The sequence below is a fragment of the Heteronotia binoei genome, chromosome 1 (genome assembly GCF_032191835.1).
Source record: "Heteronotia binoei isolate CCM8104 ecotype False Entrance Well chromosome 1, APGP_CSIRO_Hbin_v1, whole genome shotgun sequence".
NCBI classification, from domain to species: Eukaryota; Metazoa; Chordata; class Lepidosauria; order Squamata; family Gekkonidae; genus Heteronotia; species Heteronotia binoei.
In genome coordinates, this window is record NC_083223.1 from 55,303,359 (window position 1) to 55,375,447 (window position 72,089).

Here is a 72,089-nt window from a genome sequence, read left to right on the forward strand (position 1 = left end):
CAACAACAAAAAAGTACTCTGTGGCTGAATTTAGACAGCCAATTTGAGCTGACATAGGGATGGCCTCCAGGAGGATTTAAAAAGCAAGGTCAGACAGAACAGTTGTCACCGGTCCCCCTCTTGCACTCTCCCATTGTCTCTGAGACGGATCAAATAGCTACCATTTGGGAAGTGGTAGGAAATTCTTCTGCCGTACTCCATTCATCTTTCCGGGCATCTGACTGCAGAAGCGCACAAGTGTGGCAGAATTCACTCTAGGTGCTCACCGGTGTTCTTTTTATTTAAAAAACTGCCGAGAATGCACATTTGTGTGTGAGCACACTGCTGCTAAAAATGTAAGGGAACAAAGAAACCTAAACTGCGCTAAGGGAGTGGCGAGCAACAGCCATGTGAACATGCCAAAGCGCCCCACCACACGATACATGGGTACATTGTGTAGGAACTTCTGATCAGGATTTGGGTGCTCCAGTTTGGAGCGGCACAGTTTGGGACCCCTCTGGTGTTCCCAAAGCTGCACGTCTGTACCCAGCCTGTGTGTGTGGAATTACTGCCTGTCTGAAATATAATCGCCTCTTAAATATTTGTAGTGTGGCAGGAAAATATTTGTAGTGTGGCATGTACGAGTAAAAGGAAAATTCTTTTACTCATATCTAATTTCCAATATGTGGGGGTTTTGGAGGGGGATGGGGAGCATTCTATCCTATCATCCACAGCTGTAGTCTGAATGGGTACAGACTAGACTTTGGTTTATCAAATTGTCTTCTGACACTGTATGTTATCATTCTATAATGTTTGGCTGCATTGGGTTGTTTGTGTACATTGCCCAGAGCTAGTAGGACTGGATGTATGGAAATAAAATAAACCAATTTAATCACACTCTTGAAAGCACCAAAGATATTTCTTCTGGTGGCAGAATAGGGACAAAGGAATCAAAGACTTATATTCAAAGAAAGCAAGATTCCTTTTGTATAATTTTTGATTCTTTATAGCTATCTGAAAACCTTCTGTCTATTTGCATTTTTGTTCAAAACAGGGGTTGTTTTCCTTTGCAGTTTTTGTTGTCCTTCCTTTCCCTCAAAACATTTTATTCATAGGCTACCTGAGGGGAGGTGATAAAGGTAAATTGAATGCTGCAGAAAGTGTCCAAGTGAAAAGAATTTACTCTTCGACCTCTGACTTCCTACCTGCTGTCATAAATTAATACTTTTAAAAGCTTCCTTTAAGGTCATCATCTCTGAAGAAGCAAGAGACTAAAAAGTACAATACCTATTCATCTCTGTCTGGGAGGTATTCATAGAACAATCCAAAGGAGAGTTACACTTTTCTAAGCCCATTGACTTCAAAGGATTTAGAAGGGTGTAAATCTGCTTTGAATTACATTGTCAGTGGTGCTCTGAGAAATCTAAGTTACTTGATCATTTGTTCATCGGAGAGATGAAAGTTAATATTCTTCCTCTTAGTAAGTCTGCACTGTTCTGCATTGCTAAATATATAAGGTTCATTTCATTATCCCATCAGATTAAGTTAGGGTCCCCAGTGTGGTACCTGTGGGTGGTACCTACAAACGCCTTTCCTGGGGCCTGCTAAGTGTTTTTAGAAAGTGGGTGGGGCCAAGCAGGGCTTTTGTCCAACTGGACTTCTGATTGGTCACTGGACATCTGATTGGCTGTGCAGATTTTTTTTTTTAAAAAAAGAATTGCTTCAGTAGCAGTTGATAGCCCTGAAATGAGGGAGGGGCTCCAAACTGGGGGATCCCCTACCTCCAACTGCGGATCGGCAACCTATGTAAGACGCATTGGACCCCCCCTCTTGGGGAGAAAGTCAGGATATTTATTTGATTTCTATTCACCCTCCCCCACAACCAGGCTCAACAAAAATATAGACAATAAAACCAGATCATAAAACCATAAACTATTGAAACCAATTATTAAGAAACAGATGGCAAGCCAGTAAAAATCCATTGTGCTTGCATTGAAGGGCAGGTGGGCAGAGACATAATCTCCAAAGGAAGTTTAGAATAGTAGTAAGGGGCCAAAAGTTAAAAACACTAATAGCTATAGACTAAAATGCATGCGTTTATTATAAAAACCTTGAAGCCTTGTAGATTTTATGAAGCCTCATAAAATCACCAAAGTGACAAATGCACATGAAAGAACCATATGTGACCTGATGAATTTTGACCTGCAGAGGCCTTCTTCAGAGGTCAGATAGTACAAATTTCAGCATACGTGTATGTTGAAATAAGGATCAGCATAACTTAACTCTGATTTCTGAAGATAGATCCAAGTAGGTAGCCATGTTGGTCTGAAGCAATGCGGGAAAGGCGGACTAAAAATCAAATGAATGAATGTGGCAAAGTTAGAGTTCAATAGCACCTCTAATACCAACAAAGTTTTATTCAGGCTGTGAGCCTTCATGTGCATGCACACTTTGTCAAACAATAGGGACTGAGACTTGCATGTCCATATATATATGGATTATAAAAAGGTAGCAGGGAAAAACTGCTGGAACTGCATCTCAATTTGCCTGTTTTTCCCCCTGAGTTGCTATTCTGGACAAATATACATACTACTGCCAAAATGTTAAGTGCTATTTCTAGATGGACATGTATCATATCTTAATTTGCCTAAGAAAAGGCAATGTTCTGCTGATTCAAACTATTTTCAAAGCACCTGTTTATTTTGGGTGCAAGGAGCATCTTGCTTTTATACCACTCTCTGAGAATTACCTTTGCCTATAATCCCAAGTGTTCATCTCTGGAAATTCAAGTGCATTAAGTGGATTCACATCTGAGTAAATGTGACTATGATTGCATTGTATCCATGGTGACAGACGATGCCCTTTGGTTAGTCCTCTATGTTCTGGTTTCCTTTGGGCCCCATACACATGAACAAATTCTGCCAGTGGAAAAAGGAGAGCACCAGCAGTAGTTTTTTATTCATTGACAGAGTGTAAATTTCCAAAGATGTTAATAATTATACACCTAGCAGACATACAATGATGAGATTGTCCCTAAAGATAGACTGCTGGTGAAAAATAGAGACACTGTGTTCCAGATTACTCTGATCAGAAGTGATACAATAGCCAGTGTGGTGCAGTGCTTAAGATCGTTGTACTGGGATCTGGGAGACCCAGGGTTTGAATCCCCACTCCGCTATGGAAAACTTGCTGAACAATCTTATGCCACTGACATACCATATTTACAGGCTTTCAAAACATCATACAGTTATCTGTATTCACAGATCTTCTAAAAACAAGTAAGTTGTTTTCATACATACTTGGCTACTTTTATTTATAACAAAGAATATGAAGCATAGTAATGGCAAGTTTCTTATACATATCTGCTCATTCCCAACTGAATCCTGCTGCAGAGATCCAGCATTGTAACAATTTCATGCTGACCAGCTATCCTAGGCTGAGAGTATGGACATGCAGGATTTGGGAACTTTTCTTATGGCTCTTATGTGCCCAGCAGTAGTGTGATACAGCCCTAAGCCATTTCATAGACTTTTCTCAACTATGCCCTGCATCCATTGGTCTTAAGAGATCTGTGAAGACTGTCACTGGAGAAACATGCACATAGACTGAGTTCTTTAGTATTTCTAAGCATCTCATTTCTCTTATCTCAAAGTCAGCTAGGTCATTCTGACTAAAAGTGTCCATTTGTTCTTTTTACACTGAATCACACTTGATCATCCTAGAGATAAGAAGCAATAACTAAAAATTCCAAAGATTCACATTTTCCAGACATCACTTCCTGATATCCAGTAAAGAGACTGTCCTCCTTAAATAATTATCTGCTTCATTAATTTTGTTTTGTTCTTCCAATTAAAAAGAATTATGGGCTTTTCTTAACACAATCGCCAGCATTGCTTCTGCTGTCCTCACAAATTCTTAGAGAACTATGAAGAAATATACTGAAATTAGGTTTCTCTCAAAATGCCTTCCACTAATTGCCAGCAGCAGCAGTAAAACATGGAAATTTAATTAAAAAGAACAACCTTGCAATCAGCCATGCGACAGCAAGAGAGAACAAGAGCACAGCTGTGATTGTGCCATGAGTCCAGAAGCTAGTCCTGATATGTTCCCCAAAGAGCTTTATGCTCAGCTGAGCAACATTTACTGGAGATCCCTGTCCTGAGGCATATGCCTAGCTTTGAACAGAGCCAGAATGTTCTCAGCTCTGGCTCCGGCCTAGTTGAGATCAGGGCCCTGCAGGACTTATTACAGTTCTCAGGGCTGTTAAACTGAGTTGTTCCACCAGGCCTTGAGTTGAGGTAGTGGATGCCTCACCATATCTGGCCTACCCTACCCTACCAGCCCCCCTCATCCAGCTATGTGAACTAGTATATCAACCTATATTATTGGATGGGGGCTAGGCCCAATTATTATCTCAGTGGTCCTCCTGCTGCCACACAGTTATATACCGATGGTCTTTGTGTTACCATCTTGCTATCTTGTAGTTTAAATTCGGTTTTAGACTTTGATTTGAATTGCGTTAATTCTTATATGTTTTATTGCTATGTTGTACCCTGCTGTAAGCCCTCTTGCAGGGGAGGGAGGGGGTAAAAATTGCATTAATAAAATAAATATAAAACATATACCAAAAAAGATCAGATGGGATAAGACTTTAGAGATAGAACAACAGTCATTTTACCTAAACTCACATGTGTGTTATGTCTGTGTTCCAGCATGCACTGCATGAATAATTCAGGATAACCCAAATGCAAAATGTGCTCATCTTCTTTATTTCAGTTCCTTTAATTCAATTAAGTAATAGAGTTATCTCACCTGACTGGCATCTTTTAAACTGCAAGCACATCCTTAAACTTGCACCACAAAGTTTTCTTTTTACCCTGATCTCATTCAGACCATATTCCTGGAGGATATACTTGACAGAAACTTGTCACATTACTTCATGACAAGAGGTGTTGATTACAATATTATCTCAGTAAGTTCTTCTACAACATGTTTTGTTTTGCCTTGTCTGGTATATGTCTTGATCAAAGATCCTTTGAATACTGTTGACTGAATAAACTGTGAAGGAAAAGAAAATACGAGGTGATGCACTGTCTTCTTATGTACTAGACTCTCAAATAATGACAACTCTCAGGAAAATTGCAGCTCATCCTTTTTTTAAAAAAACAGAATTTAAAAATAGGGCAATGGATTCTGGGACAAATGCCTCTCACAACTAGGATTTGATCTGTCCTGGCTCTCAATCTGAAGTGCTGGGTTTTTGTGTTGTTGGGTTTTGTTTGTTTTTTTGAGCATGAACATGACACGTAGTCCTTCGAGCGTTTCTAAGAGTTTCTTTTTGTGGTTTTCCCTGTTACCCATATGTGTTTTGCTCAAACCTGCTTTGTTCTAGTCAAAGCAGGTTTCCCCACAGAGTGGATGGGAAGACGCAGATATGAACCTCTGTGCCCACATCTTGTACCTCATGTCTATTATTCCCCCCACCAATCACCAGCAAGTTTCCCCTTGGTTTCTTTTCAGTTTTTTTTTGCAGGTATATTACTGTAATAACATGTCTGCAATCTTGGAGAGAGGGATTTCAGGCACAAGGGGATACCATGAAGAATACCCCTGAATTTGCATCAGCAAAGAGCACATTATGGAATACTCTCCAAGGCGTTTTGGACAACTTTAGATTTCTAGCAGCAGGGATAGGTTTGTAATGTCTCCCTTTGGCTGTGGGTTCCCAGGTTGGAGTACTCACTCAGGCAACCAATTTCAGATCTACACAGAGACAAACTGGCTCAAGATATCAACTGTTTGTTTAACAAGGAGACAACTCCAACAAGCAACAGCTTAAGTCACACAGGTATTAAAGAAGGAGCAGACTGTTCCATTACATATATACAATAAATATACCACAAGGCTGATGTCCTAAACATACTTACTTAGGAGTACTACCAATTAATTTCAGTAAAATTTACTTTAACATTCAGAGAATCAAAGAGCCATGGTTCTCCTGTACTCCTATGGAGACTTTTCTTCTCTCCATGTCCAGTTAACTTTCGACTCACATCCTCTGAATCTGTTCAGCAACTTAAACTTCTGAGATGAACAGAGGATATAGCTAGAAAATGGTGCCAAATGAATAAACTGTATGTAAAAACTGTATGAATAAACTGTACTCTACTATACACTGGAGCCTTATAAAATGCACTTTTCTATCTCTACATGAGAAGCTGTAGATAAAGTGCTTGCAAAGGTCCTAAAAACAATATATTTTGGACATTATGTCCCCTCCCCCCCCCCCCAATATATATATATATATATAATCTAAGCCACACTGGTAGGGATTTTGCTTTGTTCAGGGAAAGAGGAAGCAAGTATGGATGAGACATGATTATATGGGATCATATTCCTTGTAAGACCCAAGACTTGCATGCACAAGCTTTGTTTTGTTAGGACAGGAAAAATGATAAGAAGAATGGAAGCACGGTGAAAAGAAGATCAGGAGTTGCTGGCAGTGGCACTAGAAGACTGGAAGGTGAAGATCCAGCTCAACAGAAACCACTTTCATAAGACCATAATGTTTAGAGGAGTTTGCACACCCTTATTACACTGAGAGCATCTGGAGTTGGTTCTGGAAGCTGGTGTGGGGAAGAAAATCTGTGTGTCAAGCCATTCTAGATGTTCAGGTTGATTAATGGAACATTTCTGATCCAAAGGCTGGTATGCCAAACAGCCTCCTCATAGAGGAAGAAATGTACATTCAGGTCATGAAGCAATGAATTAGTTTTAACCAGTCTTAAGAACTAACTGCATGTTGTGCTTGTAAGATAGCTATGAACATATTTTGTTTTAAAGAGAAGTTCCTTCAGGAGGGGGCAAATGGTGGAGTAGTAGAGAAACAGAAGACACTCCTTTGGTGCTACCTCTGTATTCCAAATGCCTTCTCCTTAGGGCTGTTTTAAAAAGAAAAAAAGTTCCAAACCACTCAAGCTATCTCTTCAATATTTTCTCCATCCTTTCTGCCCATTCAAAAGCTATTTTTTCTTATTATGTCAAAGACAGTTCAATGTCCTTGTGAGGGTCTTCTCTAGACATCATTTTAACCTTCTAGAATTCAAATTGTTCCTCAGCATACACATTTCAAAAAAAGTTGTTTTTAAAAAACAACGAAGTAACATTCTTCTAAGCTTCTTGTATAATTAAAATAAAAACATTCTCATTTTCTGTTGGCTTGCTACTTCCTATTTGAATATCAGCAAACTTTACTTTCTCCCAAAGCCAAACTTCTTCTTAAAAAGTAAATATATCCCTTCTGTGAAGGATGTTCAGATCATTGCCTAAAAAGGTACTTGCTTTCATGGCTGGAGTGCAAGGACTCCCGATAGGAGGTGAATTATTTGGGAAGCTGATTATCAAATGTGGCTGCATTTTGCCGCAGTGACAGCCACCAGCTGTTCTCGGCGGGTGAGCATTAGGGCCATCTGTTCCCCTTCTAAATGTCTGAACTGCACTGAGTGTGCCAGGATCCCATCTGGAAAGCATTAAGCTAATGGGTGTAGGATATAGGGTTTAACCACTCTCATCAGGCCATAGTTACCTAGGGAAAGTGGCAAAAGAACACCTCGTCCATTACAGACCAAGAAGCAGGGGCAGGAGAGGGCAGAGGTACAAGAATGAAGAAGAGCAAAGGAAGAAAAACTGAGAGAAATGTAACATGCCTGAGGTAAAGTTGTGAAGTGCTGATGAATCAGAACAACTGCTTACACTAACATCTCAGCATTGACATTTAAATTAAAGTACTGGTGGGTCAAATATTAACACCTCTGTGTTTATTAAGATGCAAATTTACAGTGCTGTTAATGTGGGTTTGATGTTGACTAAATACAAGCGCTCAAGGCACCCTTAAATTGAAATGGGGAGGCTGGAGGTATAGTTCAACTTGAACTTCTTTGGGTATATCTACACTACAAGATTAAAAAATTAGTGTAAAAGCAAATCCTGTCACAGTCACCAGATAACCCTGGGAATGACAGTGCTTTATGGATAATTTGCAGCTGTTTTCAAAACTGTGATTGCTAGCAAAAGACAAGAAGTGTGGGCAGAACCAATATCTCTTCAGCCTATTTAATTGGATGTGAATATGTATAAACTTTTGAATTCAAATAATATAAACCATAAATCAAAAATTAATTTTCTAAATATTTCTATTTTCTTCTAACCTAAAAAAGTAAATAACGCCAAGGTGATAATAACTTGGTATTCTGTTTCCTTTTAAAATAATTAAGGTAGGTTGATCTGACCTAGGGAATTCAGTTCCTGGTGGCAGCAAAATTTCCCTTCTTACAGTACCCAGTTCAAAACACCAATTTCATTCTGGCAGGTATTTCAGAAAAAAATTCTGGTTGTAGCATTGTAACCGCGGTTTGCCACAGCAAATAATAATAATAATAATGAATTTTTATTTATACCCCGCCCTCCCCGCCGAGGCAGGCTCAGGGCGGCTTACAAGACATGATATAAAATATCATGATATAACAATAAAACAATATACATCAATACAAGTAATATAAATAAATACAATATAAGTTAACATTAAAATAATTAATCTAAAAGCAGTATAGTGGTGCTACCATCTCAATTATACAGAATTGCTTGATGTTAATCACTGGGTTTTGTCTTAAAAGGCCAGTTGGAAGAGGGCGGTTTTGCAAGCCCAACTGCTTTGGCAGTTGTATATATATCAGTGGTTGATATTTGAGAATGCACTTCAGAGAACTACATATTAGTGACAGTAGCCAAATGTAACTAATATCCATCTTCACAAGCATGGGCATTCATTGTGGCAACAATAAAGCAGAACTAATTATGACAAAGACACATGCAAATAAAAAAAAATGGGCAAATATGATTGTACTCTGTAGGCATCACATTCATCTTATCATTCAAGTCAATCCATGTTTCAAAACATCCAAAGGGAAGGATCTATTTATTTCAGTTCCCCTGAAGAAAATAACTGCTTCAGAAGGTAAGTGAAGAAGTGTGCATGCACATGAAAACTTGCTTGCTTGCTTATTTATTTATTGGAAGCGAAGCAAGAAAAGAGTAAACTTGCTAATTCAGCTTGCTAGATCTGCTTTCAAAGACAAAATAAAATATAGAAATCATCTATCTTATGCCATCCATCCTCCTCAACAAAGGAGAAAGTACACTCCAGAAAATGAATAAAATTCATTGTAACATTATTTGTGTTATCATCTAAGTTCTATCACATGTCTATCTATAAGACTGCCAGTTTCCAGGTGGGGCCTGATCATCTCCCAGAAGTACAGCTGCTGTCCATCTGACAGAGATCAGTTCCCCTGAAGAAGATAACTGCTTCAGAAGGTAAGTGAAGAAGTGTGCATGCACATGAAAACTTGCTTGCTTATTTATTTATTGGCTTTATATCCCAGAATAAAACTTTGTTGGCCTTAAATGTGTCACTGGACTCAAACTTTGTTCTGCTGCTTCAGACTTACACAGCTACCCACCTAAAACTGCTTTGGAGGGTGAACTCTATGGCATTATACCCAGTGAGGTCACTCTCCTCCTCAGGCCTTCCTTCTTCAGGCTGCACCTACAAATTTCCTGGAATTTCCAAACCCGGAGGTGGCAACTCTACCTGTCCATGTGTTTATGCAAATAATTTTGACATTTATCTGTTTATAACCTGCCTTTCAGCCTATCTCATCCATTAGCCAGCTTGAGAAATCATCCTATTCTTTTTTGCATGTATGGGCTTTACAGAATTAGGATCCAGAACTCCTACTATAGTCAAATCATTTTACCCAGCATCCTTGTAGATCTAAGCTCCCAAATGCTTGATGAAATTGCTGTGGTAGGCAGATCTACAGCTGCTGCATGGCAGCTGAAGAGTGACAAAGCCTGTGCCCCCACTAAGAAGCAATTACTAAGAAGGAAGATAGAAAGTTGTCTGGAGGAGTTCAGGACCTAATGGCTGCCATTGTGCATACCATTATGTTTCCTGATGCCCACTCATCTCTTCTGCAAGAAAAGAATCAGCCCCAGCTTTCCTCCAACTCACTGGAGCAGGATGTGCTCCAGAAGACCCCAGGAGATATCTGTGTCTGCTGAGAGCACACATTTTGAAACAGCTGCTTCTATGATAGGAGGAGGCCAGCATTTTGTGATGTACTCCTGTCCCCGTGGCAGCCATTCTGCATTGTTACCCACCACAGTCTCTCAAAACTTCAGTAATCCCAGTCCAGTGTTCCCGCTAAACTGTGCACATGAGTAGCTGCTCAGTAACACAGGAAGCCCCACTTGGCATCAATCTGGAGTTGTGCAGGGTCTTGCATTTGCCACTGCCCATTTTAAGATTACAGTAGTGATATTCTGCTCAGGATGTGAACGGCTCTGCTCAGTAGAGGAGGGGGGAATTGAGGGGACATGGGTGCCTGCAGGCTCAGCAAAGCTGGGGAGCACTGCACTTTGCCTGCACAGAGATCAAGGATGGTCTTTATAAAGCTGGCATCACCCCCTGTTGTAGGGTAGCTGTGATTTCCCCTTGTGCTGGAAACTATGTACTTCTGATCATCAGATTCAGTCAGTGCTGTAGCACCTGCATGGCATGAGCCTGCTCTTCTCAGATAGCTATGCAGCCCCTATGGTGGTAGAATACAGGGATTGCAACAATTACATGCATTAGTGATGACTGATTTTATCCCTTAGGTCAGTTTCCCAGCATCCAGTACATTATCAGCTCAGTTATGATTTATGAATATTGATATGTATGTATCCAATAACCTGTGGACTCCGTGCACTTTCCCTTTTCCCTGTCCCGCTGCAATCCACTAAGTCCACTGAAAATTTGTTCCTGGGGGAGAAAGAGGAGGAAGAAAAATGGTGGCTTGCAGCAGGAGAGGGAGTCAGTGGAAATCAATACCTCTCTTCCAAAAAGAAACCCCCTTAGCTGTAACTGTGTGGCTGGATATACGCCTCCATAAAAAACAAACAAACAAAATCACTATTATTTAAATGTCCTAATCACTATGTCTTATTCATTTCATGGATCTCAAAGAAAACCCTTTGTTCACACAAAAGACCTAAAACAAGCAACTGCACCATTGCCCACATGGCCTGAGCCACTAGCTTAGTGCAAGTTTAGAACAGTTTGGTCTTTGAGATGACTTTGCTTTCTTTTGGCAAGTCTGTGCAAGTGTCAGATGAGTCACAGATGGCTTGGCAAATGCCAGCGTAACTGAAATCAGTGGAGAAGAGTTTTAAGTGGCAGCTCTTGAAGAGAAACATGTTTAATGATCTACCTCAAAATCTCAGAACCTTGTAGGAATTTGTATGCAGGGAGCTCGTAGAATTACACAGCTGGTGGGGAACTTCAGTATATTTGGAGAATTCACTGCAAATGGAAGATATGGAGGCTTGCCAAATGTTATAGCTTCCCTGTAGTTTGGTACTGAATGTCTTAGAATAAGATCAGAGCATGGTATAGTGGTTAGAGTGTCAGACTACTATCTTGGAGACCCAGGTTCGAATCCTCAATGTACCATGGAAGCTTGCTGGGTAGCCTTGGACAACTAACACACTCTCCGCCTAACCTACTGGGAGGGTTGGAGTCTTAAATGATGCAGAAACAGAGGAAGCATGATACAAAGCTTGAACAGTTAGGCCTCTGCCCCAACCCTCTACCTGACAGACTTAACTCAAGTGGCTTCTGAATGCAACAAGCTCAGCAGCATCCATGATAGAAACAGAAAAATAACAGAAACTTTCATTTACTCCCAAGGAGAGGGGGGAGGAAGGCAGCCTGGAATAACTTAATTTTAAGATTTCAGAATCTAAGCAGGGTCAGAACTTGGAAAGAAGATCACCTAGGAAGATTCTACAGAGCAGGGGTGGCCAAACTTGCTTAACATAAGAGCCACATGGAATAAATGTCAGATGTTTGAGAGTTACAAGATATGAACATCAGATGTTCAAGAGCCGGAAGGTAGGAGGGAAGGAAATAAATGGGGGAGCGAGGGGGGAAAGAAAGCAACTTTAACTTTAAATGCATTCTCCAAGCTGCCAGCTGGCTTGGAGAAGTGATTTAGAGAAATGCCTGGCCAATGGGGTGGTGAGAGCTTCAAGAGCCACACAATATGTGTGAAAGAGCTACATTTGGCTCCTGAGCCACAGTTAAGCCACCTCTGCTACAAAGGAAGGCAATAGCAAAACCACCTCAGCTTCTCATAGACTTGCCAGCCCCCCAGATCCCAGCAGGGAATCCTCTGGTTTTGCAGGCTCCTGTGTGCCACCAGCCTGCTGGCGATTCGGTTGAAGCCCTGACCCAACAGCCACCATGTGCTTTAAAGAAGCCTGCAAACTGCCTGTATTTTGCGTTTAAATATGAGCAAGAGGAAAGCTGATTGGGCAGGGTGAGTAGGCAGAGCCTTGTGGGTCTTCCCAGTGAGTGTGTGAACCATGTGAGAAAGGAAGCAAAGCAAGCAGAATCCCTCTGATTGTTGGAGGAAAACTCCATCCACTAGGCTGTTCTGCTTTCATTTTCCTGTTAGTTGGTTGGCAGTCCCACTTTTACAACTGATCTCCAGTTGGCAGAGATCAGCTCCCCTGGAGAAAATGGCTATTTTGAAGGGTGGACTCTATGGCATTGTTCATGCTAAGGCTCTTTCCCTCCCCAACCCTGCCCTCTCCTGGATCCACCCTCAAAGTCTCCAGGGATTTTCCAATACAGACCTGGCAACCCTACCTTTGTCCTTCTGTCAAATCTCCCTCTTTTGTTATGAAGACAAAATGGAGAAGAGAAGAATAATGATGTAAACTAATTTGGATCCGCATTGGGGAGAAAAGAAGCATGTAAATATCTAAACAAGTATGGCCAGGGGTGGAATTCTAGCAGGAGCTCCTTTGCATATGAGGCCACACACCCCTGATGTAGCCAATCCTCCAACAGCTTACAGGGGTCTTAGAACGGACCTATTGTAAGCTCCAGGAGGACTGCCTACATTAGAGGTGTGAGGCCTAATATGCAAAGGAGCTCCTGCTAGAATTCCACCCCTGAGTTCAGCAGCCATAAGGTTGTTGCCCAAAACAGCATCCTCATGGTGAGTTCTCCCCAGCATAATATTTAGCTGTGCATCCCAATAATATGGTCCCATGACCTTGTATGTCCTTTCTTATCTCAGGTTTATGTCATTGGCTGGCACAGGCTGCTGCAGGAACTTCATCATGTGATGGATGTAACTGACTAGGAGGGATTTGCCACAGTGATACTGATTTTGGCAAATAGTCATGTTTTCAGGCTTGGTCTACACAAAACAACTGAGATGGTAAAGCAATTCTTGGATTGTACGGCTTCAGTCTGTGGTGTGTGTATGTGTTATATGTTCCAACACCCTCGCGAATAAAATTGCTTCACAATGTTTACAAGAAAACTTCTCCATCACACCACGGTCCGAGACTTGTATCTAAATCAAGTAATTCTTAAACTGGCTTTCAAGCATCAGCTATCATAATAATTGTTATAATTATTACTATTTCAGGGCTTTTTTTCTGGGAAAACATGGTGGAACAGAGTTCTGATACCTCTTTGTGGCAACAAAATTCTCAAAAAATGTTTAAAATGTCACAAAGGGCACCTGTGTGTTTCTCGTTTATTTCCCTCTCGAGAGTTCCAGCACTTCTGTTTTCCAGAAAAAAAGCCATGATTATTATCACTGACATGTATCCTATCACAGAAAGTTTCTAAGGATGTTCTGTTGGAGGAAGAGCCACTTAAGTTAAAGGAAAGCTCCTTAGGGTAGAAGAAGGCTTCAAATATTCAGCAGAGTGGTTGGATACATGCTAATAACCACTCTGCAGTGCTTGGACTTCTGGCCTTTCCTGCACCTACAATCCCTGGGCAATTGCAAGTTAAATACAGAGCTCTTTCTGGTGAAGAAATAGAAATTACATTTTGAGGACAATGAACACACATGGGTGTGTCAGACGTTGGAGCTTCAAAGGAAACGCACCATCATTTGTTGCAAAGAAGTAGCGTTCATTTGATATCTCAAAGTTCTGGACAGGCAGTCATTGGAACTGATAGCAGGTATTGATACATACATGGGTTTTAAGGCCTCACATCAAAGCATTCATAAACAATCCTACATTCTCACACTCTAGTGTCAGAAGTAACACTTCCCCCCCCCCCTTATCGCTTGCGGTTCGCTTTCTCACGGAGGAGCCTTGCTGGCTCTCCTTGAGACTTGCTATCTTCAAAGGCCTATTGCTTTGTTAGTGTTATGCAGAGGAGTTCACAGCCTGAGTTAGTAACATTTCTGAGACCGTTTGAAATGCAAGGTCTTCTGTTTCATAGTTAGTATTAGGAATTCAAAATGGGGTTAGTCATGTCAAGAAACAAGTCACTAAATGCATTCAGTATAAAAGCACATTGATGTTCTCCAATGTCTGACATACTGCCCCCCCCCCCCTAAGCTCTTGCTTGGGGTTTGTCTGGGTGCAGTAGGTAAAATTTCTTCAAGAGAGAGGGAGCCCTCAGATCAGTTGATTTAACCCATTCATCGCAACTGGTGGGGAAGTACTTCCAACGAACCAGATAGTATAACACCCCCCTTTGGATCTTAGAGTCCAGCACCTCCTGCACCTCATGACGACTCTGACCCTTCACTTGAATAGCTAGGGGCTCTGGAGTGCGGGGGTGCCAAGACGTATTCCCAGGATCCTTGCGAAGAAGACTGCAATGAAAAACAGGGTGAATCTTACTAAACCTCTTAGGAAGATCCAGTTCTACCGTCACTCTGTTTATCACTGTTTTGCTTTTGAATGGACCTAGGAATTTGTATGCTAGTTTCTTGCAAGTCTGTGGCAGAGGAAGATTCTTAGTGGACAAAAACACACTCTCCCCTTCTTTGAAGTCCCATTTGGGTAGCGCTTTTTGTCAAAATAGGCTTTATAGTCCCTTTTGGCCATTTCTAAATTTTCCTGGATGATCGCCCAGCCTTTCTGTATTTTTTCCCACCATTGTTGGCAAGTGCTAGGTGGCGCGTTCCCTCGGGACTGGGCAACAGCGGGAACGGCTTTCCTTCGTAGCCGTTTACTATCTGGAATGGCGAGGCTTTAGTTGAACTATGCAGGCTGTTGTTGTAGCCATATTCTGCGAATGGGAGTAGCTCTACCCAGTTGGACTGTTGATAGTTTATATAGCAGCTCAGGTACTGCTCTAAAAGACTGTTTACACGCTCCGTCTGTCTGTCTGTCTGGGGGTGGTAGGCGGAGCTCAGCCCCTGTTATATACCGGCCATTTTGCAAAACTCCCGCCAGAAGTTGGCAACGAACTGCGGCCCGCGGTCGCTAATGACCTTGTCGGGGAATGAGTGGAGCCTAACCACGTGGTTCCAAAATGTCAGACGTTGGAGCTTCAAAGGAAACGCACCATCATTTGTTGCAAAGTAGTAGCGTTTATTTGATATCTCAAAGTTCTGGACAGGCAGTCATTGGAAATGATAGCAGGTATTGATACATACATGGGTTTTAAGGCCTCACATCAAAGCATTCATAAACAATCTTACATTCTCACACTCTAGTGTCAGAAGTAACACTTTCCCCCCCCCTTATCGCTTGCGGTTCGCTTTCTCATGGAGGAGCCCTGCTGGCTGTCCTTGAGACTTGCTATCTTCAAAGGCCTATTGCTTTGTTAGTGTTATGCAGAGGAGTTCACAGCATGAGTTAGTAACATTTCTGAGACCGTTTGAAATGCAAGGTCTTCTGTTTCATAGTTAGTATTAGGAATTCAAAATGGGGTTAGTCATGTCAAGAAACAAGTCACTAAATGCATTCAGTGTAAAAGCACATTGATGTTCTCCAATGTCTGTCAGGGAGTTAGCGGTAATGCAGCAGCAGCCTCCCACTTGATATGCTGCATGGGATACAGGCCCCAAATTGAAAAGTCTATTTTCAGATTGTGTGTATATATTCATGGCTCTGTACCAAGTTCCCCTTGAGGCCAGAGATGGCCCTGACTGACAAAGCAGAAGGAAGCAAGTTTAGAGCTGGAGAAGAAAATGCTGCACAAGACTTAACAGAATGATAGAGATTTTTTTGAACTAGTGTGTTGGACATAAAGGTTCAGCTCTCCATCTGATATACAAGGGAACGAAAGGCCTACAGATCTGCTTGTCAAAGGAAACAATGAATGACAGCTTAGTCATCCCAATGAGCTGAGTTATTTTTGTTAGTCAGTGCCTTTGGGCAATCATTTCCCATCATCAGGCCTCCCTATAGATCATGTTATCTGTGAGTGAAAGAACAGGATTAGTCCTCAGCTGGACATGATATAACAAGCAGTGGTGAATGTCAATGCCTGTAAAAAGGAGCAAAAGAGAGGAACTGGAAAGGTTCAGATGGGAAGATCAAAGCAGAGATACCCCAAGGGAAAATCCCCAGAGATTAATTTCGAGAAAGTGGAGGTGGAGCTCAAATTTTTCAACAACCTCGACTTCCTGTTTTCTAATCCCTGTTATATGGATAGGCAGACTGTGGTGAAGGAAAAGCACTATGTGCATGCTCTGTCAAACTCTTTATTACTGCTTTCAGTCTCCACAAATGAACCCACTTGAGACAGCCCATAATCTGGCCTTGCCTAGGAGTTTTGTAGATTTGAGACTGACAGCCTCATAACACAAGTACCTTTTCCTTCTATCCTTTATTTTTGGGTCTGTCTCACACTCAATTCTGTCTCACACTCAATCCTAATCTCATGCCATCCTTAGGTTTCTCATTATCAAATTCTCAAGCCTAATACCTGAGGCCACTCCTTCATGAACACCTCCAGACCTTTCTCTCATCTCACAAACCATTTCTGCCAGCTCTTCACCTTTCTTTTCTGAAATAAAGTCATCAGTAGCTGGAATCCCAAATTATTTGAAGTCAATGAAAAGGTTTCCCTTTGATCACAGTTGGCTTTAAGAAAGAGCAGAGACTCAGTGGTAGAAAGGTCACTGTCATCTCCGTTGCCTTATCCCATGTTCTATTCTGTTCTAGCTGTCCGCTTGTGTTAGCTCTCCTTCAACATTTCATTCAGTTACCTCAAAACACAAAAGCCAAGTACTACCTTTTATTTTTTTTGTTGCTGTTCAGTCGCACAGTCGAGTCCGACTCTTTGCGACCAAAAATAGCAAGCTTTGAGCTGTCCAGGATGTATCACCAAGTGAATATGAAGAACTTGAAGGCTTACACACTGTTATTTTTGCAGGTAATAAAAATGTATTTATTTACTTATGTACAAAATTTGTGAACTAACTTTCTGTCCTTACAAGGGCCACCAAAGAGGCTAACAGTTTCTAACATACATGATAAAACCACATTTTGAAACCATTAAAATCAACCCCCAACACATCATTAAAAACAGTTAAAATACATACAAAACATAAAAGCAGCAACTAAAATATTGTCTAGGAAGAGAGATCATGGAGGGAATGATAAAATACAAAAGTCTTCACCCATTGGTTGAAAATGGCCACAGAAGGGGACAAACCAAATCTCTCTGGAGAGTGAGTTCTGGAGCTTTGGTGCCATGACCAAGAAGGCTCTGTTCTGGGTGATCACTTGCTTAATTTCAGAAGGTGGGGGCACCTGAAGCAGGACCTCTGATGATATCCATAGTTTTATAAGTGAGTAAGCAGTCTTTCAGGTATGTTGGTCCTAAACCATATAGAGCTTTGGAAGTCAGCACCAGCACTTTAAATTGTGCCTGGAAACAAATGGGGAGCCAGTGTAGACGGGCCAAATCTGTAGTGACAAGGTCCCTATGGCCCAATCCAATCAACATTCTGCACCAGTTGAAGTTCCCGTGACAGCCCCACATATATCACATTAAGGGACGGTTCGCTTGCTAGGCAAATTAGGTGGTTGCCTAGGGTGCTGGCAGGGCAGGGACACCAAATTTGGCCTCCTCCCCTCCCCCCTAGGCAAATGCCTAGTTTCCCCGCTCCCCAGCCTCCTCCTCCCTTCCTTCCCCACCCCATGTCTATTTCAATGCTGGAATGGGACTCTATTGCCACATTCCCAGCTATCTAAAAGTGCACCCCCCACACACCAATCAGCTGATTGGCAGGTAAAACCATGTGGTGTGACCGCACTCATTGTCTGTCAGGATCAGCATCCTGAATGGGTGGTCCCACTGCTGCTGAGTCCTCTCTACTTCCTTCCCATCCAGGAAGTAGAGAGGAGTCAACGGCAGTGGGACCACCCATTCAGGATGCTGGTCCTGACAGACAGTGAGTGTGGCTGCATGGCATGGTTTTACCTGCCAATCAGCTGATCAGCAGGGGGCGTACCTTTAGAAAGCCGGGAATGCAGTGCTAGAGCCCCGTTCTGGCATTGATATAGACATGGGGTGGGGAAGGGAGGGGGGAGGAGGAGACGCAATGGGAGAGGGAAGTCACAGGGGGCACAGAGCTGCAGGGGGGGAGGTGTGGGGGCACCATGGAGGGGGGTGGCAGGCAGCGAGTCTGCCTAGGGAGCCATGTGGGGTCGGGCTGGTACTGATCACATTGCAGTAATCTAACCTAGATGTAACCAGGGCATGCAACACAGTGACCCAGATCTTTTCTGCCCAGGAAATGCTCCAGATGGCTAACCAGTCCAAGCTGCTACCTGCTTATCCAGCAGTTGGCCTGGAGCCAAGAACACCCTTAGGCTATGAACCTGTTCCTTAAAGGGGAATACAACCTCCTTAAATCCTAGGTCATACCTTCCAGTTACCAGTAGGACTTCTATCAGGATTAAGCTTCAGTTTATTAGCCTGTATCACTGCTTCCAGCATTGGTTGGTTTCTGCAGCCTACCTGGGATCAGTTAGTTGGAAGTGTGAAATAGACCTGAGTATCACCTATATACTGGATAGAGATTAGTATCATCTGCCCAACCCAAATCTCTTGCTGACCTCACCCAGTGATTTTATATCGTTTGAAAGCATTGGGGACCAGATGGAACCTTGTAGGACCTTATAAGCCAAATGTCAAGGGGCTAAACAGTCCCTCAGCACAACCTTCTGAAATCACTTGGTTTGGGATTTGCTGTGGATCAAGACAACTACCTGTGACTTCAGATACATCATTTCCCCTACTTGCTCTATGTTCACATTTGTTCTATTATGGTAATGATTGTTTTTTGTTTTAAAAAGAAAAGCCCTTTCTCTTTGTCATATAGCAGACAATTCAGATAACAATTAAGCATGCCCCTAGAGAAGTGGCTAAATGTTTAATGCTCTGTATTTTTATGCTTTTTAAGTTTACAACTTACGCTGTTCAAAGCTTTGAATTTTTATACTTTACATTTTTGGACTGGCTTTTAAAATGATTGTTAATGGTAACGAGTTTATGTGCTTGTGATTTTAGCTTATTTTGTGAGCTGCCTTAAACAAGTTTCTGAAGAGGCAGTATACACATTTTCTAAACACATTTTGTAAATAAAGGTTCTCTAACATAGTGATGACAGAGTGGCTCATTGGGTGATAAATCCTGGATTCAACAGTAATCAAACAAAAGTGGGTCATTAGTATCACTCAGATTTATAACCTTGGTCTATTGGCAGTTCCCTGCTTTGTTTCAATCAAGGAAATGAAATTTGCATGCAAAGCCCTGCAGTTTAATCATTTGACCAAGGATCATGTAGACAGTTCCAAACATGTCTTGAGTTGCACTTTAGGTGAACTTTAATCCATTACTACTGCTTTCTCCTCCCTTTCTCTTCCATTTCACAGCAAATAGAAGCATAACTTCAAGTGGTCTACATAACTGAAGGGGACCAGTTCTTATCAATTCGTCAGGGTTTTTTTTTAATTGCACCACTCTCTGATGACATCACCTTTGACAAAGACAGAAAATCCTGACCAGGTTTGTTTTTTTGTTGTTGTTCATAAAAGACTGCATAACAATTATCTGTTTTTTAAAAAGCAGAAATGCAGGTTATGAGGTCTTTGAAATACTCGCAGCCTGGGAGGAAACAACACTGTGATTCTAGCCAGAACATTCGCTTGGACTTTATGAGATAAGAACTCACTGCACATGGGATAATGGTGAGAGGAGCTCTTGAGCTAACTGATTTATTTCCTATGGCATATGAACTGATATAATTAGAGCTGAGCCATTTTACCCTTGTTTTCCAGAGCGTTACTTAATCTGGAGAGTTAATTTAATTAGTGATGGCTGGTTATCACATGCAAGATATAGTTGCATAGGGCATAAATTACAAGGAAACAGAATTGTTCAAGCAAGCAGAAAGTAAGGCATCAAAGCTCATGTGCATGTGAGTAAGTGAGGCCAACTTTCCAGACAAGCCGCTCAAGTGACTGCTTGGGTCAGCATGTGCAGGAGAACACCGGAGTGCTCCCAGGAATCAGCTTGCTCCCAGACACCAGCAATGACAGGCATCGCCTTTTTGGAGCACCTTGTTTAGGGGGGCAATAATTCTTTGAACCCACTCTGGAAGTGAGGACAAAACCATTCAAGGGCATGTAAAGGCCTCTGGAAAAGGCTGTAGGATTGATGGTCAGTTGCATTTGGAAAGAATGTGCATCTGAACCTCTTTCTAGGAGCACAAGCACAAGAACATTTTGATACAACAGTATTTAGATGGATATTATATTCTACATTCTCGTTTGGCGATGTTGTGGCCAGGCAACAGGCAAGAAGAAGAGTTAGTTTTTCATTCCCACTTTTCTCTACCCAAAGGAGTCTCAAAGCAGCTTGCAATCACATTCTCTTCCACTCCCCACACCTGTGAGATAGGTGGGGCTGAGAGAGTTCTGAGAGAACTGTGACTGGCCCAAGGTCACCCAGCTGGCATCATGTGAAGCAAATGAAACAGAGCCCACTGAGGAGCAAATATGAATTGTATTTATAACAATGATAGTAATATACGGTATATGCAGCACTTCTTGTCAGCCACCAGCGAGCCTGCAGCAGATGTGGACTACTGCACCCTTCTTAAATCTTCGTTCGCGAAGTCAAGCCGAGAGAGAGTGTGACGGGGAGGGGGTTGGTATTGTCAGAGGGCTAGGGAGATCTGAGTTGCTGGTAAATCTGTAGAGATGTAGAACTTCTGAGCTTCTCTAAGCAGTTTGTCTCCCACAAGTCAAAGGGTGCCTCATACCTGCACAGAGTGGGGGTGGAAGGCGCTGAAAGAGTGGCAGGCAAATAGAAAGTGTTTTGCTGTGCTCAAGTCTAGGATCAACCCCTAGCATTTTCAGTGCTTCCCTTATTTTACTGCAGCCTTGGAAGAGAAGACATTTCTCTGTAAAATAGGATCTACCAACAAAGTGGAGATGAGACTATGGGTGGAAGGGGGCCTGAAAGTCATCTGCTGAGTTTGTGCCTGAGAAGAATTTTGAAGCAGCATTGTGTACACACACACACACAGAGTGATTACACACACTGACCACTGTAGTGGATTAGAGGAGTGGATTAGGATCCAGGAGACCCAGTTTCAAATCCCTACTGTCAGGGCTTTTTTTTCTGGAAAAATAAGTGCTGGAACTCTCAAGAGGGAAATGACGGAGAAACACATGGGTGCCCCTCATGAACTTCTTAATGCTTTTTGAGAAATTTGTTTCCACAAAGAAGTTCCAGAACTCTGTTCCACTGGAGAAAAAGCCCTGCCCACTCTGCCATGGAAGCTTGCTGTGTGACCATGGGCTAGTCATACACTGTCAACCTAACAACCTTATGAGGATAAAATGGAGGCGAGGAGAACAAGTTAAGCTGCTTTGGGTCCCTACTGGGGAGTGTGAAGAAATGCATTTTTTCTGGGAGGTTTGAGTGGAGCAAAGCCTCCACTTTGTGTTTTAACAGTTTTTCCCCCACCTGGGCACAGAACAGGTTGGGGAGGAGGAAGCCAGTCAATGGCTTTCCACACTCACCCCAACTACCTAAAGAAATGTTAATAGGTCTAGTTGGAGAAAATAGGTGGGGCACGCTCTCCGCCTTCTCTAAGCAGGCGGCAGAATTTTGGAGGAATAAAATGCTAGCTAGAAAGTCTCCAGGAAATACATTCCTCGAGATATCTGGGAAAAAGCTTCTTTGACCTGGCAGGACTCAGGTAATGGCTGGAGAAACAGATACAATTAAAAAAAACTCATTGCTGAAGGAAGAAACTCTCTTTCATGCTGGATGTGTTAGAGGACGCAGATCTCTGAACTGAGTTTGGTGGGAGGTACCATTTTAACCATGTGCTTGCATAGAGAGCTGAAGCAAGCTTCAAGGTAATGGTAAATCTGTAGAGATATAGAACTTCTGAGCTAATGAGCCTGTCCTGTTTTCTAACATCCGATAGGGCATGTATAGAAAGAGGGATAGCGGATTTGCATTTTTGCCCATTTCTTTGGTAACCCTTGCTCAATCTGGTGCTGTGCTAAAAGTATACTTGTAAACATTTTCTTTTTAATAAATACTTTATAACTTGGGATACTGGTTGGGGTTCTCTGTACCACATAGACTGCCAGCATCTTAAATATGCTATTTTAAAAGGAGTGCCAGGAGAAAAGAAGGCACTTGGAAAGCAGCTATTTTTCCAGGGGTGCACATGGCCATAAACGGTCCCTGTGGTGACCAGGCAATGGGCAGAGGGAGACACAGAGGCAAGGCCTCACAACTGGGAAGGAAAGCTGGGAGTTCTGACTCTACCAGGGAGCAATTCTGTACATAGGTCAGCTGGTGGTGGTGAACTATCCTGAGAGCACAGGGCAGAATAGGACCTGCAGGCTAGAGCAGGCACATTCTGCCACAGGAAGGAAAGTGAAGTATAAAAGAAGCAAATAATAAATAAATAAATATCAGATAGCAATACATGCCAATAGTCTGGGACAGGGAACTCTTTGCCAGCAACAAAATGCCAGACCGCTTAGTCCACCATAGAGCACTGGTTCTTTGGCCAAGCAATTGAAGCGAGCCCCAGAGGTATTGGCAGCAGGGATGAGCACAAACCAAGACATGAAGCAAAAGTCATCACAAATTTTGCCCTGTTCATGGTTGGTGAACAGACATTCATGACGAGCCTACTATCACAAACTTCCACAAACTTTTAAAGCAGTTTGTGGCAGTTTGTGGTGGTTCATGGATGGAACAGAAAGCAGTGGTTTAAAGGGACTCCAAGTCTCTTTGAACCCCTGCTTTCCGTTTCCTACAAAAGTCACAGACACAGATGAGCAGCAGAGAGGTGCTCCCTGCTGGTCAGCTGTTTCAGGCTGGCTTGTGCAGTCCCCTTAAACTTTAAAGGGACCACAGAAGAAGGTACTCCCTGCTATGCAACTGTTTGGGGCTGTATTGTCTATGGTTACTAGTCCTAATGAGTGATACTATGTATAAGGTTTTACTATGTTGCTACCTTGTTTATATCTTCTAATCCTATTTTTATTCTGTATGCACTCTGTACTGTCCTAATCTGTAACCTGCCCGACCCTCTGCTTTATATTTTTATATCTGCCAATAAAGGCTTGTCTTATGTGTGTGTGCTGTATTGTGCAGTCCCTTACAATGGAGTTTGCGGGACCACAAAATGGTTCTGTTCACAAACAAACCTCCTGGTTTGATTTGTGGTTTGGTTCTTAGTTCAGCCATGAACCACAAACCAAAGCATATTTTCCCCCGGTTTGTGCCTATCTACAATTGGCAGTGCAGCTGGGGCTGACAGTGTTGAAAAAGGCTGAGGCATATGTCCATCACCACATCCTGGAGACCCATGCAGCCACTGTGCAGATCCAAGATGAGCACCTGAGGCATCCACAGCACAGTGGGCTCAGCTCGTTCCCACTGTATCCTGACAAAGATAGCCCTTGCCTCTCTTTCCCTCCTTTGGTTTGCCAGAGGACGAACAAAATCACAGGTAGATGTCTCTCTTTTTCTGCCACTGCTTGGTTGTCTAACCCTGAATTAGTCTTACAGAAAGCCAAGACAAACCACCCACATACATTGAAACCAGACCAGCTAGCAATCAGCAGCACAGGGGCCAGCTCAGTTGCTGTTCTGTCATTTGTCGGTGTCTGCATAATGGCACTTCAGCATGTTGGTCACTTGCAAAAGCACTGTGACAGCTGGGGAAAGCCAATGCATGTGGGAGTTCCTTTATTTTGAAGTTACACGAGGAAAATGTGAAAAAAGCTTTAATGGACTCTGTGAAAACACCCTTAATTAGCTTATTCAGCTCTTCAAGCTTCTGCCATTGATTGTCAAATGATAATCACACTTCCTTTTAAAAATACAAGCTACCATGCCAAATCCATAATAATTTGTCCATGTATAAACATAGGGTTGTGTGGGAAGACAGCCGGTGCCTAATAGCAGCATCCTTTAAGAGTGGTGGCCTGGAGCCATGAAAACATGTACACATCATAGTACAAGTTACAGATGGGGCAGTTTTCCAGAGGCGATGATGAATTTCTTCACAATGCTCCTGAGAAGACTGGTAGAATTATGGCATGACATGGCCATGATGGAGGCACATGGCAATGTTCTGATGTGGTTTCTGAGCAGATGATGCGGCTACTATTTGCACTGATCAGTACAGAATGCCCCTGTGACACATCATGTGTGCGGAGAAAAGCCTTTCCCCATTTCCTCCCGGAGGCAATGAAATAGCAGCAGTACAAAATGTAAATAATCCTTGGTGCAGATCCAAAGGACGGTGAGCAGAAGAGAAAGACCCACTTCCAAAGTGCTGCAAACATTTGCTTAAAAGTTTGCGCAGTGTCATTACAACCAGATTCTACAGTCATGCTTAAGCCTCTACTTGTGTGAAAGTTTGTACAATCTCTTGAACAAGTAGGAGGATGCTTTTGGACATTTTTCACTTTTCAAGGGCATCTTTGATCCAATTTCCAAGAATTTGCTTTTGAAAAGCAGTGTGACATAGTGGTAAGACTGACAGGGGAGAACCCGGTTCAGATCTTTGATCAAACCCTGTGGAGGCCCCTAGGCAGTCAAAATCTTGGGGGCCCCCTCGCAAATTATCTCAGAGTGCCTGCCCCACCACCTATGGTTCCCACTGCAGCCTGCAGGCACCTTCTCAAAAGCCCCTTTGACAAATCTGGGGGGGAGAGGCAGAGAGAGGCAAACTTGGCGATGACACCACCAGCAGCTGCACCAGGCAACTCGGGCAAAGAGTGGCTCAGTTGCTGGCTGCACATGCAGGCTGGGAGGGCTGCAAGCAGGGGGAAAGCCGGGGGAGGGGGAGCCTACTTGACCTAATTGTTAATACGGCCCACCAAGACCACTAGATCCTTTTCGCACATACTATTGCTGAGACAAGTTTTCCCCATCCTATAATTATGCATTTGATTTTTCCTACTTAAATACATTTATCCCTGTTGAAATTCATTTATTTGTTTTAGCCCAGTTTTCCAGTCTATCAAGATCATCCTGTATCTTGCCTCTGTCTTCTACTATATTTACAACCCTTCCCAATTTAGTATTATCTGTAAATTTAATAAGCATTCCCTCTATTCCTTCATCCAAATCATTTATAAAGATGTTGAACAAAACAGGTTCTGGGACAGATCCTTGAGGCACTCCACTTGTCACTCCTCTCCAAGAGGATGAGGAACCATTCACAAGCACTCTTTGGGTGAGATCTGTCAACCAGTTACAGCTCCACCTAACACTAACAGGATCCAAACCACATTTTACCAATTTGTCAATAATAGTATGTGAAACCTTATCAAAAGCCTTACTGAAATCAAGATAAACTATGTCAATAGCATTCCCCTGATCCAGCTAGGCCAGGAGTGTCGAACTCATTGGTCGTTTTCGCACTCACCTCCAGCTGGCGCGACCCCTTCTTCACCGCGCAGGATCTGCGCAGATTTCGCACTAAATGCCGCGGAGCAGCCTTTTGCGCCGGAAACTCCCATCGCAAAAGCCTTTTGCGCCGGAAACTGCTTTTTGGAGGTTTATGTTTGAGCGGCTTTTGCGCCGGGAGTTTCCGGCGCAAAAGGCTGCTCCGCGGCATTTAGTGGGAAATCCGCGCAGATCCTGCGCGGTGAAGAGGGGGGTTGCGCCGGCTGGAGGTGAGTGCGAAAACGACCATTTATTATGAGGGCAAGATCTGACATAAATGTGACCTTGTTGAGCTGGGCTGGGCTGTGTCGGGCCAGGCCATGTGTGTACCTATTTAAGATTAGGTAGCAGAGATATAAACCTTTTAAAGGACAAACACAACTAAAGAGTATATATATATATATATATATATATATATATATATTAAAAACCCTTAAAATAAAACATGCATAAAACATTAGCACTTGTTGGTATTTCTGCCATGGGATCCAGGGGGAACTGGGCAAAGGAAGCTCTGGCTCTTTCCTTCCTTCCCGAGGGTATCAGGAGGGGGAGGAGCCTCAACCAATGGAGAAAATTGAGGTTTTGCTACGTAGCTCCTGTGCAACTGAGCAAGCATGCAAGGCAAGTTGACATGCAGAAGGAAGCAAGAGAGAGGTGGGAGGAAGCAGACAAGAGCCAGTTGTTTTTTTTGGGGGGGGGCTGATAGGAGCCCTATGGGGGCCTGATTCAGCCCCTGGGCCACATTTTTGACACCCTTGGGCTAGGTAGTAACTTTCTCAAAAAAGGAGATCAGGTTAGTCTGACATGACTTATTCTTGAGAAGCCCGTACTGGCTCCTAGTAATCACAGCCATCTTTTCTAAATGTTCAAGGACTGATTGTTTGATTATTTGTTCTAAAACTTTCCAGGTATAGACAGCAAGCTGATGCAGCAGTAGATACCTAGATCGTCCTTTCCCCCCTTGAAGATGGGGACAACATTTGCCCACCTCCAGTCTTCCAGCACCTCACCTGTTCTCCAAGAACTCTCAAAAGTAATGGCCAGAGGTTCAGAAATTACATCCATGAGGTCTTTTAGCACCCTTGGATGCTGTTCATCTGGCCCCGAGGACTTAGTTTCATTTTTTAAAAGTAGGTGTTTATGTACTACCCCTATGCAGATCTAGGGTGATCAGTAGGGCTTTAGATCATGTGTGGCAAGGGAAGTAGCTGCTCCTCGGCACTCCCCTTCCCTACTTGCTCCCAACCACCACTGTCGTCGCCGCTGCCCAGGAGGGGGCACCTCACCCTCTCAGTTTTCACCCTGGCCCCTCAGAAAGTGGCAGAGGCTGTTGCCGTGGCAGCAGAGGGAAGAAGTGACTCTGAGTGAGCAAGTGAGGAAGGGGGAGCACCCAGGAGCAGCCTCTGCCCTTCCAACATGAAGTATAAAGGTCCTGCCAATCACCTGATCAGTGGGTCCTTTCACTGGCATGAGAAGGGCAGCAGCTTCTCCTGGGCACCCTCCTGCATGATTTAAATTGCCCAAGAGGGTGGGGCAGCCCCCACCCTCCCAGGTTTTGCCTCAGCATGGTAGCCGCCACCGTGAGTCACGTGGGGGGACCCTATTTGGTGCCCCCAGGGCTGCATCCTAGGCAGCTGCCTAAGGTCGCCTAATGGACATGCCGGCCCTGGCCTCTTCCTCATAGTCCTCTTCCTGTATTAGGACTTCAGGTTCCTCCTGTTTGTTTCCTGCTTGGAATCCATGTTTTATGCACCCTGGGGTTTTTGTTTCCGCACTTACTTGCAAGTTAATGTTACCCAGTATATGTGCCACTCCCCACAAAACTTTAGTGTGTTGTTATCTCCAGTTATTGGCATCATTCAAGGCTATGAATTTTTGTCTCACCCAGACCCTTCCCCCTCCCAGATTTATTTCCTCTTTATCCAGCCATGTCTGTTGATGTTGTAGTACCAAGCATTGGAGTTGTGAATGGGACACATTAAGTGTTTTTGACTGTGTGTGGCATCTTTTTTAGGTAATATCTGACAGGATGGGATAGTAGTGCTTGGAATTAAACTGGACCAAATTCTTGAGTTTATTGGTGTTAGGGGGGAAATTCTCACTACACTACAATGTACAGTTTACAGGCACAGTCCTAGCCCTGCCCACTAATTTCCCCATTCTAGGCCCAGCTCAGAGGCAGGATTAACTGTTAGGCCAGGTATATTATAAAGCAGGATCTCAGCAAAAGTGGCAACTGTGCCACTATCTGCTTAAGTCTCTGCAGGGGGGATATAATTCCCACCACTCTCCTCCTTTAAGGCTCTGTCCAAACCATAGAGAGCCACTGAGCAGATGGTGGGAGGAGCACTCAAAGTACAAAATGTACTTTTACAATCAAATATGGTAAGATAGCCAGGACTGTAAGATCACATCATTACCTGGAGAACCATGCTGCCTTTTGACAGCCTCGGGAAGTAAAGAGAGGATGCATCCCCGCCTTCTACCATTCTGCTCTTCCTCTTGGGTTCTGTGATCCACCTTGCTGCCCCAGTAGTTGTGGGGAAACATGAGAAATCTGGCTAGGAACATGGGCAACAGTACAGGGAGAAATGGGGTGGGGAAAATGACAACCTACAAGCTGTTTGAAACAAGCTAGTTCTGCAGATTGCAATCTGGGAATCTTCCACAATGGCATAATAAGAAAACGGCTCTCGAAACCAAACAGATGCTGGAAGAAAGATCCTATCAGCAGTCCTGCTAGTTCCGTATTTTGAAGGAGTGTTAATTTTTTACTAACCCATGGATCTGCAGCTGTTCAGACCCAGCTCGCCAACGTTCACAACATGTTGGCACTTTGCTCACGACAGGACTGTGCAAAAGGGACATTTACAATATGTCTCTTTCCAATATGGTTCTCCAGGTTTTTTGTCAAACAGAAGCCCAAGTACATTCTGCAACAGTGAGGGATAACTGAAAGGGGGAGAGGTTTCCTGCCTGTGTCTTTGCAGCCTCTTTGTACAGAATGCAGCATAAAAGTCAAAGGTCTGGAGGGTCACCAAACATGTGGAACAGAGCTCCTGTGCCCTTGCACCTAGCAGAGTCTTTCTGAAGTTTCTCTCCCCTTAGCATCTTGCCTGAGCAGCCTTTGCAGCAAGACTCCTCTGGTATTTTCATCCACTCCCAGGCTGCTGCGGTAGGAGGAGACAGCAGAAAGCAGATGCTAAACAAACACTCTCATTAGGGCTCGTCCTTGCTAGCGGCAATGGAGTGTTGATGGTCTGAGCCACTCCTCTCACGTCAATGAGCCCTTCTCCCTCCCCGGTGATGTCACAGAGGCCTTCGGTGCTCAGACAGGATTGGCTGGGTCTGGCTTGCAGGGCTGGCTCAGCCGAAAGGTGAATGTGCAAGGAAGCAGCTGTGTGGAGGTATGAGCAGTCAGAGTGTCTGCAGCAGGCACAGGCAGCAGGGCTTTGCTGAAGCACAGGAGTTGCTCCTGCCTTGAGAAATAAATTTTAAAAAGCTGCAGCAGGGGGTTGGCACTTTGGCAACAATCCCTGGATGTCTTATACCTGAAGAGTAAGGTCAGAGGAGGAGGAGGGGATGGATGTTTCGCAACCCGGTTTTCTTTTTCCTGAACTGTGAGTGAGCTTGGAACACCTGAACCTGATATGCCAACTGAAATCTCCCGTGCGGTGAGAATGCATGCCATCTCCGGCTTCCATTCCTCGCTGACAGTGCGGCTTCTCAACAAAGGTCCTGAGTACCTTCGCAAGCAGATGGAGGCAGGCCCCCCTGGCAGGAAGAGTGCTGTGGAAAGACTGGCAGCTGATAAGGCCAAGTATGTAAAAAGTCAGCAGGTGATCAGTGCTAAGCAGGGGCCGATCTCTGCCCTCAGCTCTGCTTCAGAGAGCAGCTGTGAGAGCAGTTCTGTGGAAAGTAAAAAAGTCAACAACAACTTAGCTGAGGGGAAAAGCATCAAAATTGTGGAACAGGTTAACACAGTGGTGGACTCTGGCCCAGCTCCCCTTGAACACGGCCCTCCCATAGCAAGGCGCAGCAGTTCCAAGAGGCAAATCAGACCAGACTCTTTAGTGATCTATCGCCAGAAATGTGAATTTGTGAGAGGCCAAAGCCATGATAACAGTCGTGGGAGTTTAGTCAGAAGGCTGTTCCAGGGATCTTTCAAAGAAAAGCAGCTGGTTACTGAGGCATCCAAGGTCATCTTCAAGGAAGACATTGCACGGACGACAGAAGGACCTCTACTGATTGAAGATGTGGGCAATAAACTTGGTGCAGCAGGGCAGAACACAACCCTGAGCACAGGTACAGCAACTGTTCTTGCCAGCAGATGTGAGAATACTCCAAATCAGACTGTGGTGCCTCCTGATGTGAAGAGGAGAGGTCTGCACCGGTCTCAATCGGACATTACTTCCCGATACTCAAAATCTTTCTCTGAGTTTGACACTTTCTTTAAGTACTGTGGCCTTGAGCCTGAAGTAATAGAGGATCTTGGGCAAGAGAACTTTTCTGTGGCTTCTGATAACGTCTGTTTCCGGATCCGCAGCATCAGCGTGGCAACATCAGAAAGCGACTTCACCAGGAACAGTGGCGACGATGGGTTGCTGGAAGAAGAACTCACAGAACAGGTTCCCACAGGCCTGTCAGTGATTGAACGCAATGCTCGGATAATCAAATGGCTCTACACATGTAAGAAAGCCAAGGAGAACAAAAATGCTCTGCAAGAATTTGCGTGACGTATTCCCTTCCCAAAATGTGTTGCAGCAAGGTAAGTATCTGGTGGGTGCAAAGCCAAATGTCAGGTTTATATTTTACTTTATGTTGCTTTGAATATTATATTTTACTTTATGTTGCTGTAGTAAGATCTCTCCCTACCCCATCCAGGAGGGCAAAGGAAGACCTTATAACACGTGGGCACTACTAATGTACACAAATGAATGCAATAGAAACTAAACGCCTACAAATCTTAAAGATATAGAATAGATGACGATGACCTTGATAAGAGCAGCTTGACTTCAAAAGTTGTATTGTGGGTTTCAAATTCTATGATGAAGAACATCACCTGTAAGTTGTTATTACCTCATCAGCAATACACAAACGATTACTTCCCGTAAGGCAGAATCCTAAAACTCGAAGGTGATTTTTAAGAAATGGTGCGCTTGCTACAATGAGATCAAAGCCTCAGGAGAAAGTTAGAGTCAATGTTTGTAGTCGTGTCTGCTGTGTAAGTGTCTGACTGACACCAGTTCTGTGAACAGGAAACCTAGAAATTTGCTCAAGCTTCAATTATACCTCCTTAAGATAAAGTGAAGCCCTTGCTGTTTGAGAGCTGTCTGTTCTGCAGTGTAACCCTTCCCCTTTCCTTATCTCTCTTCCCTTGCCCTCACCTAGGCACATGCCACAAAGAAGCGGTATAAATTAAATGATTGCCAGTCCCTCTACCACACCTCATTTTATTTGAAACCGCTCCTCCCATGTTACCTCACTAGTTTGTACTCACTAATCCTTAGCCATTCACAATCTCTGGTCTGCTAGGAAGGGGGGGATTTTCCATTCTGCTCTGCTCTGTATAAATTATTTTGCTCCTTAGTGGCACGAGGTGGATAGAGTAGATGCACCTGTGCAGAAAGCAAAGTTTGAACGTGAGGACATTTTACCCATTGCAGTGATTTCAATGCGTGTGCCACAGAAGTCAGGGTGGGGGGAGGTACCTCTGAAACAGTTCCTGAATAAAGTAGGGTAACTTTTGGATGATCCAAAAGTACACTTCCGTGCAACAAGCTGACACTGCAATTAAGGTGCTTGCTTGCTTCCAGGTATATTTATTTGAATGGTGGATCAGGAACTGTTTTGTTACTGCACAGTAAGCCTGCAGTGAGCTTTAAAGTGTGAAAGGGTTGCATTCCATTATTTCAGTGTTTAAACCCTGCTTTCCTCTGCAATAAGGATCCAAAGAGGTTTACATGTCATTCTCCTCTCCTCCATTTTATCATTGCAACAACAACCCTGCAAGGTGGGTCAGGCTGACAAAGTGACCGGTCCAAGGCCACCCAGCCAATTTTCATAGCAGAGGGGGGGGGATTTGAACCTGGATCTCCCAGGATCCTAGACCAGCACACCACACAATCTTTGTCTTTGTTCATAATGATACCACTTTACTGTGGGCCAAATTGGTCCCTTTGCCTGCGAGCAGCTATGGTTCATCCTTAGGTGTGTAGGTGCCTTTAATCATGTGGAAGGATATGAGTCTGAACCAGGAAACATGATATAGTGATAATCACAGAGGCTGGAAAAAGATTGCTCAAGTCTCATGAATTGTTGCCTTCTATAATCATGAGCAGCCCATTCCACACTGTTATTTCACATGACTATGGGCCTCAGTTTTTCATTTGCTAGAGGAACTGCCAGTAGGAATGGCCCTTGCATTTCTTCACTGCCTGTTACGTCAAGGAAAGGGGGCAGGTTAATTTCCTCAGGCTGCTACATTCCCCCGTTTAAAGTTGTCCACTTGGCATCTACTAAAGCTGGATCCTTTTCAACAGTGGCCCCCCACCTTTTGGAAATAGCTTCTTGAAGAAGTGAGGAGGACATCCTTGGGAGATTTTAGGATGCTCTGTAAGTAGGGCTGCCAACAGCCCTGGAGAAAAATAGCCCCTCTGTTTAATAGAGGCTTAATGTAGAAAAAGGGGCATGGAAAGAAATATCACCACCTGGTAAATAACATCCCCTTGAGCCTCTGTGAAAGATGCAGGGCATTGCTTCTCCAGGCAGTTGACAACCCAAGGGCTATAGGCTGGTTATTTGTTAGGTCTTCTAATGGCTTTGAACTGCAGGTGCTTTCTTCTGATGTGTCACTGAGGCTTTATTGTATGATTTATGGTTTAACCTTTTGAATACTAAACTGTCTTGAGCTAAAAGGGGAAAGTGGTGTATAAAAATACTATTAATAAATAAACAGTTTCCCAGATACATGCCTGTTGACAACATGCAACATGTCAGGAATGCTTCCATAAGCACTGGACAAAAGCTAAGCTTGTTGCAATAAATGAACCTTAAGCTTTCAGACTGGGCATTAGAATGCATCCAGTTGTTCTCAGTCAGTAATAGCAGTACACTAGGGCATCCATGTCCATCAGAAGCTCTGCATAAGCAGTGATAGCTTCATGCTCTTCAGCAACAGACACTCACTAAGAGCATCAGTGGATTATGCACAATCAGCAAACAGAACAGCAGTTTAGTGAATTCACGGAAGAGGCAAGTCCAACTGCTGGCTTCTAAATGCTGTTTTCTTGGGTACACCCAGGGCTTTTCTTGAGCAGGAACGCACAGGAACACAGTTCTGGCTGGCTTGGTGCCAGGGGGTGTGGCCTAATATGCAAATGCATTCCTGCTGAGCTTTTTCTACAAAGAAAGCACTGGGTACACCCCTGGCTCAGACCAGACCACAGCTGTGCTCTTGGAGCTCCCCCCTTCCCTGGCATGCAGAGGCCCAATCTGGATCAAGACCGAGTTGCCTGGGGAGAAAGGGCTTCAACCCCTCCCTGGAACTAACCCAATGGGAAATGGTCTTGATGAGCCGTTACTTGCTCTATTGGCAAAACTGATGCATAGCTTTATCAGTATGTGTACAGTCCCAGCAGGGCAAACAGACCCTCGTGGGCCATTTCATGTTGGGGAAATGGCATCAGGAGAATGTCTCAGCCCCTTTTCCCTACAGGCTACAGTCCTGATCTAAATCAAGCCCCGAAGCACTCTGTCTCCCTCGGCGCTGCATTCTCAGTGTAAGAATATTGATTTGCCTTATGGGCTGTGACAACAGTTAGAACAACAATATATAGACAAAATACATAGGTAAAATGCTTGGGATATTTGAAAGCACAGCATAAAGGCTACGTATTCTTCTTAAAGGCAAAATAAAAGAGCAGTTCAGTGGCACTACAAACAACATTTATTCTGGTTTAAATCTTCACAAGTGAGAGCTCTCTTTATCAGATGCCTAGGAGTACAGATCCATCAGGCCTGATTTTTGTACAAAACAAAGCAGAAATGCTGAGGGGGGGTGGGGTGGGGAGGCTGATTTAAAACAAGACCCAATCAACAATCCACTCTCAATGGGTGTGAGACACTTCCTGCTGTTGTTAGTCGCTCTCACTGAGCAAATTTTTAAGGTGCTGCACTCCTGACTTATTTTGCTGCCGCAGACTAGCACAGCAGCCCATCCGGAATGTCAATGAGAGCTAGGGCAGAGTGTCAGATTAGAATCTGGGAGATCCATGTTTGAATCCCCACTCTGCCATGGCAGCTTGCTGGGTGACCTTGGGCCAGTCACACAGTTTTAGCCTAACCTACCTCACAGGATTGTTGTGAAGACAAAATGGAGGAGAGGATAAGGATGTAAGCCTCTGTGAGTCCCCGTTGGGAAGAAAGGTGGGATATAAATAAAATGAAGTAAACAAATAAATGCACTAGCTGATCTTTGACAGCAAAGTCTCCTTTCCCCTTCTGTACACTAATAGTGATTTTGTTGACTGATCACGTAGAAGGCTGAGGAAATCATGGGCTTGGTCAGACTGGCCTCTCTCCTAGGAACCTTCTATTTAGAAGACCAACTTACTTGATCCAAAGAAAACCAAAGTGCCCTAGTTTATAATAGGCTTCCCAACCCTCCCGCCCTGGCGGGGGACCCCAGGATTTCCACCCTCTTCCCCCGCTCCCCAAAAAAATGGAAGCCGGGGGAGAGGAGGGAAACGGCGCCGGGGAGCATGGCGAGTTGCCTGGAGGCCGCCGCGCCGCTGCCCATCCCCTCCTTGCCCACCGCAGTTGCTCCTCCGAGATGGGCCCAGGCTGAGCCCATCTCGGAGGAGCAGCCAAGAGACAGCAGCAGCGCAGGGGAGGGCGAGGCAGGCCAGGAGCATGGCGAGCCGCGAATCCGGGCCCTTCTAGGACCCGGACTTGCGGCTCGCCATGCCCCCGGCCCGCCTCCACCCCCCCTCCGCTTCCACCCCAGAGGCAGGGCAGGCGAGGCCGCCGCGCCGCTGCCGCCGCTTCTCTGCTCGCCGTGGTTGCTCCTCCGAGATGGGCTCAGGCTGAGCCCATCTCGGAGGAGCAGCCACGGCAAGCGGAGAAGAGGCGGCAGCTGCGGGGCGGCTCGCCACGCTCCCCGGCGCTGTTGCCCCCTCCCCCTTGCTCCACCCCAGTGTCTCCTGGCTCCACCCCCAAAGTCCCCAGATATTTATGGGGTTCGACTTGGCAACCCTAGTTTATAAATAGCAGACTTTTTTTTTAAAAAAAAAAGCAAAACTTTTTTATTTATAGTTTTTTGAATACCATGCATAATGTAAGAGTTTGGAACTATATACAATACATTAGTCTGTATAAACACAGCTGTAATACAGAAGATGGTAGCAATGTATATAAACATACTAATGGGTAAATTTAATAAATTAGGTAGAGAGAAAAATTCTATTCCTATAACTAGAGCTATAACATTTACATGTAGGAGAATGAATGGAAAATAATACAAGATATACATTTTTAAAATTGCTTTAAAAGCTGTAATTTGTTGGAATAATCATAGATTGTTGATCTCTGTGGAGAGGAAGAAACCAGCATCTTACCAAAAGGCAAGTTGATTGTGATTTTAAAGTCATGGATTCTCAGTGGAAAAATAGACTTGACCATTGCAACCCTTCTTGGAGCCCAGGCAATTGTCTTACTCTGGGTTGTGTTGGATTGTTGTAAATTATCTTGAGCCCATTTTGGAAAAGCAGCTAAGAAGTTAATAAGTAACACAACCTGGTAAGGAGCTGATCTTGACACCCCCCCCCCCATCACCATAGGATCCTGGTGCTATGCAGAACTCATGTGTATTTCAACTGATAGGGGATAGATGACCTGCCTTCTCAGGCTTTTGCATGGAGGAAGAAGAGGCAGGGACATGCAGTTGTAAAGGGTGAAAACTTTGCAAGAGATAATAGAAGGCGGGGAAGGGAAATAATGGAAAGTCTCTTCCTCTTTCTCCTCTACCACCCACCTTGAATGAGGATGGTCCTCTGCTTGTAACATGTGCATGAAAGATGCATTTAAAAGGATCACAACTGAACTGGGCATAATCTGTAACTTGATTTGCATAGAACAGAGTGGTGAGAGGCTCAGTTTGCAAAAGTGCTAATCAGAGATCCAGCAACTCCCTTTCACATTAAAAGAACTCCTAAGTGCTCCATTGTTATCTGCTGCCTTGCATTAGTTCCTTTCCACCAGCCTTCTGTTATCTCACAGTTTTTACAACAATCAGTGTTTACCAGCCTCAAGCGCAAGCTGCAAAGCAAGAGTTGGATTGAGATTCTTGGATATTTTTAAGGTACTGAAGTAATGTTAGGTCAGGGGTGGCCAAACTTACTTAACGTAAGAGCCACATAGAATAAATGTCAGATGTTTGAGAGCCACAAGACAAGGAAGAAAGGAAAACAACTTTAAATTCATTCTCCAAGCTGCCAGTGGCTTGGCTTGGAGAGACGTGATTTAAAGAGAGAAATGCCTTCTCCAAGCTGGTAGACAGGGTGGAGAGCCACACAATATGTGTGAAAGAGCCACATATGGCTCCCAAGCCATAGTTTGGCCACCCCTGTGTTAGATGAAATCAGTTACATAAATGGTGGAGCAGGTAAAATAGGCCTATATTGGATACTACAGAAACCAAGGTTTTCTGTTTCTTTTATCACACCTGGCTGGGGCAGTTACATCATACAGTGGAAAGCAGATAGACAGCCTAAAATGGAGGATTCCTGGTGGGGGCGGGGATCTATTAAAAAGTATCAATGTTTAATAGCTTCTGAACAGGAGGATGTAGTTCAGCACTCCCAAGCACTGTGGCCTCAGTTTAACAGACTGTAAATGCCTCAGGCTGGACTACCATGAAAGGTGGTTTTTTTTAAGCATAGCCAAATAAGCAAATCTTATTTCTGTCCTTGAGAAAACCTAATTTTCTAGAACCATCCAGGAAGGCGCCTCCCACCTCTCATAAGGAAGACAAATCACCACCACATGTTAAATGTATGTGCAATTAAAAATTGCTCCTTGACTGAGTGTTAATGCCAGGGTTGTCAACTCCCTGGGGGAAAAATGTGCCCTGTCCCTGTTAATAGAACCTTAATGGGATGTTATTTACCAGGTGATATATTTATCACCATACTGTGAAAGGTCCATTTGCACACATTATGAGTTCAAATATTATTTTTCCATATTGACACACACTGATCAGGTAAGTGTTACATTAGTCCCTTTGCTCAGTCAGAAGAACACCTCATGAATTCCTTGTTTTTAAGTAAGAGCACCTGGATAGAACTGTAGTCTGTTCTAAATTAAAACTGGAGTCTCAGTCCCCACACAGCTGCTGTTGTTTCAGTGAAACTTTAATGTGCTTGTTTTCTCTCTAGTTTTTATTCTGCCCTTTCTACAAGGAGCTCAGGCAGCAGCACACAAACACTGTGTTTCTCTCCTCTACTGCATCCTCTCAACAACCCTGTGTTAGGCTGAATGAGAGAGAGGCAGGCCCAACATGAGCATACAGAGTGAAGTTTTATTTAAACTGCTTCCCCTCATGTTCTTAAGTTCTAAACCACTACACTTCACTGGGTTGGATCCAGCAAGCTGTTTATGCAAGGATTACAGATCTTTCCTGCCCCCCCCCCCAAAAAAACCCCCAGACATTTCCAGACTTGGGAAAGTTTATTCCTGGGGTCATGGGACCAATAGTCCCTCTAAGCTGTGGAGTCTTGTGAGCAAAAATTCTACTTTGTGAGCTACTGGCATTAAAGTTGTGAGCTAATGCATAAATTACTTTGCTCTGGGGACATTTTTCCTGCGCTAAGACAAAAATGTGTGAGCCAGAGGCTAAAAACTTGTGAGCTAATTCACTCTAACTCACCTTAGAGGGAACACTGCATGGAACCTCTGTGGACTTATAGCCCTGAGGCTTGGTGGGTAATAGTGAGGAAAAAGAAGGGGGTTATGTCACTCTTTTCTTTGGTCAGTGAGCCTTTGGAAGAGACGGAAGAGACAGAGGGCTCATCATCCCCTTCTCACTGCAGCCCAGCAACCTGCTTGGTCCCACAGCCCTGGGGATAACCTTTCCTAGAGCTGGGAATGGCTACTGGAAGAAGGAAAACCAGGAAAGATCCATGACCATCAGTGCCTTCCACTGATGAATCACTTAATCCAACCTACTGGCCTATATGGTTGTTTGCATTACGCTAAAGTTAGAAAGGACAGTTTATATTGTCAATGTTACCAAGAATGGTCCAATAATATTATCTGGGGCTCTGGGGGGCTGTTTTTTGAGGTAGAGGTACCAAATTTGCAGCATAGTATCCTATGCCTCTCCCAAAAAGACCCTCCAAGTTTCAAAAAGATTAGACCAGGGGGTCCAATTCTATGAGCTCCCAAAGAAGGTACTCCTATCCTTCATTATTTCCAATGGGGGGGAGGTGTGGAGAAAAGGTGTCAGGTCCCTTTAAATGTGTTGGCCAGAACTCTGTTTGGAATTCAGTTATGCTTGTCACATTGCAGGAAAATATATTGAAATTAGGAAAAAACACAAAAGCAAATGGGACGTAAAAAAAGTTTATAAAATTTATTGGCTGAAAGGAGAATACTGGAGGCCCTTGATACATCAAAAATATATAAAGATCGTCTCTATACTAAGCAAGCCTATTGGCTAAAGTCCCCTAAAACGATTAAAACAAATGCATGGAAAGTAAAAACAAGAAAGACAGCCAATATGATACATTCTTTGAAAAACAAAGATGGGAAAATTATTACTGAAAATAACTTGATTAAACAGGAAATTAAATTTTTTTACAAATCCCTTTACGCTGTGCAAAATATCTCTGAGGAAGAAATCGAAAAATATTTGTCTCACCACAAAAACATTCCTAAATTGTCACAACAACACAAAGAACAAATAAAAAGCCCAATAACTCAACAGGACATAAGAGAAGCAATTACACAACTTAAAAACAATACTTCTCCTGGTCCGGATGGTTACCCATCTGAATTTTTCAAAGCCTTTAAAGACAAATTAGTAATATCTTATGAATCAGTGCACAAGGAAATCTTCCAGTTAGGAAAGATGCCCAACACATGGTCCAGTTCAGAAATTGTGCTTCTTCCAAAGCCTAGAAAGGACCCACAGCAAGCGGCCTCTTATAGGCCAATAGCGTTGCTAAATACAGATGAAAAAAACTTCACATATAGACTAAAAGTTATTTTACTATATTATATTCAGGTTTCTGCCTAATCGAAATATAGCAGACAATATTAGGAAAACTCTTAGCCTCATTAATCATTGTGAACAAACAAGAAGGAAGTTTTAGTAATGGTATTGGATGTTAACAAAGCATTCGATAGTGTGAATATTATCTATTTGAAATCACTTATTCAAACTATGGGGTTTGGAAACAACTTCAAGAACTCTATTAAAGCCTTATATGCATATTCCGTATGCAAAATTTAGGATTAATAATTCTTTAAAAGACTCTTTTCATTTACAAAGGGGCACTCGACAGGGATGCCCTCTGTCTCCCTTACTTTTTATTTTAGCCTTAGAACCACTGGCAATTGCAATTAGACAGAATGAAGGTATTCAAGGTATTAAGATAGGGGATAAAACATAAAAATGGCACTATATGCTGATGATGTTGTCCTCTATATAAAAAACCCTTCAGAGTCTTTGCTAATTCTGGAAAAGGTGGCACAAGACTTTAGTGCCATCTCTTTCAATAATCAAAAGACTATTATCCACCCAATCAATATTTCACAGGAAGAGCTGACCTTTTTATCATAAAAATATAAGTACAATGTGCCTACGAAACCTGGGAGATACTTGGGGATCTATATCCCAAAGAATCTTTCAGATCTATTTAAGGCAAATTTCGAGAAACTGTACAAAGAAATAAAAAATACTCTTGACAAATACAATTCTAAGATTCTCAACTGGGCAGAAAGAATTAACATCCTAAGGTCCTTTATACTACCAAAATTCATTTTTTTATTTCGAACATTGCCTATAAAAATTTCTGCAAAAATGTTCAAAGTCTGGCAAAGCACTTTTAGCAAATTCTTTTGGGCTCATAAAAAATCTAGGATTAATATCAAAACACTTATGAGATCCTCAATTAGGGGTGGAATTAACATTCCAAATTTGAAGCTGGACTATGGGGCAATTAACATAGGCATACTAATCAAAGCAGCCACGACAAAACATCAGCCTGAATGGGTTGCGATAGAATATCATGCTTAATAAGCAATGCCACATTATATGACATGCTGTGTGGAACCCTAAAATAATACAGACAAAAGAGAAGGAACACTCCAGTTTTTTAGACTTTTCTCTTAGTTTATGGCATGCAAAACAAAAAATTCTGGCCCCAGCGATTTCTTCACTATCTTCCCTTACAAACCAGCAATGGTTCCCTCCGGGGTTTAATCCGACAGTTTTTAGCAGATGGAAAGATGCTGGCTTTACTTGCATAAAACACTTTTGAGACAAAGGCAGGTTGATAGAAAAATCAACTCTGGAGCAGAAATTAAAGCAAAAAAATTCAGTGGTTTCATTATTTACAACTATGCCATTGCTTAGAAAGTAGGCTCTTGAATCAGGCACTCTCTAGAGAAATGACTCCCTTAGAAAAACTGTTATACGCTGGTAATGAGAGTCAAATAGGACTGACTAAATTTTTATATACATTGTTAAACAAAGCCGAAGAGGAAGACTACACACTATACCAATGGCAGTGGGCTATGGATCTAAACAGAGAGATTCCTAAAGACGAATGGGAGGGCATTTGGGCATCACCGGGCAACATGTCAAAAATCTTTTCTGTAAGACTCCAAACGTATAAAATTATAGGACAATGGTACCTACCTCCCGCTGTGACATATAGATTGAAGGGTGGAAATAACCCAGGTTGCCCTAAACCAGGGCTTTTTAAAAAAGCAGGAACGCGCAGGAACGCAGTTCTGGCTGGCTTGGTATCAGTTCCGGCTGGCTTGGTGCCAGGGGATGTGGCCTAATATGCAAATGAGTTCCTGTTGTGCTTTTTCTACCAAAAAAGCCTGTGTGAAACCATGGTGATGTCAGGGAGTATGGCCTAATATGCAAATGAGTTCCTGCTGGGCTTTTTCTACAAAAAAAGCCCTGCCCTAGACAATGTGGATATTTAACTAACTACTTTCATCTATGGTGGACTTGTCCAAAAATACAGAAATATCGGAAAATGTTAGTAACAGAAATCAATAATATTTTAAAAGTTCACTTACCTTATAATCCTGAGGTGCTTCTCCTGGAGAATTGGTCTCATTCGATGGTCCCTAAAAAAAATTGGGAAATTACTTCAATTTTATTATCAATAGCAAAAACAATTTTGGCATTTAATTGGAAATCTAAGAGTATCCCGACTTTATCTTTGTGGAAAAATAAGATTTGGGATTATTTTATCCTTACTAATTGGCCTATGCAAATAAAGACATGCCCCCAAACGTGTATGAAAAGAAGGTGGTAGACATATGGTTCCCATTGGTCACTTATTTGAGTGAGCAAAATGTATTACCTAAAAATGTAACGTATCAAAATTTCATTTTTTCTGATCGTTTGGTTATGTATGAGTTAAGCTTTTTGAGTTTTTTTTTTTAAAAGACAGGGATGTATACTTGAAAAAGAAACGTATATGACAATTTAATAAAGTCAATTAAAAAAAATTATGCTTGTCACAACCTTGCTCCTGGCTCCATCCGCGAAGTCTCCAGATATTTCTTGAATTGGACCTGGCAACTCTACTCTAAAACATATTCCCCTGTATTTCATGGGACCACAAAGGCATGTGCAATAGTGAAACACCTACTCAAAACATACCAAGCTATTAACTATAAGAAAAGCATTGCATTCAAGGGTAAGGATATCTGACTTGTAGTCAAGGCTATTTTTTCCTGTAGAAAAAGCCCAGCAGGGATTCATTTGCATATTAGGCCACACCCCGATGTCATCATTGTTTCATGCAGGGCTTTTAAAAGAAAAGGCACAGCAGGAGCTCATTTGCATATTAGGCCACACCCCCTGATGCCAAGCCAGCCAGAACTGCGTTCCTGCTCAACAAAGCCCTGCCTGTAGCAAAAAAGATGTCATATGCAAATATTGTATCGTGACTCCATTATCCGTCAACTTCCTCAGCATCTTTGTTTATAAAGAAATCTTGATCTCACAGATTTATCAAAAAGTATCTCTACAGAAAGTAAGGCTATCCCTGCTTCTGTCCTGGGCCCTTTTAGAATTCCAGACTCCTTGGCACATGGTAGCAGCTTTTTAATCATGTAAAGAAGCCATGTTCCCATCTTTAGAAAAGTGTAAAAAGCTGGAAGCTTGCCCAGCCTGAGTAGTGACATTAGATCGCATTTGATATGGTGCGCTGGGGAAAAGGTGGCTTTCGCTAGGCAAGTACATACAAACCAAAAGGAAGTGCCAACAAGGTCAGAGAAGCATGCTGACCCAAGTGTGGAATAAAGCCTCCTTGATTCCAAAGATCAGAAAGAAATAATAATAGTTTTTGAAAGAATTGAATCTGCTGGGCCAAGGTATTAGGACTTTGAAGTAGAGCTTCCTCACACCTGACCTTAAAATCTTGCTAAATCCTTTGGTAGGAGCCAAATTATCTGTTCCTTAGGGGCACCTATTGCTTAAGGAGTATCAACAATAAAGGAGCTGTCTAGGCGAAACTTCATTCACATCAGCTTTTGACTCCCAAACCAGCCATACAGCTTCCTGCTGCAAAGCCAACTTTCATTTGTTTTTGTTTTCTTCCTTTCTGCCCTTTGAACAGCCTATAACAGAGTCATAAATCTTCAAGGGTTTAGCAGCAGAAAATGGTGAGTTCTCCATCTCTCCCTCTTCTCGGGTTGTTGACTGCCTGGAGTAATAATGTCCTGTCCAGTTAGCAGAGGCAAGATGGGATGCTATTTACCAGGTGTTATATTTACCTCCATGCTATGAAAAGCTTCTGCTGCCCTTATAACCTAATGCATATATTTCTCTATATAAAGCCTGTATTAAAGGGGCAGAACATTTTTCTCCAGGACTGTGCGCAACCTTACCACCACCACTTCTAAAACAAATAACTGGAACATCACTCAGTGTGCTAAGTTTATTTTCTTCGTTATTACACCTAAACATATGAAGCTGCCTTGTTGTACTGAATCAGATCATTGGTCCACCAAGATCTATATTGTCTGTACAGACTGCAGTTCTCCAAGGTTTCAAGCAAGTCTTTCCTATCACCTGATACTTTTAACTGGAGATGCCAGGGATTGAACTTGGGACTTTCTGCATGCCAAACAGATGCTCTACCACTGACCTCTCCCAAGGGACAAAAGTTTCCAGTTTGGATAACTGTAGCAAAGGAAAAAAGTTGTACTCTCTGAAATATTCCCCAGCGAATAAAAGAGACAGGAGTCCTATCCTGTGTTGCATCTGGGAATCTTTTCAGGATGGAACTACACATTCAGTGGCAAGTGGAGGACGCCATATTTCATGTTTGCTGCTGACATGCAAAGAAGGGTGGCAGAAGGAGGAAAGCAGGAAAGAAAGCTTATTTCTTCCTTCACTTGCTGCTTCTCTCTTGCAACTCCACTTGCTTTCCTCCACTGAATTGGATAACATGCAGGGCTTTTTTTGAGCAGGAACACACAGGAACGCAGTTCCGGCTGGCTTGGCATCAGGGGGTGTGGCCTGATATGCAAATGAACTCCTGCTGGGCTTTTTTCAAGCCCACCAGTAACTGGAGCACAGGTAGAAAAAGAAGGGCACTGAGGAGGGTAGGGTTAAATACTTCTTCCTCCCACTTGCTGCTTATCTGTGAAACCCTTTTTCATATACATACCAATGTGTTCAGTGGCATCAAACATAGGACTGCCAGTAACTAGAGTTGCCAACTCAGCTTGGGAGGTTCTTGGAGATTTGTGGGTAGTACCTATGGAGAGAGTTCAGGAGGCATGTGATGTCATTCTAGGATGTCTATGTCTCCTAGGTTCTATGGTACATGATACATTCTACCCCCCCACCCCCAAAGCTACCATTTTCTCCAGGAGAACTGATCTCTGTAGTCTAGGGTTACCAGATATTCTCTTTTTAGAGGACATGTCCTCTTTTTTGTGTGTGTGTCCATCCTCTTTTAGGCACTTTTTAAAAAAACTGATGAAAATGTCCTCTTTTGGGGTAGGGAAGCTGAGCCTGTTTTGTCCTATAGTTCCCCAGTGGAGAGACAAGCGCCAACTTAAACAGTAGGGGAACGTAAAATGAGATTTGTCATTGTGATCAGTGGTTTGAAGTAGTCAGTCGAGAATTATGTCCTCTTTTTTGCTTTTCAAAATATGGTAACCCTACTATAGTCAAAAGATTAGCTGAAATTCTGGGAGAATTCCAGGACCCACATGGACACTGATAACCAGTGGTGGGATTCAGCAGGTTCGCACCAGTTCTATGGAACCGTTACCTAATGTGCCATCAGTTCTATAGAACCGTTTGTTGGTCGGGCGCCTGCTGTTAACCGCCGCCTCCCCCTTCACCACTGAGCAGCAGGAGGAGGAGGAAGGGGTCGCCTTTGCTTTCTGCGCCCCGATGAAGGTGAGGCTGGAGGAAACGGCGGGCTCCATAGGGCAGCGAGACCAGGCTACTCATTCAGTAGTTCATGGAGAGCAACATCTACGATTGCCATCAACCAAAAGAGCCATATTTATTTCCATCCCTGGCAGGAGGACTGCACTTTAAGGAGGATTGCAGCTTACCTGTTCCACTGGTGGCTATTTCAAAGTGAGAACCAGCTATCAGCCACAAGCCCCATTAGGCAAAGTCTTTGGTCTACTTTCCTGAAACATGGGCCAGGTCCTGCACTGGGGAACAGTACTCAGAAAAGCATGCCAAAGAGCCACATGTGGCTTCCAATCCATTGAGTGAAAAACACTGATCCAACTGTAACGATATACAACTGGAATCTTTGTGGCAGGGTGCAGCTTTTAAAGAGCTCTTCTACACAATCCTTCAGAGTGCTCCCTAACCTGCAGTGCTGGTATAGTTTAGTGGCTCAGCCACAAACCACAAAGCTCCAGGTTCATATCTCACCTATAAATGAATTTAGTGGGTGGTCTTATGCAGTGGTGGGATTCAAATAAATTAACAACAGTTTAGTTGTCTTTACCTCTTTTACTGTTCTTATTGCAGTATTTAATGCGTGAATTATTAAACTACCTTTCAGTATATCTTTTGGTATAGTTAAAATGGTCATTAGGACATAGAACCTGTTGTTAATTTATTTGAATCCCACCACTGCTGATAACCCTGTGTTAGTCTCATTAAGGTATTCCAGTCCCTTGGGATATATGAAGAAATCTGTGCATTTAAAGTTTGTGACTTTTTATAACTGTACTTTGGGATCCAAAACAGACAGTAGAACTACGGGGCGGGGGGGCGGGGGGGCGGGGTATCTACAGCTAATTTCAAATTTTGTTCTATCCTTTGATAAAATATTTTTTTCATGTGCCTGCCAGAGCACACTGAAAAGTGTGCCACAAACAAGCTCTCCTAAAAGTAAAAGCATATAGACTTTGCTATTAAGTTTTTGATACATCGCTTGAAAAACCACAGACACAGCCGCTTAGCCAAATGATCTTTGCTAACCTAACCTACAAACCACTCCAATAAAAATGCATCATCGTGTCTTTACATAATGGATTAGTCAGAGGATGAGCCATTTTGGGAGACAAATGAGCGTGGGACACCTGCAGGCCTGAATGCCTGGCAGAGCCTTGCCATTCAAGGAACTTCCTGCCATGAAGCAACACATCCTGGGCAAATACTGGCTCTTGTCCCAAGAGCAAACAGAGATGCCTGTGCTTGAGAACAGCTTTATCAGGCCCTTCAGTTTTTAAAGCAACAGCAGACAAGATCCTTGTTGAGGCTAGAAGCAAAATGCAGTCACTTTAAGAAAGCAACATCCCCAACAGAAGCAGAGCCAGAGGAGAAAACAGGAACACTCATGTACCAGTAAAAGCCCCTAATTTCAGCACAAGGCTCACAGCTTGAGTTGATTCTCTCTCTTCTTTTCACTCCCTACCCCCAGCAAAGTACATATTGCTCAAGTTTCTTCTCTGCCTGCTGTACAATGTGCTCCTGCCTTGCCCTGCCCTGGCTGCTGTAGACCGTGTTAGCAAACTGGCAGCAACAGTTTTTCTTTTTCTAAAAAATGAAAGAACAAAAAACCCGACTGCAATCACACATACTAAATAATGCACTTTTAAGCCACTTCAGTTTAGTTTCCAACTGAATTTTGCCTGTTTAGACTGTACAATCCAGTTGGAAAGTGCATTGAAAGTGGATTGAAAGTGCATTATTTAGTGTGTGTGATCACAGCCACTATTAATATATCCAAACTGTTGCAGAACAGTTATCATTCAAAGGCATGCAGCAAGACTGATAAAGGATAGGCCACATAGGTGCTGGGGGAATAGAAGGACGTTGACATTTGAGTCTGTGAGCACCCACTGAGGTACCTTGGCGATACAGCCAATGTCCCCCCACCCCATTCAAAACCTGGTAATTCAGAAATAAGTCCTTGTTACAATGACACTTACTCTCCGGTGTTAGAGTGTAGCGTTAACTTTTAGGAATCTAGTAGAGGATCTGACACCTGAAAGACCATAGCATGTGAACAGATGCATGTATACCACAAAGCTGTTAAAAGGAACCTCTGATATATCTCAAAAACAAACTAAGAACTGTCTCTATTAAATAGTTCTAGTGAGGTGTGGTGGTTAAAGTTAGGACCTGGGACACTTTGCTTCAAGTTCCTATTCTGTCATGAAGCTCACTGAGTGACCTTGGGCCAGTCATAGAATCATAGAGTTGGAAGGGACATCCAGGGTCATCTAGTCCAACCCCCTGCACAATGCAGCAAATTCACAAATACCTCCTCCACATACACCCAGGTGATCAGCATTTCTATGGGTGTGTAAGAAAGGGCCACAGGAACTAAGCACTGATTAATCCCTTCCTGCCCTCCTAGAGTTGCCAATCCCCAGGTGGGGGCAGGGGATTCCCTGGTTTGGAGGCCCTCCCTCCGCTTCAGGGTCATCAGAAAGTGGGGGAGGAAAGGGACATGTCTGCTGGGAACTTTATTATTCCCTATGGAGACTTATTCCCATAAAAAATAATGAAGAATTGATCCACAAGTATCTGGGGCTGTAGGGAGACTGTTATTTGAGGTAGAGACACCTAACTTTCAGTATAGCATCCAGTGCCTCTCCCCAAAACACTCTCCAAGTTTCAAAAATATTGGACCAGGGGGTCCAATTCTATGAGCCCCCAAAGAAGGTACCCCATCCTTCATTATTTCCTATGGAAGGAAGGCATTTAAAAGGCGTGCAGTCCCTTCAAATGTGATGGCCATGACTCCCTTCGGAATTCAATTATGCTTGTCACACCCTTGCTCCTGGCTCCACCCCAATGTCTCCTGGCTCCAACCCCAAAGTCCCCAGATATTTCTTGAACTGGACTTGGCAACCCTATACCCTCCCTCTCATGATCTGCCTAAGCTCACAGAATCAGCATTGCTGTCAGATGGCCATCTAGCCTTGGTTTGAAAACTTCCAAAGGAGAGCCTACCACCTCCCATGGAAGCCTGTTTCACTGAGGAACTGCGCTGTCAGGAAGTTCTTCCTAATGTTGCACCAGAAATTCTTTTGATTTAATTTCAACCCATTGGTTCTGGTCCAAACTTCTGGGGAAACAGAAAACAACTCCTCACCATCCTCTTTATGTCAGCCCTTTAAATACTTGAAGATGGTGATCATATCACCTCTCAGTCATCTCTTCTCAAAGGCTAAATATACCAAGGTCCTTCAACCTTTCTTCATAGGACATGGTCTCCAGACCTCTCACCATCTTCGTTGTCCTCCTCTGGACACATTCCAGCTTGTCTATATCCTTCTTAAATTGTGGTGCACAAGACTGAACACACTACCATAGGTGAGGTCAGACTAAAGCAATACCATCACTTTGTTTGATCTGGATGAGGAAAAACTGAACGCAATACTCTAGTTGACATCTAATCAGAGCAGAGTAAAGTGATACCATCACTTCACGTGATCTGGACACTATACTACTGTTGATACAGCCCAAAATCACACTTGCCTTTATAGCTACTGCATCATACTGCTGACTTGTATTCAATGTAGGTCTACTGAGATCCCTAGATCCTTTTTTGCACATACTACTGCTGAGACAAGTCTCCCCATCCTATAATTATGCATTTGATTTTTTGTACCTAAATGCAAAACTTTACATTTATTCCCAATGAAATTAATTTTCTGTACTTTAGCCCAGTTTTCCAGCCTGTCAAGATTATCCTGTATCCTGACTCTGTCTTCTGCTATATTTGCTACACCTCCCAATTTAGTATTATCTGCAAATTTAATAAGCATTCCCTAAATTCCTTCATCCAGATCATTTATAAAGATGATGAACAAGACAAGTCTTAGCCTAGGACAGATTCCTGAGGAATTTCACTTGTCACTCCTCTCCAAGAGGATGAGGGACCATTAACAAGCACTAAGGAGACTTCTTTCAGATTAAGTGGTTCTACTCCAGTTACAGATCCACCAAACAATAATAGGATTCAAACCACATCTTGCCAACTCGTCAACAAAAATATTATGTGGAATCTTACCAAAAGCCTCACTGAAATAAAGATAAACTATGTCTATAGTATTTCCCTCATCCAGCAAGGTAGTAACTTTCTTTTAAAAAGAGATAAGGTTAGTCTGACATGACTTGTTCTTGAGAAACCCACACTGGCTTTTAGCAATCACTGTCATCCTTTCTAAATGCTGAAGGACTAACTGTTTGATTATTTCTTCTAAAACTTTTCCAAGTTTAGATGCCAAGCTGACAGCTTGGTAGTTACCTGGAACCTTCTTTCTCTCCTTCTAGTTGTCCATATCCTTTCAGCCTGATTCACCACACTAGGGGTGCAGTCACACCTCACATTAAAAGCGTGTGTGTAGCACTCAAATTTGAACAGCTGAATATTGATTCGATGCAGGGCCATTCAGACGAGCATCCAAGAATGCGACTCATTCTGTTGTTGAGCGTTCAGACATCCAATACTATCATGCTCTTTTCTTGGAGCATGCATGATCAGGTGGTGATTTCTGGGAGGTGGGGGGTGTCCATTGAACATGTGCCCAACTGTTTGGAGGCGGGAAATCAAACATTATTTCAGAGGGGGGGAGAAGTTTCCAGAAATCCTCCACATTGAAAAAAAGAGACTTTTTCCTGTTCTAAATAGTAGGATAACGTTCCCCCCCACCTCCGATCCTGTGTTCATTGGAGAAGTAGAAGCGTCACTTCAGATTCCCGGATGATCTGGCAATGCGCATGTCTGCTGAGGCTTTTTTTTTTTAAAAAAAGGTGAGAGGCAGTATCGCAAGTGAGCTGTCCAAACAGGAAAAAGCCGATCTTGTGCAGCTTTTTTGAAAAAGGACCGGACTTTTATGTGCTGTCAAATTAATGCATCATAGATGCGTGGCAAACCGGGATGACACTGGAATACGCTTGATTGCCACATGTGGATGTCTGAACGAACACATTTAATCCATCAGTGAGACGGAGCTGTATCGCCACTAATGGTACATCTGGCTGCACCCTAGGTTGTTATGAAGAAAAAATGAAGAGGGGGAAACTATGTATACTACCTGGAGCTCATTGGAGGAAAGGTGACATATATTGACTGACCAACAATAGAACGACATGGAGAAACAGCATCCCAGCTGGACTTTGACAACCTGGCAAACAAAGTTTTTGTATGAGCCTGGCTTCAGTTTTGTGAAGATGTACTTATAAGCTTCAGTGGTTCCAATGATGGCAGTGGAACAGCTAAGTTTGTAAAAACTGAGCACACATGGCTGCTGGCAAACATTTTTGGTGTGTGCAGTTCCTGCAATATAACGAGCTTGTTCAGATTTTCAGGAGGCCAACCACTGGGAGTCAGACAATTTTATTCAGTTACAGATCAAAGTGCAAAATGATATGATAGCTCTTACAGTGCAATGATAAACCATTCTTACATTCCTTTGTGAGGGAAACTCCCCATCCTGCAGTATCCATGAATCAAACGGCAAAGGGAAGAAACAGCAGCCTTTCTTTCCTCATAAACTATTTACAACACATGGTTCAATACATGGCTCAAAGCATTCAAATAACCACAGGGGTCTGATAAATTAGTGTACACAGAAAATGGAAAACATTGACTTTGTTAAATTGCCTTTTAGATAACAGGAGCAGGTTATAAAGGGAATAACCTCCCCCCGCCATATCTGGTATTAGGGGTACATGGCCTTTGAACATGGGAGAAACACTCAGCCATCATAACTAATAGCAGGGCTTTTTAAAAACAGGAACACAGTTCTGGCTGGCTTGGTATCAAGGTGACCTGATATGCAGATGAGTTCCTGCTGGACTTTTTATACAAAAAACCTGTGTGAAATGATGGTGATGCCAGGGGGTGTGGCCTAATATACAAACGAGTTCCTGCTGGGCTTAAAAAAAAAAAAAGCCCTGACTACAAGTCAGATACCTTTACCCTTGAATGCAATGCTTTTCTTATAGTTAATAGCTTGGTGTCTTGAGTAGGTGCTTCACTATTGCACATTTCTTTGGGATCCCATTAAATACATGGGAATTTATTTTATAGGGTTGCCAGGTCCAATTCAAGAAATATCTGGGGACTTTGGGGGTGGAGCCAGGAGACATTGGGGTGGAGCCTGCTGGGCTTTTTATACAAAAAACCTGTGTGAAACAATGGTGGTGTCAGAGGCTGTGGCCTAATATGCAAATGAGTTCCTGCTGGGCTTTTTCTACAACATCCCCCCCCGGCTAATAGCTACTGATTGATCTATTGACACAATGAACCAAGGTAAGCTTTAACCAGAGTCTGACCAGTTAAAACTAAACCTGTGCTACATCTGCACCAACCAACTGCCATTAAGGCTCAATACAGTCGACCATTTATCTAGTGGTGATTTATTACAATTAGGTGGATCCAGCCATCCTCCAGGGAGCCTTCCTCCAACCTAAGGAGACTTCTTTCAGCTTAAGCGGCTCTTCCTTCACAGTCCACTATTTATTATCCTGCTAAATGATGAGAAGTTTAGCATTCTGTTGCTTCCTTTGAATTCTGATCAGATCTGGATGTCTGAAAAAAAAAATCTCCAGTGGGTGAAGAGTTACAAGCTGGCAGCCAAATTTATAAATAGTAAAATACTGATTTCTCTCATTGCTAGTTTATATTTGCTGATGTTTAGTTGGCTATTGTTCTCCTACATTTATTTTGATTTTAATTTGATGCTGGTTCCAATGCTTTTTACAATGGTGGTTTTTTGTGTTTCGATTTGATGTTTTTAATGCGTCTATTTTATAGACAGAGGAGCAGAATACAAATAATCAAATACATAGAAATAAGCAACCACCAGGTAAATGCTTTTCTGTATTTACCTATTAGGAGTGCCACTTTTTTCTATAAGGGCTTTATGAAGCATTTGGAAGGCACAGGCATTTTGCAGGGGAGATAACTTTGCACAATAATATGTTACAGCAAATGGATTGGTGGTCAAAGCTGCCTTTCCACTAGCAACATGGAAGTAATGGTTACTTGTACACTGAAGGATGAAAAAGTGTTTTTTCCAGTTCCTCCTGCCCACTGCAGATATTCACTTTGACTCCCACAGTGTTCCTAAAGGCCCTTTGACTGTCCAGGAACAGAATTCTATTAACTCAGAGTGTGGAGGAATCTGGAAGATCCTGACTGTTGGCACTGTTCTAAGGCCAAGCCAGTGGCCTTTGCTAGCAGCTTACCAGAAGTACAGAAGTACAAAGCTTAATTAGAAACAGTTCTCCTTTCAGCTGCCAGGTTCAAGTATCTCTCAGGTTATTTCAACCCCAGGTGAGTTCCCTTGCTGCACCTGGAGGGGCCGTGGCTCAGTGGTAAGTCCCAGGATCAGGAGGGTGTGACCTAATATGCAAAGGAGTTCCTGCTACAAAAATAGCCCTAGTGGCATGTATTAAATGAACTGTATATATTTAAAAAATGGCAGTAGATGATGTGAAAGACCTCTGCCTGAAACCTTGGAGTGCCACTGCCAGTCTGAGTGGACGATACAGACTTTGATGGACCAAGGGTCTGATTCAGAGTAAGGCAGCTTCATGTCTTCATATGTTCATGTGGAATGCAGTCCCTGACTACAGAAAATCCAGCCCCATCCCACCCACACAGTTGCTAAGCCTCGATGTGCAGGAGCTCTCATAACTAGCAGTTAGAGGAGCGTTCCTCTCAACAATCCTTATGCCCTCATTTCTCCTTGACAGCTGTTATCACCAGACAATCTGTGGGAACTGCCCTGAGGTTGCTAGCTTTGTGTTTGGAGTCAGCCTGACTTCATGCTGTTTTTCAGCACTGTCCTTAACCTGGTTGTGGTTCAGCTTGTCCTGTTTGTTGTTTAAACATTGGCTAAAGGCAAAAAACAAATAAATAAAATACAGGGCTAATGTACAGCAACAGGAGACACTGTCTTTTGAGTACATATTTGTGGGCTGTAGATTTGCTGACACTCAGTGGGTGAGGATTTGAGGGTGGGGAAAATGTGCTTCCTGATTTGTCTTCCTTTGTTGGCTGCCTGATGGGACTTTGGGCAGAGTGACCACCATGCCTGGCAGATTTTCTTGTGCCTCACTGGAAATGAAAAGTGATGAGCAAGTGTGTGTGGGTGGGTGTGCACTTCCTGAGAGAATAGTGGGTTTTTTTAAAAAAAAACAAAGCTCTGAGCTTTTAATGGGTCATAAACTGAGCAATGAATCTTTTATATTCCCAGTTCAATTTTTCATGGGCTTCTATTATGATGGGTAAAACAGTGCATGAATAAATAAAATGGATACTGACAACACTGGAAACCTGTTTAGTTCGAGATGAGGATAATTAAGGGAACTTTTGAAAATACAATTTAAGCTCTTAACAGTGCTGAATGTGTAGTCCTGGGTACAACATGACCAAGAACTTTACTTGCAGCCCTAATTCCGACATTAGACCGCTTGTTGGTCTAACAAAACTGATAACACCAGACGGTGTAATTGGGAAGACTGAATACAGCAGCAAGCTGGGATGCTACCTAATGGACAATTTGGAGACATCATTTAGAGAAACTACTCTATGCAGGATCTGCCTTGATGAAGCTTTGAAACAGGGTCTGAGCCATCCCATTGTGGAAACCACAATGCTAATTGGAATTGATATACAGAAGCGGACCACAATGCAGGATTTTTTGGAATTGTACATTTAATAACTTGTTGACATATTTATATCCTCAAAGTTTGGTGAAATATTTGTAAAAGAAATTATATGATTCAGGGATCTTTGTAAGAGGTGAAGGAGTTGTCAATAATAATAGTTTATAATAATTATATAATGGTTGTATTTTTGGTTATTCCATTTCATCTTGTGATCTCTCACATCTTTAACCCTAACTCCAATATTAACAGGGTGCAGACATGGAAATCCCATTTATTTAATTTTATTTTTATTTTGTAACACGTATATCCCACCCTCCCCTGATGGACTCAGGGCGGCTAACAACAAATAAAAACAACATGTAAATTCAAAAACAGAATATACACAAAGTCACAAATACATAATTTACAATCAGCAGAAGGTCCAAGATGTATGTAGACGTAACATTTATTAGCACTTCATCCATTGATGTTTCTAGTTATTATGCATATCTCATGAGGATGGGTCTTAAAGTCACATGAAAATACAACCATATTGGGGATCTCTCATAATGCAGAAGATGGATTCCCACTTCCCAAAGCTGTTATGCTCGGAATACAATATGATGTGGGAAAATCATGTGCAAATATTGTTGTCCTACTGATTCCACTGTTGTGTTGCATATATGAATGGAGGCTGAAGGCAGGTAGGGGGCAATGGAGATTGAGTGTCATGTAATTCAGAGGCAAACCCTCAAATGAGACCACCATAGACAATGACAGTTGTGCCTTGGTCTTTTTTGTAATAAAGCAGTAACGGATTCCTCTCACGGGTTATCAAGTGACTGGTATGATTTCCAGTCTGCTATATATATTTTTATAACTTTATCATTCACTTTAACAAGCATACATAACCATACAGTAAATAACAGAACAAGCAAGAGAAGAAGCAAATACAAAACAAAAAATTAAGAAGACAAACTAAAATAAAACAACACCTACAATAAAATAATATATTTTATATATCTTGTTTCACAGTTTTAACTAGATGGTTTTTGCAGCTTTATTGTCAATAACAGCATGATTTATTAAGCCTCATATTTCCATAAATTCCTAGCAGTAAATAGAGGATGAAGAGTGGTTGAGTGTTGATTAGCAAAAGATACTAATGGAGTCCAAACACTTGGCTATATTTTGACCATATATACTACTTGGTTATTTCACATTGAAAACCAAAGTGGTAGAGGATTGGCTTAGGACAGAGGCAAAGTTTATGCTGAGGTAAATATATTCCTTGTTTGCTGAGGTAAATATATAAAACATGTTAGTAAATATATAAATAGTAAATAAAATAAATAGTAAATATATAAAACATACTCATATACCCTGAAAGAATCCTGGCAGTTTCCTGGCACATGTCTATTGCATGTTAAGATGTTCCCCTTCCTCTCTTTCATTGGTTTAATTTTTTCCCCAGCAAACAGTGGTGATTTTGAGAGCCACTGTTGTGTATTGATGATACTGTCAGGTAAGAATTGTGGAGAACTGGGTTCAGGTTCCACCCCATCATGAAGCTCACTTGCACCAGTTTCTTTTTCTCAGGTTAACTCACCTCATAGAGTTCCTGTGATGATAAAATGGAGGAGGGTGAAACTATGCCTGCCACCCTAAACTCCTCGGAGGAAAGTGGGATAAAAATGAGATGATGGTATTGCATGATGTATGCAGTATACAGCAAATGTTCATAGTGAACAGTCCTCTTGTGCAAACACTGGGCCTGGTCTAAGGCTAAAATGCCATTGAAATCTGGTGATTTGGGTGAGTTCTAAAGATACTTCTCAAATGCGCACTATCAAGTTGAATAAATATATTCATTAATAGCAGTATAATGTGCTGAAAGATATTTTAATAATCCTTTTCTTATTTTTTCTTAGAATTGAAGTATTCTTTGAACTGATCAGAACATGGATTTGTAGCAGCCATTTCTACCATTCTTCATCAGCTTGCATCCTGCAACCCAACCAGTAACTGTGTCTTGCAAACGAACAACACTGTTTGACTGAAATGCAACCTGAATCTGGGAGTCAGTAATAGCGTCTCAAAAAGAAGGAACAACCCTTCTAAGTCTGTAGATCTGTAAGACATTGCCCTATAACAACATAATGAGCATCCTGAAGGTTACAGCGATGTTGGTTCATGCACATTTGAATTTTCTGTTTGGCTATCTTCCAGCAAAACAGAAACTTTGTCATAATAACCACCAAGTGTTGCTTCCTAGAAGATGACTTCCCATATAAATATCGCCAACAGACCAGGAATAATTGAACATCTACTAAGTATGGCAAATACATGAGGCAGTTTTGCTGAATGCTGAGGTTACAACCAGCAGAGCTCTCCCAAACATCTACATAGGGCAACAAGAGACATGTACAGTTGTCTCAAGTTACTGATGCATTACTTCATGGCCTTTTGGCTAAGATCAAGTGTAATAAGTTATTGATGTGTGTATGGTTTTCCAGCTTGAAATTTCAGAACACAAAACAATGGTTTATGTTGTTAACTATGGTCAGTTTGTGGAACCAAGAATCATCTCACAGACAAACACTTCAGTTCTATTTTGCCTCAACAAATGATGGTTTCATTACCTTTGCTCTAGCTGGTCATCTCTGAAGGTGGGCAGTGTATGAGGGCAGTACTAGGAACCAGCCAAGATGACACCAGGGTATCCATCAAGTACTTGAAGGGCGGTCATATAGAGAATGGTGCAGAGAATGGTCCAGATTTTCTGTTGCCCCAGAAGGTTGGACCAGAACCAGTGGGTTGAAATTAAAGCAAAAGAGTTTTCAGCTAAACATTAGAAAGAACTTTCTGACAACTGGAGCAGTTCCTCAGTGGAACAGGCTTCCTCTGGAGGTAGCGGGCTCTCCTTCTTTTGAAGTTTTCAAACAGAGGCTAGATGGGCATCTGACAGCAATGCTGATTCTGTGAGCTTAGACAGTTCATAAGAGGGAGGCTAAGAAGGGTTGCACCAGTACTTAGTTCTTGTGGCCCTTTCTTACATGCCCAAGGAAAATGCTGATCAGCACTTTGGGGTCAGGAAACCATTTTTCTCCAGGCTAGTTTGACCAGGGATCCTGCAAGGGGGTTTTCTCCCATCTTCTGGGCATGGGACAGGGGTCACTGGGGGTGTAGGGGGACATATCTGTGAATTACCTGCATTGTACAAGTAGTTGGATTAGATGACCCTGGAGATCCCTTCCAAGTCTATGGTTCTATGTCCATACATCACACAGATCCATAATTAAGACTAACTATGGTTAATAAATTTCAGGGTTTTGCATCCTGGTATGATGGACCCTGAACCATATGGGGTGGAGCCATGGTTTAGTAGTGCAGCATCTAGGTCCCAGGTTCAATCCCGAGCTGGGGGATTTAAAGGATCGGTTAGTAGGTGATGTGAAAGAGCTCACTTGAGACTGTGAACAATTTCTGGCAGTTGGTATAGACAATACTGACCTTGATGACCAAGTGATCTTATCTGATTGAGTACAAGGCAGCTTCATGTTCATGTGTCCAGCTAACCATATTTAGCAGAGTGGCCTGGTTCAGATAATCACACTAACCATAATGGGTTTGATTTGCTCAGTTTTGAGATAATCTAAACCAAAACTGAGCCTTTGTGTGAAGTAGCCAAGAAGCTGAAACACAGTATAATAAAGCATCTGCATAGGTTTCTAACAGAAATCTGTTTCCTAACCCAATTAAACGTTCTTCTGGAATATATGGTTCATCCATTCGCTCCAGATTATGCAGTGATTCCGTAAGTGTCATTTTTGAAGAAATGCTAGCCCTTTTGTACTCCATAGATACTTCTTTTTGCATTTTGTAAAGTACTATCTCCAGCTCTGTTATATTTTAGATAAAAGTTAGACAACATCAAAAATACAGAATGGCCATAGCTAACAGTCTCCCTCCACCCCTTTCTTGCACTTTCTGAAAAGCCATTTTTGAAACGTGGGAGATCCTCCAGTAAGAATTGGTGATTCATGGGAATTCAGCCAAAAAACAGGATTAGCAGTCTCCTCCCCATGAGTATGTTGATGCTCTGGGTCCTTTGGATCCCTGCCATAGTCTTGGCACAGTATGAAATGATGCTGCAGACACAATGGAGCTGCTCTTTATTAGACAAGGCCATTGCTTTTTTATAGGACTACTGGGATGCAAAGTAAAATGTGTGGTCTAGACAGGCCTGCAGGCACACAGCTGTCTGGAGTAGTTAACAGTACCAGTGCGAAGATGGCTTCTGACTTGGGTTTTCCAAACAGGGTCTGCTTCTCCACCACTTGGGAGCGGCTCTCATTTCTGCAACAGCAAGCAAGCAAGCAAAAACATGTCTTTCCCTGTTACTTCATACACACATGACTTTTCCTGCACTGGCACTTCCAAATGCTGCAAAATCTGCAGCTTGCATTTTATTGCTGGAAGTTCAGGAACATTTGGGGAAATGTTTTAAAAATGGAACACATCTAATATCCAAACTCACAGCATTTGAAAGGGCTGGATTGAGGCTGCAGTGCTAAATACACTTAGTGGGATTTACTTCTGAGTATCCATGGTTAGGATTGCACTGGTAGTTAGATCATTCTGTTATGTAAAGTGTGATTGGTACCAAGATTTATTCTTCATTTAAAAAAATTAGAGAACAAAACAATGCAGAATAGATAGGGCTCTTGATCTTTCCATATGCAATAGAATTTCAGGCCATATCAGCTCACAATAATAATTAACAAAAACCTGCTCTGGACATTCCTGAGATGGTCCCAGCCAGTCATTTCAGGGATGGTATGCTTGAACTGAAGCAGCTGCAAACAGCTCATGCTATGTAATTCAGTTATGCCAGGGCAACTCTCACTTGTTCTAACGATTCCTAATTTTTTGTTAATGAAAAGCTAAAGCAGGCTTTAAGGAACGGAGGCCATTTTGGGTTATGGCTGCCAAAGATCTTTAACTGGAAAAGATAGCTGCTAATGTCCAAAGAGCAAAGCTCTATAAAATATATAATCTTGTTTGCTGTCAATATACCACAGCTACTAGGATTGCCAGGTCTGTGTTGGAAAATACCTGGAGATTTTGGGGGTGGATCTGGAAGAGGGTGGGGTTTGGGAAGGGGAGGGGCCACAGTATGGCACAATGCTAGAGAGTCCATCCTTCAAAGCACCCATTTTCTCCTGAAGAGCTGATCTCTGCCAGCTGGAGATCAGTTGTAAAAGCGGGAGCTCTCCAGGCCCCACCTAGAGACTGGCAACCCTAACAGCTAAAAAGAAGGACACTAACTCCAGCAGCTGTAATTTTATGTGGGCATGGTTCACAGCAATCAATCCTAAACAGGTCTACTCCAAAGTAACTGCCATGTAGGTCATTGGGATTTACTCCCAAGAAATTGCTTTTAAGATATCAGATTCCCATCAGAACACTATTGATTCCTCAAGATTCTACTATATGCTGTATTCATGTTCGGCTGCCATGTTTAGCATAATACAGCAAAGAACTCTTCTACTGAAAGCTGAAATGATTTATGGAGTGGCCTCCTGGGTTTTTTTGTGCAGCACAAGCTCTCAGCCAAGTACTGCTGTCAGCAGAGGAACAAGGGGATTCCTTTGCCGTTCAAAGAACATGATGAGCTCTTCCCAGTTACTTGCCATGTTGCACCAAAGAAACAGCTAACCTCACTGAAATAATTAAATAATTAAAGCACCTGATGAGCACTTTTCTATGTCTTCTTTAACCCTATCAAACATATATGTTAAAGAAAGGGATAAAGTATGATAATTTAGAAGGATTAAAAAAAAGAACTCCACTCTACTAGGCACATAGAGTACTCATCATATATTTCAATGGAAGAGATTAACCAGCACAAGCACTCTGTTAAGTGTGCAGATCAGCTCCTAAAACTGAAATGGGTGCAGACCCACAAGCCTACAGGAGCTCTGTGCCTGTATCAGAAGACATACAGATCTCTCGATCTGTTTCCAAGACTGCAAGGATGAAATATATTTTATTTTTAATTTATTGCAGTGTTAAGAAGCTAAAACCAGCACCTGAAGTGCTAATTAATAGATTTATATAAGCAAAAAAAAAAATCATCCTCATTAGTTAGTAGATATATATTGTCCCCAGTTTCTACAGTCAATTTGCCTTGGATGTTCTGATATAATTATATGTCTCACTAGATGATTTTTATGTATATATAATGTAGTTTTAAAAAAGAACAGTTCTTTCCAAGTGGCTGATACTTAAAAGAAATGTTTTTAAAATGTGTTTTGTTGTTCTGTCTTGTGTTTTGAGCTTGGAAGTTCTTGTGAAACAAATATATCCTCTTCTGTTATAGTAAATATTGTTACATTGTCATCACTGATTCCTACTCTGAATCAAATGCTATTAATGTGGTAGGAGGTTACCCAAAGATGTGGTAATTAAAAAAAGTTTCTCTGTCAAGTACAATAATCCAGGCATTTGTTTTTTCCATTCTTTGCAGATCTCCATACAGTTAAATCATGTTTGTTTTAGTGAAAAGCTAGAGCCCCGTGGCGCAGAGTGGTAAAGCTTCAGTACTGCAGCCAGAGCCCTCTGCTCACAACCTGAGTTCGATCGCAGCGAAAGTTGGCTCAGGTAGCCGGCTCCAGGTTGACTCAGCCTTCCATCCTTCTGAGGTTGGTAAAATGAGTACCCAGCTTGCTGGGGGGGGGGGAAGTGACTGGGGAAGGCAATGGCAAAACCACCCTGTAAAAAGTCTGCCGTGAAAACGTGAAAGCAACCAGAGTCAGAAATGACTGGTGCTTGCACAGGGGACTACCTTTACCTTTTTTTAATAGTGCCATGGAGCCTTCTTTTCTAAACTGAATGGAATAAGCCTGCTTATCTCCTATGGGTTCTATTCTAGAAACTGTAAACCAGACGGTATTCTTGCTTTCTTCCTCCCACAGCCTGCTAAGTTGCTTGGCAAGCAGTTCCAGAAAGTCAGAGTCCCTCAGGAACATGGGGAGGTACTGGGGGGCCTCCTTGCTTTGGCAAGGAGGGGGAGTCACAGAAATATGCTCTCACCCTTGCATGACTGCCTACTCCATTGTGAAGCAACCTGCACAAGACCCTCGCTCTGTTCTGGAGGGTCCCCTAGCCCTCTACTGATGAGGAAAAGACACTGGAGACTGCAGAAAGAAGGGTGAGTGGTCCTCTTAACATCTTTGTAGGATCCAGGGCTTTTGTTGAGCAGGAATGCCATTTCGGATGGCTTTATGTCAGGGGGTGTGGCCTAATATGCAAATAAGTGCCTGCTGGGCTTTCTCTACAAAAAAAAAAAGTCCTGGTAGGACCCAACCCTATTTTTTTTTAGTTAGACACATATGTAATACATAATATGTGTACACCTAGGAATGAAAGTGATATTAATGAGACCCGATAGATGTTGTTTACCTTGACTTCCAGAAAGCTTTTGATAAAGTTCCTTATCTTAAATGTGGCAAACCAATGCTGTAAATGTTTATACCATAGAGGCATGTTTGTCAGAGAGATAGAATTGCCAGTGGTTTCTTGAGTTCGCAACATAGGTGCAAGAAGCTGTGTATATGCTGTCATAGAATGCTCACAATGATGCATGCTTTCAGAATCCACAGTCACAGCTGAACTTGTAATCTCCCATGAACTCTTGGTAAATAACAAAACAAAGGGAAAGAAGAAACTACAAGAAGTCAGTTAAAGTGCATATTAGTTAACTTCTGTGGATCATTTTAAAAGTGCTAAGTGTTGTAAAGCATGCAGCTGAAATTCCTGGGGTAAGTGAACATAGGAATAAATCTAAGGTAATACACCATTTTTTCAAATGTCCATTGCTAATTTATCTTACGTTAATGGCAGAGGTGCTTTGTTTTATCTCAGTTTCTCATGATGTCATTGACTATAAAGCTGGCCCTCTTTTTATTTAGTCCAGAAGTGAAAAGTACACAGTGCAAGTCATCCCCCACCCCCTATAAAAATGCCTGAAGTAGATAGTATGTTACAGAGAAATCCAAGCAGAAATACCTTTTGTTATGAAAATGCACTGCCTGGCAAAGCTTACCAAGAATTCTCTCTAGAGTATGACTCTTCATAAACACTGAAAAACAGATTAATATCCATTCGTTCTGAGTTGCCATACACCCATTCAGCACCTTTGAATGAAAACATGGGAGATAACTAGAGTGGATTTTTTCCCTTGTCCATTCTGTCTGTGGATTAACAACTATTGCACACAGTTGTATACTAGAATATGTATTTTTTTTTCTTCTCTGGGCCCACTGATGCAATTTCAGTAGGGAGCTGGTACAAACTCCAACTTTATTACTAGGCACTGGAATTTGCAGTAAAAGCACTGGGTGCTGGTTATGACCCACATGGTACAATTTAACAGCCATTTACAGAAGTCCATATGTGAAAACTATTTTATATTGACTACTAAATGTTTTTAAAGGGTTTAATATTTTCACAAACTTGGGCAACAGCCTACAATAAAAGTCAGAAACAAACAACACTTTTGTGGTTAATATATTATTGTACAAAAGAGATCTTGCACACATTTCTCCGATGAAAAAATAGGCGGCAATCTTAACTGGAATTACTGTTCACATGTCTGTTTTTTAAAGTAAAGTCTCATATTTTATAATATACAAAATATGTAAAATACATTGTAGAATCTACAGTTTCTTCTTGAAAACTGTTAGTTCTTGCTGTGTATTTATGTGTGTGTGTGTGTGTCTGTATTGGAGGGCAGGCCCACAGTTTCTTGGCTTCTCACTTTGATAATACAGTCTCTGATGTCATCTTACCCAATGCACAATCAAGAGCGTGACTTTCTTATCAGAATGCAATCAAGCAAGTTGGTGCTACTGATACCTGACAGAGCTCAGAAACTCAGAGGGGTACCCTGCTAGATATGTGCTCATTATTTCTCCCAGGACAAGATCAGATGGGTCAACATTTCTCAAATGCCTCTTTTACTTCCTGAAATTTAGCAGCTGGTGTCACAGGAAGTGGCATAGTTGGCCTTCGGTAGTCTGACCAATGCGATGCATCCAGGTAGGTGGAGTGGTGACTTGTACAAATGCCTATGCAGTGAGAGACTTGGTTGGCCAAAGAAAACACTGTTGCCCAATACTGGTAATTCTTTCTCTCTTTGTGATATGATTATTTGCTGCCACTGCTGTGTTAAGTTTCTGGAATGTATAAACTTCTTACTTGTGCAGCCAGTTTAGAAGAGGCCCCAAAAGACCACTATTTCTTATTTCTTAAGATATTTACACCTTACACCTAGCAAGCCTACTTTGGTCACACTTAATGCTGGTCTCCTTACTCCTCCTTCACTATCCCTCTAGAGCAGGGGTGTCTAACATGTGGCCCATGGGCCGAATCAGGCCCCTGAGCTACTGGCTGTCATCTGCTTCCCTTTTCCTCTCTCTTGATTCCTTCTGCATAACAACTTGCTTTGCAAGGCTTGCTACAGAGCAAAAATGTAAGTTGAAGGAAATATGACAGAGTCCTTATCATACACGTGTGATTTCTTTTTCTCCCTCCTTTTCATTCTTTTTATCCTGTTGTTTCTTTTTGGTCATACAGATTTTATTGATTTTTGAAGTAGTACAAGCACTGCAAAACTTACTTACCTTCCCCCCCACCCCCCACCCCATAGCAGGATTTGCTTATTTATTTAGAGGAATTATTGTATCTATTTTGTTCCCAATGGGGATCCAAAGTAGCTTAGAAAAAAATACCGGTGAAGTTTAAATACAAAATTTAAATAGATTAAATACAATGCTAAAACATAAACAGAAAAAATCCCCAAAGGTGTGTGAAACTTCCTGGTCTGAGCTGGTATCATCTGGGGTGATCCACAAGGTCATAAGTTAAGAATTGGGGGGGGGGGGGCGCAAAAGTCCTTTAATTCTTTCCCTTTGGCTCTCATCCAAGGACTCACACACCTCAGGCCAGGCCCAGACTTTAATCTAGGCTTGCCAATCCCCAGGTCCCAGCAGGGGTTCTTCTGCTTTCCCAGGCTCCTTCCCACCCCCAGTCAGCTGGCCGGCGGGAGGAAGCCCCACCCCCAAAACCACCATGTGACTTTCCCGCTCCAGAGGCTTCAGCCTCCAGTTGAAAGGCTTCCTCTTGGGATGATGTGTCTGTGTTACTTGGAAGAAGTTGGCTGCAACTCGTGAGTAGAGAGGCCAATCCCTTTGAGGTAGAGGCACCACATTTTCAGTATAGTATCTAGTGCCTCTTCCCAAAGTACCCCCCAAGTTTCAAAACGATTGGACCAGGGGGTCCAATTCTATGAGCCCCAAAAGAAGGCACCCCATCCTTCATTATTTCCTATAGAAGGAAGACATTTAAAAAGGTGTGCTGTCCCTTTAAATGTGATGGCCAGAACTCCTTTGGAGTTCAGTTATGCTTGTCACACCCTTGTTCCTTGCTCCGCTCCAATGTCTCCTGGCTCCACCCCCAAAGTCCCAGATATTTCTTGAATTGGACTTGGCAGCCCTACTTCAATCACTTGGAATCGAAGCAAGTGTCAAATCAAGTGGAATCGTGCAGCCTAAATTGTCAAATGGGATGAACATAGACACTACATACCAATATACACATAGCAAACAATGGCTTTAATGTACTGTTCTAAGAAAACTGTCTCCATCCATATGTTGTTCTAAAGTGTAGGTTACTCTGATTTAGAACAACCAAGCCACCTAATAGTTATCGGTTACTGCTTATTCATAGCTAGGGATAGGCACAGAACCAAACCCTAGCCAAAGTCTGGTCTGAATTTTGGCCAGTTCATGAACCCCGGACTGAGGTCTGGAAAAGGAGCCTTCCCCAAACACTCACCAAGCTTCTGTTTGGTTCAGTTCAGGTGTTTGCCCTCCCCCCCCCTCCACATGCATGCTGCTTCCACATGGCATTGGGCACCGCCCTGTGTCATCCAGAAGTGAAGCAAGCATGCTGCCTGATGTGCTCGCTTCACTTCTGGGTAATGTGGGCACATCGGAGGCAGCACCCAGTGCCACCCAAAAGTGGTGTGTACACATCAGCAGGGGAACCCCGGAATGGTTCAGTTCAGGCAGGCTTTGCTTGGGGGTTCAGTTTGGGGTCACCTGGTTTGTGAACCCTGAACCAAACCAGCCTTTTCCGGTCTGTGCCCATCCCTATTCACAGCTTATTTGTACTTTTATGATGAATTCACCTTTTATTTTTAAAAGTCAAAAAGCCAGACATTTCCCTGCTAAAAATGGTTATTCATTCTTCAAATTTCTTAACTCAAGCTTGGTCCTCTGTTAATACTCAATTTATGAACAGAATGGAAGGGAAATTTTTCTGTTGAAACAAACTATCCTCTGTAATCAGAGAAGATAAAAAGTAGCAATCGTCACTCACCAAGCAGGATACACAAGGCTGTATGCACTGTCCAAATTACTCAAAAAGAATTACAGAAGAACAAGAAATTTAATCCAGATCTGTCTTCTGGGGGAAAAGAAATGGCACTCCCATTGGGAACTGCTGTCAGTTCTGGCTCTTCCTTAAGCTAAAACGTTTCTTTTACTGGACCAACTTGTCCCTTTAGACATATAATTATGGTTTTTGATGAAAATTTTCACATTTTACGTAATCATTATATATGCTTGGGTTTGGCAGGAAAAAATAGCTATACATATTCAGGTCATTTGACAAGTAATACTTAAATACATTTGTGCATGTTTATGTCAATAAAAAAACTATATTACAACAATGCATGTAGGATTTTAAAATTGTTATCATCTGTTTTCTGTCTTTTATTAGCAGCATCCACAAGTGATGTATGTTCAGCCAAAGGCAAGCGTTTTTTTTGTTTTGTTTTTGTGCACTTTTGAAAATGGCAATACTGTGTTAACAAGAAATGCACATCATAGCACTAGAAAAACCATTTTTAAAAACATATGTGGATGTGTACTTCACCGCTCTAAAACACTCAGTGTTGTGGTATATGATGAGTCCTAGTAGATTTTTTTTTAAAGCTGCATAGCAAGGCTGCTTCCCTGCTTTATCCTGCCTCACCACTATGGTTGTGGAAGTTTCCAAGACAGGAGTGTCAAGGATACCCCTCATGGGCCATATCCATCCCCTGAAGGACTCCAATCCATTCCACCAAGCAACTGGCCCTCTGCTGCTTTCTACTTCCTGTTTCTTGCATTGCAGATCCTTTTGCCCCGTCTCTCCTATTTCCCTCTTTGCAGAGGAGAGAAAGAATACCTTCCCTTGATTAAGGGAGGAAGGAAGAGGGAAAGAGTCAGATAAAACCTTCCCTTGATTGGCTGAAGGCTCCTCCCTCCCTTCTCTGGGGAGAGAGGGGGAAGGAAAAGGCCATAGAAGGAAAGAGAAAAATGGCATCCTGCAGCTGCAGACCAACAACATTTTATTCCAGGTATAATTTTTTGTGCGCAAGCACACTTCTTTAGAGAGAGGAGGGGCAGGGAAGGGGGAAAGAGCCAGAGAGAGAGGGAGGGGGAGGGGGAGAGAGAGAGAGAGTTTCCATTTTTTACAGATGCGGGGAGAAACCTAACAGCACAGTTTGCATTCTTTATTAGTGGAAGAGAACAATAGTCCAGTAGCACCTTAACAAAATTTGTGTCTGGGCATGATCTTTCATGAGTCACTGCTAACTCCTTCAGATACAGCTAGATTAGAATGTGTGTCCATCTGTTTTGTATCTTGGAGAATGAAGTGATTTCAGATGCCAAATGTCAATAGTAGGCATTGGTAAAGAGAGAGAAAAAACCCCTAGGTTTCAGTTCAGTACAGAAGGATGCATTGCCTTGAGCTTCATCATGGCCTTTTCTGAGCAAGAACACACAGGAACGCAGTTTCGGCTGGCTTGACATCAGGGGGTGTGGCCTAATATATAAATGAGTTCCTGCTGGTTTTTTTTTTACATAAAGACCTGTGAGAAACAATAGTGATGTCAGTGAGTGCGGTCTAATATGCAAATTAGTTCCTGCTGGGTTTTTTCTACAAAAAAAGCCCTGTTTCATTATCAGTTGCAATTTAGCAGTCTCTCTTTCTAATTTTCCTTTGAATTCCTTTGTAAGAGAACTGCTACTCTTAGGTCAGCAATTGAATGTCCTGGAAGGTTAAAATGTTCCCCCACTGATTTTTTAATGTTGTGCTTTCTAATAGTCTAGTAACACCTTAAAAACTAACAAAAAATTGTGGTAGGGTATATTCTTTTGTGAGTCACTCCTTCCTCTGTCAGAATCATTTCCATTTATTCTTTGCATCCTCCTGCACTGAATCCTCAAATTGAGGACGTAGTTTTCCTGTCTCATTACCAATGCTGATATCTCCATGCCTATTACCCCTCTGCATATAACGCTTAAACCAATCAAACCTGCTATTGCCATTTGGCATCTGAAATCATCTTTATAAAGTTTATATCTATGGTACCTCGTGTTACCTTTTATGGCACACATGTCCCTGCCCAACAAAGTGACATTTATGTCAGATCCGGGCCTCATAATAAATGAGTTCAACACTCTTGAAACTTAGACATAGGCACTCATACTTAGGAGCAAGCTTCCTTCAAGACTAAAGGGAAGGGAAGGATCCTCAAGCACATGAAGACTCCCTCCCTGTTAGGTAGAACATACCCTTTGGCAGGACTTCACTGGAACACTGTGGAGTTCTGGGGATTATTACAGTTCAATTTGAGCAAGGACACAAAGCCTAGTTACTTTGTTCTGTTGATACTCTGAGTGTGGATTGCAAAAGGATATTGTCAAATGCCAGTGTCAGGGTAATGCTGCTATATACTTGAAGCATTACGGTGGTGCAACTGTTGACCAAGGAACAGATTATTGATAATGGGTCAGGAAGGCTCCATGGTATCACAAATTCAGAGCAAATTAGAAAACTGAGGAACACTGCCCTAAGATCATATGCAGACCACAAATGTAAAATGGTTTAATAGTCATTCTCTAGAGAGCTCTAACAGATGTAGATCTGTGAAGGATAGCAGACACTCTAGCACAGGGGTGTCAAACATGCGGCCCAGGGGTCAAATCAGGCCCCTGGAGGGCTCCTATCCAAGCAACTGGCTGTCATCTGCTTCCTTTTCCTTCTCTCTTGCTTCCTTCTGCATAACATTTTGCTTTTCAAGGCTTGCTCAATTGCATAGGAGCTACAGAGCAAAACCTCTATGTTCTCCATTGGTTGAGGCTCCTCTCTTGGGGAAGAAGGGGGAAGGGATAGCTTGCTTTGCCAGGCTCTCTCATTTGCACAGCAGAGCTATTGAGCCAAGCCTCTCCTCCTTATATTGGCTGAGGCTCCTCCCCCTCCTGGTCCCCTGGGGAGGGAGGGAAAGAGCCAGATCTTCCTTTGCCCAGTTCCCTAGTTCCCATGAGAGAAATACAAAGAAAGCACCTTTAAGACCAATTAGTGCAAATGTTTTAAGCATGTTTTATTTTAAGGGTTTTTTTTAAAAAAAATCTTTAATTGTGTTTGTTTGTGTCCTTTATAAAGTTTATATCTCTATCTAATCTTAAACAGGCACACACATGGCCCAACAAAGTCTCATTTATGTCAGATCTGGCCCTCATAACAAATGAGTTTGACACCCCTACTCTAGCAGAAAATTCTCAGCACCTTAATGCTCTCTACAATTCCCAGGATTCTATGTAGGAAGTAATGACAGTTATGCCATGACAGTTAAATAATTACAATTAGTACATTCCAATAGTTTGCACAATTTTGATTCCAACAAAAAACAAGCCCTGTACTTTCAACATTGGTGGTATATAAATTGACTGGATCTAGCTCGTCAGATAGCAAGTTCATCCAATTGGTAAACACATATAAATGTTGAACTGCTGTGTAATTCTCTGAATCTTGGAAAAGGGAGCATAAGGAAAAGCTGGTTGGAATGCTGTTTGTTATGAAAATGTTCTGTCAAGGGTCATGGCTAATAAGGTTTTCTTTTCTTTTCTTTCCCCATGTTATTGCTATAGTGGCCTCACACACACTTGGTGTTTTTTTTACAAACAACCTCCTGTTTATGACATGCTTCAACACTTTTTCCCAGTTCATGCACAGAACCTAGGGAGACCTACATGTTTACAAAACAAAGTTAAGTGGAATTGTAATGCAATATGAGAGTCTTCTCTCATTGGGAGGTCTGGAATCTATAGCAACTCCCACAATCTGAGCACAAATGTTATTCTGCTACCTAAATATTAATGGTGGTGGCATGAATGAATATGATAAATAACCCATTTGCCATTCCACTAGATTTGTACTAGAATGTAGGCTTTTAGAATTACTGAGTGTAAATATCATTCACCTATGGTGGAGTTTTAGATGGGCATAGAAGAGATATGGATCTTTGCACATTTACACAGTATCTGTATGTCTGTCTGTCTGTCTGTCTGTGTCTGTCTGTCTGTCTGTCTGTCTGTCTATCTATCTATCTATCTATCTATCTATCTATCTATCTATCTATCTATCTATCTATCTATCTATCTATCTATCTATCTATCTATCTAATTTATATCCCACCCTCCCTGCTGAAGCCGGCTCAGGGCAGTTTTCATTATTTTATATAATGCCTAGTTAATAGCTCATATGTGACCAATTAATTTAGTCAGGGCACAATCCATCTAAAGTGAAATGGTTTAAAATCCTATTCATTTCAGTACCAAATGAGATAAGATGCAATGAAATCTGTGATTGGTTCTCTTAAGTGTTACTATTGCTAATGCCTGGGAGAGATTTAGACTGTGGTCATGGAACAGTAGAAGAGCAGTTTAGCCATTCCCACCTGTGCCATTACCTCAGCCTCAAATGACACTCTGGAGCAGGTATTTACCCCCTAAAGAGAAAACAAATAGATCACTTATGAGTTGCCTGCTTGCTTCCTCTGGTGCAACAACTATGAAAACAGTGTGGGAGGGAAGGGTTAACCACCTTTCGTCTGAACCTGAAATCAGGAGATCTGTTCACAGATGTATCAGTGTGTTATCTATTTTGGCCATGAGAGGGAGCTGCTTATATGACACACCATGCAATCCTAAATGGAGGTAAACTAATCGGCTTTTGTCAGTAGACTTTAATGGATGTAGAAGTGTGTGACACTATTTAGAATTCCCATGGCAGAGGGCATAGCCCTACAGACTCTTTTGATATTCATTCCTCCCACATATACATTATTTTAAATTTATAGCAGTGATTCCCAAACTGTGTGGTACAAAAGGGACTGACAAATTGGCAGTGCAATCCTAAGAACAGATAAAAAACAACAAAGGACTAACTAACTATGCTACTTCTGCTATCAGCAGCACTGCTGGTTGCTATAACTGAAGCTTGATGTTCCAAAACTTACACAGAGTACCTTTAGGCTACAGGGTTCTGGGTGGAGGAAAGAGGGAGAGAACATTCTCTCTCTCCCTCTCTCTCTTCCTCTCTCTCTCTCTCTCTCTGCAATAGTCTATAATTGCCAACCATAACCTCCTGACCTTCCCAACCAATTACATAGCTGTCCCCATGGGACCTTCTAGGGTAACAGCAAGTTCTCCCCTCCCATACCAGATTCACAGCTGAACTGTGTGAACTAATTAATAGGCTTTTATTTCAACCCCTTCTTTCTGATAGTCTGTAAAAAATGGGACAATCCCAAGAAAGGGGGTGAGAACAAATTAATATCTCCTGGCTTAGCTTGCAGTACAAAATCAAATGACAGTTCTTCGGGGGAAACTAGACACATCACCATTGCCTAGAAAGCAAGGTCCTATCCTTGAGTGCTGATTGGTTGGACAGAGGGTAGGCTGGGAGGCTATAATCACAGGTTATAATGGCTGACAATTTTAAGGAGGGTGCCTATATATAGTTCTGGGAGCTCAATGCCGAAATATGTACAGATCCTTTTGAATTAGGAGTTTCCCCAAATAAATTGTACTCCAGATTTTTAAAAGTTTGTGAAAGGCTCATTCAGAGGTTTTGTCAATAACTGATTATTTTCTGATGAGTTCAAGATGCTTGTTTCCTCTGAAATAATGCATGCATGTAGACAACAGAGGGAATTTATGATCAACAATGAGCATATTTTATTGAGTCAAATTTACTAATAGTGAACTCATATAACACCCCTGAATTTAATCAAGGGAGAAAGGTAAACATGGACAGAATGTAATGAAATTGCCTAAGACCATACTCTTGATGATCTGATAAATGAAAACAGAACATCTTCAAAGACAAATGGAAAGATCCCTGGGGTAAGGTGTATCATATGCCAACAAATCTTTCAGAAGCAAAAAATACAGCCAGTGCAGAAGAACAAGGAAGTGGGAAATATAATCAAATAAAGACACATTTTTAAAAGAAACGGTAAAAAAAGAAAGAAATGGATTTTAAGCACCTAACTACTAAAAAACAAACAAGAATCCCTGAATGGGATTATAAATGGGGCTGAGATTTTTCAAGAGTGTGAAGATGCAGTAAAGTAATGCAAGAAACCAACAATGGCTTGAACATAGCTGTGAGGCAAAGCACCCTAATTTCCCTCAAGGGTTAATATGATTATTAGCAGGTCTGCTCTAGCTCATGGGGGTCCATGGTTTGAGCCTTCCTGCAGATACCATCCTTATCTCTTTCAGGCTGGATTCAAGAATGTGGCAATTGGTTAACTGTGAGAACCTGTGCTCAGCTGCGTAGCCAGATGGAAGGGAAGAATTAGGAGTGAATGTTAAGATCTCCTGGAAAGGTCTATCAAGGGTGATTCATGACTGACTCTGAGAAATCACCTGAAGCCAAAAAACTATAACAAGGCTATAGGCCAGAGGAAGCCATGCTAACTTCATGCTTGTGCCATGCTAGTATGTTTTGATATGTTATGCTACATCATGATGGACTACAATAATGATTAAATTGGCTTATAATGTACCGTATTTTTCGCTCCATAAGACGCACCTGAGCATAAGACGCACCTAGTTTTTAGAGCTGTTTATGTGAATTTAGAGGCATTTGTGTGAATTTTTTGCAGTATTCGCTCCTTAAGACGCACACACTTTTCCCTCCACTTTTTTGGGGGGGAAAAGTGAGTCTTATGGTGCAAAAAATACGGTATATCTGTTTAACTTTATTCGTACCCTCAGTGTTTTAAGTATCCAGGACTGTTTGTTTCTAAACCTGTACTCAGGGGTGGGTTCTAGCAGGAGCTCCATTGCATATTAGGCCACAAACCCCTGATGTAGCCAATCTTCCAAGGCTCTTTTTTGTAAGCTCTTGGAGGACTGGCTACATCAGAGGAGTGTGGCCTAATATGCAAAGGAGCTCCTGCTAGAATTCCTGCTAGAATTCCACTATGTTCTCACTAATGTTTTTGTTTGATGTGATGGTTTTTAAAAATATGTATATTGTTCTTATTCTCTCCCCCACAAAATCACTTCAAAGGTGCTTTCCAGCCTATAGATCCTATAGGAAGGCGTTTTTCTCTTGAGCATGTTCAGAGCCATCTTGGCCTTTAGTATGAGATATAGACAAGGCCTCTCTTGCAATACTTCTTTTTCCATCTTGCTTGGGTGAAGAAATGTATCATTCTCAATTGTGAAAGGCTAAAAAGTCATTAACTGAGACCCTGTGTTACTCTCCATTTGTACCTCTGTGCTTGAGAGGGGATAAATGGAACATGGAATCTCTGATAAATATCCTCATTATGTTGCATGCTAATTTACTGCTCAACCTCTGTCTATATGTATCGACTGGTAAATTCCATTTCATTGTATCTGAGGAAGTGAACATTCACATGAAACCTCATACCTTGAACAAAACTTTGTTGGTCTTCAGAGTGCCACTGGACTCATACTTCGTTCTCCTTGTCTT

The 72,089-nt window shown here is 42.3% G+C and overlaps 1 protein-coding gene across 1 annotated transcript; it reads left to right on the plus strand.

Moving 5' to 3' along the window:
* Positions 1-29,073: 29,073 nt before the first annotated feature.
* Positions 29,074-55,815, plus strand: FAM110C (family with sequence similarity 110 member C). The gene is made up of 2 exons (XM_060234738.1): positions 29,074-30,584; positions 55,106-55,815. The coding sequence occupies exon 1, from the start codon at positions 29,467-29,469 to the stop codon at positions 30,550-30,552; it is 1,086 nt and encodes a 361-aa protein (XP_060090721.1). The 5' UTR covers positions 29,074-29,466; the 3' UTR covers positions 30,553-30,584; positions 55,106-55,815.
* The last annotated feature ends 16,274 nt before the right edge of the window (positions 55,816-72,089 follow it).

Bases quoted from the DNA above. Each gene is read 5' to 3' on its own strand.
- FAM110C (XM_060234738.1), top strand. From the start codon at position 29,467: ATGCCAACTGAAATCTCCCGTGCGGTGAGAATGCATGCCATCTCCGGC.